This window comes from Glycine soja, chromosome 7, assembly GCF_004193775.1.
Source record: "Glycine soja cultivar W05 chromosome 7, ASM419377v2, whole genome shotgun sequence".
Classification (NCBI taxonomy): domain Eukaryota; kingdom Viridiplantae; phylum Streptophyta; class Magnoliopsida; order Fabales; family Fabaceae; genus Glycine; species Glycine soja.
The window spans coordinates 15,258,832-15,330,920 of NC_041008.1; the positions used below are offsets into that span (position 1 = coordinate 15,258,832).

General features: G+C 32.3%; 5 protein-coding genes and 2 pseudogenes across 7 annotated transcripts; 3 read left to right on the plus strand and 4 right to left on the minus strand.

Annotated features, from left to right (window-relative positions):
- The first annotated feature begins 618 nt into the window (after nucleotides 1-618).
- Nucleotides 619-5,034, plus strand: LOC114418890 (annotated as a pseudogene).
- A 16,489-nt stretch (nucleotides 5,035-21,523) lies between these two features.
- Nucleotides 21,524-24,560, minus strand: LOC114418889 (vacuolar protein sorting-associated protein 32 homolog 2). The gene is made up of 8 exons (XM_028384432.1): nucleotides 24,392-24,560; nucleotides 24,148-24,299; nucleotides 23,142-23,241; nucleotides 22,942-23,027; nucleotides 22,757-22,848; nucleotides 22,471-22,585; nucleotides 22,135-22,330; nucleotides 21,524-21,890 (listed from the first exon to the last, which is right to left on the minus strand). Exons 2-7 carry the CDS (start codon nucleotides 24,217-24,219, stop codon nucleotides 22,139-22,141), a joined length of 657 nt encoding a protein of 218 aa, XP_028240233.1. The 5' UTR covers nucleotides 24,220-24,299; nucleotides 24,392-24,560; the 3' UTR covers nucleotides 21,524-21,890; nucleotides 22,135-22,138.
- Nucleotides 24,561-26,397: 1,837 nt separating this feature from the next.
- LOC114418891 (pentatricopeptide repeat-containing protein At3g14330-like) lies at nucleotides 26,398-29,529 on the plus strand. The gene has a single exon (XM_028384433.1). The coding sequence runs from the start codon at nucleotides 26,858-26,860 to the stop codon at nucleotides 28,808-28,810; it is 1,953 nt and encodes a 650-aa protein (XP_028240234.1). The 5' UTR covers nucleotides 26,398-26,857; the 3' UTR covers nucleotides 28,811-29,529.
- On the minus strand, nucleotides 29,392-30,670 carry LOC114418893 (60S ribosomal protein L31). The gene is made up of 3 exons (XM_028384436.1): nucleotides 30,561-30,670; nucleotides 30,359-30,466; nucleotides 29,392-29,846 (listed from the first exon to the last, which is right to left on the minus strand). The coding sequence occupies exons 2-3, from the start codon at nucleotides 30,439-30,441 to the stop codon at nucleotides 29,567-29,569; spliced, it is 363 nt and encodes a 120-aa protein (XP_028240237.1). The 5' UTR covers nucleotides 30,442-30,466; nucleotides 30,561-30,670; the 3' UTR covers nucleotides 29,392-29,566.
- Nucleotides 30,671-31,156: 486 nt separating this feature from the next.
- On the plus strand, nucleotides 31,157-34,613 carry LOC114418892 (deoxyhypusine synthase). 2 transcript variants are annotated; one of them, XM_028384434.1, is made up of 7 exons: nucleotides 31,157-31,440; nucleotides 31,526-31,693; nucleotides 32,639-32,857; nucleotides 33,101-33,187; nucleotides 33,441-33,546; nucleotides 33,633-33,868; nucleotides 34,197-34,613. In XM_028384434.1, the coding sequence occupies exons 1-7, from the start codon at nucleotides 31,228-31,230 to the stop codon at nucleotides 34,272-34,274; spliced, it is 1,107 nt and encodes a 368-aa protein (XP_028240235.1). In that variant the 5' UTR covers nucleotides 31,157-31,227; the 3' UTR covers nucleotides 34,275-34,613. The 2 variants fall into 2 exon arrangements, with proteins under 2 accessions (XP_028240235.1, XP_028240236.1); XM_028384435.1 differs by having other exon boundaries at nucleotides 31,308-31,440; nucleotides 31,530-31,693.
- A 9,726-nt stretch (nucleotides 34,614-44,339) lies between these two features.
- On the minus strand, nucleotides 44,340-49,420 carry LOC114418894 (annotated as a pseudogene). Its single transcript, XR_003668128.1, has 8 exons — nucleotides 49,340-49,420; nucleotides 49,100-49,216; nucleotides 48,848-48,980; nucleotides 48,553-48,656; nucleotides 47,646-47,816; nucleotides 47,429-47,569; nucleotides 47,113-47,335; nucleotides 44,340-47,019 (listed from the first exon to the last, which is right to left on the minus strand). The product of XR_003668128.1 is annotated as an uncharacterized LOC114418894 (transcript).
- Nucleotides 49,421-58,840: 9,420 nt separating this feature from the next.
- LOC114418895 (probable phospholipase A2 homolog 1) lies at nucleotides 58,841-60,352 on the minus strand. The gene is made up of 3 exons (XM_028384438.1): nucleotides 60,028-60,352; nucleotides 59,824-59,943; nucleotides 58,841-59,218 (listed from the first exon to the last, which is right to left on the minus strand). The coding sequence occupies exons 1-3, from the start codon at nucleotides 60,143-60,145 to the stop codon at nucleotides 59,040-59,042; spliced, it is 417 nt and encodes a 138-aa protein (XP_028240239.1). The 5' UTR covers nucleotides 60,146-60,352; the 3' UTR covers nucleotides 58,841-59,039.
- Nucleotides 60,353-72,089: the final 11,737 nt, after the last annotated feature.

A 72,089-nucleotide genomic window follows, 5' to 3' on the forward strand; every position in this document is an offset into this window, starting at 1 on the left:
ATTTCGTATCCAATGACCAATCAAAATTTGAAACCGTAGATTACAAATTCAACTATAAAAGAAATGTTTATGTTTGGTAGATTGGATTATAAAAATAATAATTAATTTAACCATATTTAATGTTATTATTAAAAAAAATGTCATTAAGTTAATTAATTAATAATTTATAAATACAATTAATAATATTTTAGGAAATATAGTTCCTTCTCTATATTAATTCAAGAAAATTAAATGAATTTAATTAACATCCTTACTTAATCAATGTGAAATTAGGTATGTTTTTACTTATATTCTGGATGAGGTAAAATATAAATGTTGTTTGTGATTTGTTGACGTATTTTTTTAATAGGCTAAAGTGTAATGTTCTCCTAAAGATCAAATATAATAGTTTTAAATAGGATTAACATGAAAACAAATTAATTAATGAGACTTAAAATTTATAAAATATCAGTAATTTCAAAACAAATAAAACAAGCTTCTTTATTTTAAGACATCCATAATTACAAATTTCAAAATGATCATAATTATTAACTGTAGCTATTGTTCAGAAAACGAGAGAAGCATGTAATTGTCCGCGCGTATATATACTGGGCATTAGGATAATTTTGAACATGAACTGCAAAATTGACTTAAACCATTTTCCCGCCAAATAGCAATCTTGGAATCTTCCGCATCACTCCCTCGCCTCCGAAAGCCTTTGCTATGGTAACCTCTTTTTGCCTGATTTCATTCTGTTAGTATCTTTGATCACTTCACAACGGCTTCTATGTCCGATTCAATTTTGTTGTTTAATCATCTCTTCATCTTAAATTTATTGCTAGGTTCAGTTAGCTGCACTGAATTTTCGTATATTGAATTATGTAATGGAATAGCAAAAATTAAGACTAGAATTAACGCAAAATCCTAAACCAAACATTTTAGGTGCCAAATCGGTCTATGACTTTCTGCAAATTGTGTTGAGGAGCTCTGCTCCCTCCGTGTTTGTGAAATTGCTCAGAATTGCAATTTGGCTGATGTGCTTTGTTTGGTGCAGTCGAAGAAAAGGGGCCTCTCATTGGAACAGAAGCGCAAGAAGATGCTTCCAATCTTTTACGAGTCACAAGACTTCTACCTGGTAATCACCATTACCATTTCGTTGTTACATAGAAGATGTTGATCAGAAAATGTTAATTGATAGATTGTTAATTTTTGTTAGCATGAGAGATTGAACCCGCGACCTTTTTCTTCTTTTCTTCCATTTTAACCATCCAACTAACCTTATGTCTCATTTATTATATAGAAGATGATATATTTTTTTTAATTAAGTAATTTGTTTACTGACTTACATTTTTTTTTCTTGGTTTTTTGTTGTTATTTCAGCTTAAGGAGCTCGAAAAGATGGGTCCCAGGAAGGGTGTCATTTCTCAGTCTGTGAAAGATTTTGTCCAAAGTTTAGTGGATGATGACCTTGTTTCCAAAGATAGGAACTTCTGTAAGTTAACATCTAAACCGATGATGCTCCTTCCCTATTCTGCTGTTAGTATGAGAAAACTATCAAAGATACGTAGTGGAGTTTTTTTTGCTCTAATTTATTAGAGAAAATTACACTGTCACTCTTCGAGATTTCTTGAAATTGCACACAAATCCTTTGCTTTTTTTAAGGTTTATAGTAACTTTCCTAATAAGGTACACAGGGTTATGTGTTAGTTGAACAATAGGAGTGTCATGTGATATACAGACGTGCCAGGAGTGTTAGTGTAATGTAGATGTATCAATATAACATATTTCAAATAATTAAGAGAAGTTAGTTTAGGGATTAAAAAAAAGGGTTATCAAGAGGATTTGATGGAACTTCAATATACTCAATTTCTTAATAATCCTAACCTAACTTTGCCTCTCAGGTATACTTTTGGAGTCTACCTAGACGTGTTGGTAATTAGGTGAAGTTCTATTGATGAAGATACACTGTGTTGTCTTAACATCTTTATGCTGATGAATTGGTTACTACTTGTAAAGGATAGCACTAATAACAGAAATATAGCCGCACACCAAAATTGGCTTGTGCTATCAACTATCATTTACACTATCCTTATCCTTTATAGTATCTTAATGTAAACTAATTATGATTTTATAAATCCATGCACAGCTTAGGAATGTGTCCTGCAAAATTGATTCTGATCTAGAAAGCAGTAGGAAGCGGCATGATATTATTGGAAATAAATTTGTATGTCCACGATCCAAGTCATCATGTAATCAATTTTAATTTTAATAATAAAGTATTATTTTATTTTCATTATCATATTTCACTATTTGATTAAATGGTCTATTTGATAATGTACTTGATTAAAATTAAAGGCTTCTTATTAAATAGAGATTATGATAATGAGAAACAAGTTTGTTCTAATTTTAATCTAAATTGTTCTTGATCATAGGATTATTATAAATAGGATATCAATAATCCGAATAGATTAATATATATGTGATTATATTTATTGGATAAATATTAATAGATCTCATTTATTAATTTGCATATATAAATGAATCAGATGTTGATGTGATCATTGAACTGATTCAATTGAAATTTTCTAATGGTTAAAATTTACCATAAACTGTCAATAGAAAATTTTCAAGAAAAGGTATAATAGTTTTCTTTGACTTGAGATTATCATAGTAATTAACAGGTTATTTGTTGTATTTTGATTTCGGACACATAATGCTTTAGAGCACTTGTTGAATGAATATTGGATATGATTAAATACCTGAAGAATTAATGATTAATCAAGAAGGAATCCATCAACTCTTGGTAATGAGTTTGAGCTCTATGAATAAAATTATATCCTAGCCAGGAAGATTAAATGAAAGAAAAAATGAGTTTAAGTCATTATGAGTTAACTCAAAAGGGTAATACCATACTTTAGAGTTAACCCAAAGCTCTAAAGATGGAAGAAATTATTACATTACTCTTCTAATGGTTCTTGAAAGTAAAATGTTATTTCATGTTATCCGGACGTTAAGGAGTGTTGCTAGATGCATGCTAGATGCCTACCTTGATTAGTATATTAATTTGATTAATATATTACCAGCTTAGTATTGAACCTACGGGGTCATACACAAACTAGTGTTTTAATCACTGTTAAAGAAATTATTTTAATATTTAATGATTAATTAAATTAGAGAATTTAATATGATCAAATGATTAATTGATTTCAAAAATGTGAAATATTATTATATTTTTGCTAGCACTGGAAATATAAATAATATGAAAGATTTGGTGAAAGAAGATAAACAAATATGTATGATTTTATTTTTGAAATTTGGGTTAAAAAAGCGGCTAGACACAAGTTTGACTTAGTCAATTATTATTTCAATTTTAATTGCTAAATGGTTAGTAATAAAAGGTAACAAGAAATAATATAGCTTAAAAAAGAATACTATCAATAATGATTCTGATTTGATCAGAAATTTGATATCCTTAGCGTGCTATAACTAGAGCCTTGGACTGTAAGTTGAAACATCCAAAAAATATCACTTCTCTATTCTTATTTTTTCCCTTGACAAAGTTGTTGATGAATAGAGGTTCTGGCCAGATCCTATAAGAGAATGAAATATTTTTAGAATTCTTCATCGATACGACATGCTATTTTTTCCATTCATTCCTTTATGGATGAGTCGTGGTTTTACAAGCTCTACCAATGGTATGGACGAACAGATTGCTTCATAGAAATGTGTAAAAAATAGAGTCGCTCTTAAAAGCCAAGTACTCTACCATTGAGTTAGCAACCCCAATACAATTTAGAAAATAACGTGGGTGTATATATACAATCGCAATAAAAACAATAAAATGAAAAGATTGAATTGTCTAATAAAATATCAGACATTCAAAAAAATAGAAAAACTCAAAATGTTGAAGTCGAATTGATTTTCAACATACAAATGAATAGATAAAACAAAAAAATTTCTAAAAAAAAATGGTATACCACCTCTTTATCTACTATGTTATACATTGTTATATATAATTGAATTACTTACCTTTTAATCAAAAAAGAATTTCTTGGTTGTATCGCAGAAAATCCAATGAACCTACCATTTGATGAAGTAATAAAGCCTATTTCACGTGAGTAAATTCAGTTTGAGTGTGGATACATGTAGAGTCTTTACATTATTGAAGAATTTTTATGCTTCAAGAGTTCATCAGCAGGTACATTTTTAATATGTCATATGTTTATAATATAATTTAAATACAAAATAAATCCTTTTATTTCGCAATGTGTGTTTTTTAGCACCTTTTATCCTATAGATATGAGCAAGCTCACAACACCAGAAACAGGGGAAACACCAACAACATGGGTGCAAAAAGTAGAAAAGCCCAAGAGAAGAGTGATTAGGCCAGCATACCTTGGAGATTACGTATAAGGGCAGAATAGGAAGAACAAAATCAGCACAATCTTTCTTGGTTGTTGTTTGCTCCCTCATAGGCAGACATGCATACAAATTCTGTTATCAGTGTAATATTCCTTTGGATAGAATTGCACAGTTTTGTTATCATAATTCCTATATATACCTATGTAAATAAACAAACAAGATATGAAAAATAATATTTGCCCTTTACATTGAATTGTTCTTCTCCCTTCTTGGTATTCTGGAGGTGCTGACCCTCAAAGTTAGTAAGCAATCACCTGCACCTATCACGGCACGCCCAACTTGTTGACCAATGTGAGGAGCTAAAGCAGGATCGAGAGGAATCTGCAAGTTATAACATCTCTCTTGCTAGATTCCAATAAGCTCTACTTCTGTATCAATAAGATGCATGGCCATCATCTATCCTAATATTGCATTTTCATCAAGATGAAAGAGTGGAGGCCATTGCAGATCTAAAAGCCATTGGGCAAAAGCATAATGAATTGAAGGTTGGCTTACAAATTATTTGTTAGTAATGCATCAAGTATGATCAGTATTATGGCAGTTCTGTAATAGTTTAATAATATTTGACATTTTCAGGATGAGTTGGCAAAGTATAAAAATAATGATCTGGCTGCCTTTGAAGCAATGAGTTAAGAAATGCTTTTTTATTTATTTATTTTTATCTGTACATTACTTTGACGTTTTGGAAGGCCAATCTTAATAACATCTTACAATTTCAGAGTTGGGACACTGATATTTTGATATTAACATTGGCAGAGGAAGCAATTGTAATTGCCCTTGCATTGGCAAACGAATGGACAGGTTCTACCTTTTGTGCTTTCTTTCCCTCCCTTTTATTCCCTGAATGGAGTTTTATCTAAGAGGGGAGAAATTGAGTATCTCCTATTTCACTCTATGATTGATATTGATGCATGTTGAAGTTTTTGGTATTTAGGTAGGAAGGAAGGAACAAACATGTTATTTGTGAGATAAACAGGTTATACTTATTTATAATCCTAAGGTTCTACAACCGTAACTACAGGAAATAGAGATAGACAAATAATTACAAATAATGGTACTGATAACTCTAAATATTTGACTGCATTAATTATGCTAACTAACAGTACATACTGTTGGGGATTGTGTGTGTGCGTGTGGGTGTGTGGGTGTGAAATTAATTTCAGTTGACATATTAATATTATTTAGGTAAGGTTTTGTAAGTTCTAAGTTATTAGTTGTGTTATATACATATGTTAGGTTAGTTTTAGTTGATTTGTAAATATTATTTTAATAATATTAGTTAGGTTAGTATACATATGTTAAGTTAGTATTAGTTGTGCTTTCGATTAGTTTTTGATAATATTATTATGTTTAGATTTTGTAAATTAGTATGGTATTATTTGTTTTACATATGTTTAGATTTTGGTTAGTATACATATGCTACGTTTGTTTAGCTTAGGTGGTAATTTTAAATTTTAAGTAGTACCTTAAAATTTTAAAATTATTTGTGTTATATGTATATGTTATAATTTTAGTTGGTATGTAATTATTTATGTTATACGGTATGTTAGTTTTACTTGATTTGTTAATATGATTTTGTTGAGGTTTTTTAAATTTGTATGTTATTATTTGTGTTATATATATGTTTACATTAATTTTAGTTGGTATGTTATTATTATTTGGTTTAGATTTTTTAGGTTTGTATGATATTATTTATGTTATATATATGGTATGTTAGGTTTAGGTAGAATGTTAATATTATTTAATTTACTTATTTTAATTTTTTATTGAAATATATGATACGTTGTTAATTTTATATATATATATATATATATATATATATATATATATATATTGTTTAAATTTTTGTTTCCATAGTAATTTTTTGATTTATTTTAATTTATTTGTATAATATATGTTATTAAATTTAAATTTTATTAATTGGAAAAAAATTGGTAATTTATTAAAATTTATGTATGTATTTTAATTTTTAATTTTGTTATTTGTAGAGTATTTTAGTTAGTATTTTAAGTTTTGCATGTATTTTAATTTATTTGGATAGTATATTTAAATTTTATTATTTGTATCATATATTTTGCTGTTCAAATTTATGTATTTTGTTATTTATTCAGATTTTAATTATTTGGTATGTATATTTAATTAATTTGTTGTAAGTCTACTTAATTTTTTTAATGTTAAATTTTTGTTGTCAATTTTTTGTATTATATTTTATTTTACAGTATCAATGGCATCTTCGTCGTCATGTTCATCAAATATACAAATTAAGTCTGGTCCAATAGATGGAGACGTTTTATGGATGCAACCTAAACATGTTTTAGAACATGTTTGGAATGAGCAATCAGACAGAAAATTACATATCAGACGAGTTGTCCCCATTTATCTATGTATTGGACGCAGTAAACATGATAACCGTGGGGAGGTTGCCAACCAAGTGTTTCGTTAGCCACAACAGACATTATACTCGCGTGACGATCAGATATGAGACAAATACCATTTTTATCTGTGACGTGTTCACACAAGTGTGCCAAAAACTACGACCACGCTATTAACATCTCACCTTCAACCACGGCAACTGCTAAAGGAAGGACACCACCATTTCCATCTCGTGATTTTGCCATTAAGAAGGTCCCATGGTATTTGTCGTACAAATGTGTGCCGTCAACTTGTATGATTGGCTTACAATACTTGAAAACCTCTTTACATTGACCAAAAGTCCAAAACACTCTATGAAACTGACAGTGTTCGCGACTAACCGTATTTCCAATAATAAAATCGTCATGTAGTATTTGAAAATATGATCTAGGAGAATGATTTTGCATGTGTGTTAGCCACGACGACAGTTTCGCATATGACTCTTCTCAATCGCCATATTCTATTGCAATGACTTTTTGTTTCGCCAACCAAGCTTTTTTGTATGACACCTTGAAGGTAAATTCACTATTAATCCTCTCTTGAATCAAAGAAACTTTTATTGATGGATCTTCTCTGATCATGTCTGTCAATACAATAAAAAAATTTAAATGACAATTAACGCAAAAGTAGCATAATATGAACATAAAATACGTACCTATTACACAAGTGGCAATTAAATATGAATCAATCTTCTCGTGATCTTGTGTCATGGTCATATTGAGACATGTGTGTGGTCCACCCCATTGTGTGACTTTCCATGAATCAGTTTTTTTAGATAAAATTTCCCTCATATAGAAAGGGCAAGGTCACTCTTCGCTTTTATTTAAGCAGCAAACGACATACTTGTTCGATTTGTTTTCAACAACTTTGAAACTTTGATGCACCTTCATAACATATTGTTTGACTGCATTCTTGACCACATCTTTACTATCAAAATCGATGCCAATATATAATTCTTGGCCAACATTAAAACTCGATGGCATATCCAAACCACAAATGTCCTCCTCTTCAGGATGACTCCAGTTGATATTGTTATAATGCAAAACATTATTCCAAAATGGATTTTGAATTTCTTGTACACCTAATAGTCCAAAAAAAAAATTCAAATCATACTTGTTTAGCATTAAATACAATTGTCATCAAATGATAAATGTATTCACCTATTTTTTTTAGAGGAAATTATACCTTCTGCTGGGTGAACAATTCTTACTAGTTGAATTATGTTGGTGACTTCATCGTCTGTATCAGATATATCGTTAATACTATCATCTTCGTCTAAAGACTCTTCCACGTATGAGTTAGATACAAGATAATCATCATCATCATCATCATCATCACCATGTAAATTGCTCACATTTTTTGGCGGTTGCGCCTCATTATTAGATAAATTATTTCCACATGATGTAAGAGAATTTGTAAAATGAAACATAGAACCACCAGCCACATCTTTTTCTATGTACAATTCTAGAACTAACATTTGATCTCGTTGTTGAAAACTTTCGAGCATGATTTCAACATCTTCGTCATCACAAATTTGTAACGCAACATATTTTCCAGACACTAAAAATCTACAACTGATAGCACAAATAATTTCATTATTTTCTAACTTTACCTTATCTCCAATTTTTTTCTTCAAAGCATTGAAACTAATTCCACGTTTAATCTGAATCGCTTTTTTACTGCCTTCAAATATTACTCCATCATTTTCTTCATATACCCTTCCATTGAACTATAACATTGTTATAACCGAATTCATGATGTACCTACAAAAATAATATTTTAAATAGTTAATCATAATAAATTCAAAATAAAAATGTAATCACAAAAAGTCTGTTTACTGGAACTTGACATTAAAACTTTATTCTATACAAAAATTATCAACTTTAAATAAACATAATGGTAGACACTTAAAAAACATAAACGATTCCAAGGTAGTAATTTTAAAGGCAAAATAAATCATAACCAAAGTTAGTATTATAAATAATTAATCTTAACAATAATAACTTCAAAATAATAAAACATAATTACAAAATTACTACAAATACATTAAAATAAAAACGATGCCAGAAACTTAAAAGTATAAATTTAAAAACGAAGAACTAAACAACACTTTAAAAGTCCACATTTTAATTACACACTACACACTTCATATTGAAATTTTAAATATCATTCAAGTTCAACGCTCATAACTTTTTAACACACACCAACAAACCATGGACATCAACCTAATCTAATTAAAAAATTACTACAACCTCATATTAAAAAAATTTCCACACTCAAAATACTTCAAAGATGCTACAAATTTTTTTAGTTTTAAACACTTTTAAAAGTACATGCTTGATCAATTTTTAACACATTAACAAAGCATCAACACCAACCTAATCTAACTAAAAATATACTAAAAACCTCATATTAAAAAAAAATCGTACTCAAAATATTTTCTTCAAATAAAGATGATGGCACAAATTTCTTTTATTTTAGACACACAGAACAACCATATGAAATATAAACCTAATTTAATTAAAAAATTATTAAAAACTTCACATTCAAACCTATTCTGGTCTAAAAAATTACTTCAAAAAAAATTTTGATGCCACAAATTATTTGACTGGAAATTTTGAATCTAACAAATTTAAACCTGAACCAGCAAATTATGAAACCTTATGGCTGAACAAATGTAAACCTGAAGAAGCAAATTTTGAGCCAGAAGTTTTGAAAATACTGAAAATTTTCAACACACACTGAAGCAAGTTTGAAGACGAGGGACATATATAAAGACTTTAAATCGTCAATGCCATTGGCAACTCCCATGTGCCTAACTCACCAATACCAATGGTAACTCCAATTTATTTGCCTAAGTCGCCACTGCCAATGGCAACTCCAGTTTAGGCTAACTCGCCAATGGCAGTGGCGACTTCCCTTTAGCCTGCCAAAGCGCTTGCCAACTGAAAAGCCTGAGCCTACGCCTCCTGTGCCTCCTGTGCTGGAACTCGCCAATTTGACTGGCGGTTCTCCATGCATGGCGATATCGCCAATGGGGATGGCAAGTCCATCACGGACAACAAACTCGCTAGTTCCACTGACGGTTTGCTTTGTGCATGCATGCATTTTACGTGTAAAACAGACCCATACCGGAAATACTTACAAAACAACTCCATTTCGGGAAATTGTTTGTAAAAGTACCCCAAAGGGGGAAATTTGTCGGCTAAGGAACAACTTGAAAACCTGTACAAGTAGGTCAATCATTTCAGTTCAATGCCTCAATCTCCAAAGCACGACTTTTTGACCAATGTGCACCTTCTCTCTCCAGCAAATTCCCAAAGTACACCACTTTGAGAAAAAAATCCTCAACTGCACCTGTTTCATTTTTTATAGGGGAGTCGGGTTTGGGCATCCCGACCTCCCAACATGTCCTTTTTTTTAAAATTAAATATTATATTATATAAAATATTTTTAATTACTTTTAAAATTATTTTTTTAATATTGATTAAATTAATTTTTTTATTAACAAAAATATACATATAAAGAAAAATATAAAAATTGGATAAAATTAGAGTATAATTTTTTATTTCTTATATGTAATTGTGTAGTTAAATTTATGTTTTGTTAATTTTTGTATGTTCTTATAATTAAAAAATAATAAAATTAGTTAGTAGTATTAAAATACAGTAAAAAAAAAACACCGCGAAAAAATATATAATACATCTGTCTTATAAAGTAGACAAGATACTCAAATTACAGTAACTGAAATGATACTCGATAATAATGAAACATATTAAAAATTACAATTACAACGCAAACATAACAAAACTAATGAGGATCTAAAATATGTTGTGCAGAATACATGTCTTCTTCTATTTGGATTACTGGTTTGTTAAAAATAGTCAAAATTTCTATCGTGCAGAATCGTTTCCAATAGTTGGATTGTGCTAACACCTTTAGCACGTCTTCATCATTTTTCAATTCTGTTATCTCATATTTAATCAAATTTTTGGAATACTTAGAATGACCTGGTTGTCGAAAGAACAATCGTCTAACCAATTGTGATCCATGAATTCTGTTAGGGGGAACCCTGTAAGTGCAACTTGCTTGATTAAATCCTTGAGTTTCTCCATGCCACATCCCGAAGGAATGCCATATCTTATTGGATTAGTTCCAGTAAAGGAGTAATCCAAAAACTCACCTTGACATTGTATGTTCCACTTCCCATTGTAATACATAATTGCATCATGAGTAGGAGTGATGGTTGATTGAAGCAGGTTGAGTATAGCATCCGATGTTCTAATAATGGTACATAATAATTCTATAGGGCCAACACACGAGTATTATTCATTGCACATTAACATTGTGTAAACATCATCATCATTTTTCAATTGTAGAGATTGAAAAAAATATTGTTGACCTACATCTATGAATGCTGGTTGTCGGTAGTAGATTTCATCCAGTAATTGATTGTTGGTTAGTTGAAGGGTGTTGTGCATTCTACGCTTGAGTTTATCAAAAGAACAGTTGTTAGGAACTCGCATTGGTGTTGGAGTGAAACTTTGAAAATAAACACCAGTTTGATTATGAGTGATTGATCCATTTGGAAAAATGAAAGCTAATCTGGAGTTAGAAATGGTCTGACTGCTTGTTTCTCCCAAAAATAATATAGTAATAAGATTGAATTTGGTTTGTGAAATTATGTTGTGTGAGATTGTGTGTTTGTATTGTGTATGTGTTGTGTTATTTATGGTTGTATGAGTATTCTGCCACGTTGATGTGTATTGGAATCCAATGTTTCTTTTTCCCTAGTAAGTGATGTAGCAGACGTCCATTATAATTTCAGAGTGAACAAAGAGATTATGAATTGTCCATTTCATGTCAATTTTGCACACGTCTCTAAAAATTAAATGTCTCACCTGCAAAACTGACATGAAATGGACAACTCATAATGCAGAGTGTTGTCAATTTGGACTGTGATTTTTCCCATGTAATTAAAGCAGCAGACGTTCATGATGATTTTCAGAGTGAACAAAGAGATTATGAGTTGTCTATTTCATGTCTGTTTTGCAGGTGGGACATTTAATTTTTAGAGACGTGTGAAAATTGCAGAGTATTGTCAATTTGGACTGTGATTTTTCCCTTATAATTAAAGCAGCAAACGTCCATAATTATTTTCAGAGTGAACAAAGAGATTATGAGTTGTTCATTTCATGTCAGTTTTGTCGATGAGACATTTAATTTTTAGAAACAGTGTAGTGTAAATGGCAAAGTATTGTGAATTTTGACAGTTATATTACCATGTCAACTACTGCAGTAAAAGTGGGTAAACTGAAAATTGCTAATTTAAATTTAAAGGACAAATTATTTCAATATGTAAAGTGATAACTGAAGACGGACATAAGACATTACATGAAAATCTCAAAGAAGAAATAACTTAGACATGAATGATCAGTGGATTACCAATCTCATTTGAATATAGGTTCGTGGGATGGAGACATGTTACTTCCTTCGGGCGCAGAAGAGGAGTCAATATCACTATCATGATTTTTGATCCAACAAGTCTTGTATTCATCTGATAAGTCATCAAGATTAGAGGTTGAGCCATGTTGGTTGCGTGGTGGGTTATTATTGTGACAGATTATGGCAAATAACTCCACAAATGGTAGTGATGGGTTGTTGTAAAAAATGTTGAACATTTGTCGAACATCAGTATCATCTCGCATAATAAAAGATGTGTACATGTAACGTTGTCCTGACTCAAATATAGGGCACCGAAAGTGGAGATGTTGGATGTGTTGTTCTGGGTCAATGTTTAGTTTTTGGTGAACAAGTTCAAGCAATTGTGTAAAGGTTATGACCTTGTCGACCATGAAAGTTTTTGTGTTGTTACTAACGAAGGTGGTGCCCTCATTAGTATTGCAAATTTGGCCGTCATAGTAAACACAAACATATGCAGTTAGGTGATATATTATGGTAGGGATTAAGATGAAAATTTGAAATTGTTATGAATGTCTTTAGTTGTAGTGGTATTTATAGAGTTTGGTTATAGTTGAGTGAGTCACTAGTTAACTGTGCATTTTGATGAACGGGTAAATGAACATATAAGCATATTTACAAGGGTCCATAATGTGCAAATTGTCGAGTGAAAAAAACAACTGAGTGAAAAAAACTGAGTTGTCCACGTCATGTTAGTTTTACTGGTGCGACATTAATTTTTTTAGAGACGTGTGCAAATTGCCGAGTGTTGTCAATTTCAACTGTGATTTATCCCTGTTAATTGATGGAGCAAAAGTCCATTATAATTATCAGAATGAAAAATAATTAAGTTGTCCATGTCATGTCAGTTTTACTAGTGCGACATTTATTTTTTTAGAGACGTGTGCAAATTGCTGAGTGTTGTCAATTTTGAGTGTGATTTATCTCTGGTAATTGATGGAGTAGAAGTCCATTATAATTATCAGAGTGAAAAAAAAATTGAGTAGTCCATGTCATGTCAGTTTTACTGGTGAGACATTTATTTTTTTAGAGACCTGTGCAAATTGTTGATTGTTGTCAATTTCGACTGTGATTTATCCTTGATAATTGATGCAGCAGAAGTCCATTATAATTTCAAAGTAAAAAAAAAATTGATTTGTGAAGATTGCAGAGTGTGTCACGAATATTTTTTTTTTGGATTTTTTGACGTTATTACCATGGAAAAAGTGTCCAAATCATAGTTTTTTTATTTTTATTTTGTGCTTGTATTTTGAGGTGATATCCCATGGAACAGGTGCACGAAATAATTTGTTTTGGATTCTTTGATGTTCAAAACATAGAAAAAGTGTGTGACAAATATCATTAATGTGTTCGACATAATTTGAAAAAAAATGCAGAACATGGACACTTAACCATAGTTGCAAGGGTCCAAATCATAGCTTTTTTTATTTTGTACTTGTATTTTGAGGTGTTATTCCATGGAAGTGGTGCACGAAATAATTTTTTTTTGAATTCTTTGACATTCAAATCATAGAAAATAAATGAGTCACGAATATCATTAATGTGTTCGACATAATTTGAAAAAAAATGTAGAACATGGGCACTTAAGCATAGTTGCAAGGGTCCAAATCATAGTTATAATCCCAAAAGTGTGATTGTGATGAATATCAGGCTAAACATTTACCATGTTCTCACGTCATGGCTGCCTGTAAGTCTGTCAATGTTGATCCCATGACCTATGTGTCGATGTTATTCACTTTACAACACATTTTGCACATCTACGACAACTCCTTTGATTTACTGTCACACAAATCAATGTGACAAGAATATGAAGGAGATCAGTGGGGTCCTGATCCAAGGAGAAAGAAGACTACAAATGGTCGTCCCATTTCAACTCGCATTCCCACTGAGATGGACGAAGACGAACATGAAAGAGCAAATAGAAAAAAAATGTAGACTTTATCGGCAACATGATCATAGCAGAAACAATTGTCTTACGATATCCTGATCTTAAATTTTTTTTCTTTAGCCAATTGTCATTATTTAAATATTTTATTGATAATGCAGTATAATATTTTCTTATAAATAAATTGTTAAAAGTTTTAGTTTTATCATTTTTAATTAAATCTAATGACATAAACAAACTAATTATATTTAGTAAAATAATTAAATTTAATATTTAAATTTTTTTCCAAAATAAATATATTATTATACAAAATTTAAATTTTAAAACAAATATTCAACCAAAAATATCTCAAATAAATTAAATAATGTAAAAAAATAGTTAAATTCTATAATATCAATTTGTTAATAAAAAAATTAATTTCATCAATATTAAAAAAATAATTTAGTAATTAAATAATTTTAAAAGTAATTAAAAATATCTTTATATAATATAATATTTAATTAAAAAAAAAGGACACGTAAGGAGGTCGGGGTGCCCAAACCCGACTCCCCTATAAAAAATGAAATAGATGCCATTGAGGAATTTTTTCTAAAAGTGATGTACTTTAAGAATTTGCTGGAGAGAGAAGGTGCACATTGGTCAAAAAGCCTCCAAGGCACTATTGTCAAGGTTCCCTTTAGCTGTGAAATAGCTACATGAATGATGGAATGATATAACTTAGTAACATTAGAAAGCTCGCCACTTTAAACATTCTTTTCTGCATCTTCTCAGTTAAAATATAGCCCCTTTATTTTTGACATTAAATTTGTCTATCCCCGTCTCTTTGTTTCTTATATGTCTTGTACCTTTTGTCTCCATACAGGTTGGTATAACAGATGATTTTTGACAATTTGGAGTTAGCACCTGTCCTACTCAAAGCAGTTGCTGATTAATTACTTGGCCTATCTTAAGGCCTACTCTACTCCTACTGCTGGTTGCCGTGCTTCTCTCAAACACTGACAATTAAAATGCAAAGTTGAGCATTGTCAAAGACATCTTCAGAAATGGCTTGTTATTCTCTTTTCTTCTCTCTCTTGCTGTATTGATTATGAGTACTACCCCTTGAAGCGACCTAATAAAATGTGGTTGAGTTTTGTTCTTAAATGTAAATTTCCAATGAAATTTTACGATTTCTTTGTGTGAAACTAAAATTGACCCTTCGGGATCATTACAAGTCATAATCAAATTTTGTGTCTATTTCTTCCCAGATGAATATGTGGATTCGAGACAATAAAAAGGAGAGATAAATTTTGAATTTATTAAAATTACAAGATTTTTTCCCATTAAATTGCTTCATTTGTACGGCACTGCTTCCACGAATTATTATTGTCTGTGTCATGCTCCTGATTTTCATTCATCAGTGGTCTAATAAAATGACATTTGCTTTGTTCACTGATTAGTTAGTTTTTTCCGACCTGGCCACTTGGAAGTTGTTTAACTAACACACCGAAATTTTCGTCGCTTCCGATTGTTTGATCCTCAGTTTTGGCATTTCTGTTGCTTTGGTTCCCAAAAAGAACTTTAAATATAAAATGCCAATTGCACCCACCTAGGCAGATGCTAACTGCTAAGAGCTAAGGGACAGTAAAGAAAGACAACCAATCATCGGGGAAGGGGGAAAAGCTTTTTCAAATTAAATCAGCATCTCCTTTGACGCCTCCTTTCCTTTTGGATATTTAATAGGGAAAAACATTTTTTACGTTTAAAAGTCATCTTTAACAGAGGATACATGAATCACTCTCAATTATACACATTTTATTAACACACATGTTTCTTTTTATCTCTTTCTTTCTGTAGTCATAATACTTATTTTATATATATATATATATATATATATATATATATATATATATATTTCTCGCTCTTCTATCTCTTTTTCTCTTTAGGACACAAGTGTCTATTAATTATTTTTCTATAGTTTATGAAAAGGACAAAAAACTTAAGTTCTATTAAGTAACCAATGGTCTTAATTGAAGGTTGTGAAGATAATTGAGATATAATATGAAAGTCAAATATCTTAATTATAATTATAGTGATTAAATTAAAAAAATATTATTTAACTTGTGTAGTTATGCACGGTTTATTATTGACTATTGGGATTATCAAGGCTTTTTTACCTATTGGGTGCAATTTTGTTTTACTATTTTTCAAATGGGAGTATTATTTAAATTATTTTCTAAAAGGGGTTAAGTTGTGACATGTGTTACAATTTCTGTTATGATTTTAATTTTTTTTAATTGGTTTTATGATTTCAGTGTAATTTTTTTACAACTTTAGAGTAGTAATTTTAATGAATTACGACTTCAAAGTCGTAATTTTTTTTTCACGCTATTTTTTTGTTTGTATTTTGTTTTGTTTTAAATTTTTAAAAAATTATAAATAATTTTATTTATTTAATTATTAAATAAATATTTTTAATTTTAATTGTTATTAGTTTTATTTAATATGTTGTATATTTGTATGGTTTTATTTAATATATTATATATTTTGTTAATGTTTTTTATTTAAAATATATTATATTTTTTTATTTAATATATTTTTTATATTTAAAATTTAGATAATCTTTTAATAATGTTATTGAATTTTATTTTTTTGAATGAAATATAAAGGTAACTTAATGACATTTAATATATTTTTTTAAAATATTTGTTATATTTTAAATACTTAACTTTTAAAAACTAAAATTTTAAACCAAATATTAAAATTTTTTGTTACTAATATTAAGTTATAATTTATGAAATAATATTATTTATTTTGTGTACATAAATTTACTATTAACAACATGAAATAATTTAGTATTTCAAATTTAGTTTTTAAAATTTAAATATTTAAAATAAAAAAAATATTAAAAAAATATTAAATATCATTAAGTTACCTTTATATTTCATTTTAAAAAAATAAAATTTAGCAACATTATTAAAAGATTATCTAAATTTTAAATATACAAAATATATTAAATAAGATAATGTTTAAAAAATATAATATATTTTAAATAAAAAATTAACAAAATATATAACATATTCAATAAAACCATAAAAATTATACAACATATTAAATAAAACTAATAATAAGTAAAACTAAAATATTTATCTGATAATTAAATAAATAAAATTATATATAATTTTAAAAAATTAAAAAAAAATACAAAAAAATAGCATGAAAAAAATTAGGACTTTGAAGTTGTAATCCATTAAGAAAAACTTACGACAAGTCGTAAAAAAAAAAAAAGTCACACTGTAGTGTAAAATTATTTACTACTTCGATTTAAAAAAAATAAAAATTGTAATTGGTGATATAGGTAATTGGTGCCCCAGCTTCTAACTCAGAGTATCTATTAAGACTTATCCTCTCTTGAAAAATAACTTAAATACTACCTCCATCCCAGAAAATTGCACTCCAATGGTTAAAAAAAAAAAACTGACTATTATAAGTTACTGATAATATGATTGTGTGCATTTAGCGGCCCCACCGCATGAAGACCAAGTCAATAGGAGCCGTCCAAGGTAACGGTTGTCTTAGGACTTAGAAGTTTGAAAAAAAACAACTTAACTTGTTAGCTTAGGATGAAAACTCACATTTTAATTAATTAATTTGAAAAACTGAAACGGAAGACAGTTGTACATATTTGACTGACAAATCAATCATGTGGCAGACTGGCAGCTGATATGAACATGTTAGAAAAAAAAAACAAAAAAGAAAAAAAGAAACTACACATCCTTCCATCATTCATTGCTTGGACTTTACCCGATTCTCTACTCCACAGCTAGACTGTATAACGTGCAGGCAATGCTGGCCCTACACGTGGCAAACATCAACGGCTGGTAGGCCTTGTTCTCATGACTTATATTGCTAGCCAGAGTGGCTTCAGCTTTGTCAAGATTCTCTTAACCAAAGCAATCTTCAGTGTTTTTTTTTTCTCTCTCCTCCTTATAAACCAATCAACCTTAGCTTCAGCCACATCCAAAATTCAGAGTGTGGTTGGTTGTGTTGTGAAATTGCAATGGAGGTGTTGAAAGTTCAGGTTTTTGTGATGTCCATTGTGGCTCTTGCTTTGGCTTATGTGGCACCTTCCATCAATGCTCAGGTCCTTCCTCCTGCCCCTGCACCCACAAGTGATGGTATGGTATCCTATCCTATTCCTATCCCTTCTCAAAATTATTATCCTTAATTAGTTTTTTTTAATATTTTTTTTCCCTTTTCATGTCTCATGATAATTAATTAATTTGCTATGTCTCAATGGCAATTGGGTTTGTTTGCAGGGATAGCAGTGGACCAAGGAATTGCCTATGTGCTAATGCTGTTGGCTCTGGTCCTTACTTACATCATCCATTAACCCATTCATCTATTCACTATGTTTTTCTTCTCTGTTGTATTTATTTCTTCAACTCTATTCTTTCAATGAAATTCTTTTTTATTATGTGTATGTATGTGTCTGAGTTTTCGTCCATCTCTATCTGTTTATTTCCGCAAATTAGTTATTTTCATTAAATGAAAATAGTAGTAATCTGTTGTCAAACCTATTTTTCTGGTTGCACACCACTTAGAAACCTCTTTGTCAACGAATTTTGGCAAAATTCCCTAGTTGCTTGGCGGCTGATCATAGACACCGATAGCTCACATAAAAATAAAAGAAAAAGTGGGTTAGGGTTTTGGGTTGAATAATAAGCAACTTTTACTTTTTGCTATTCATGTCTTTTTGCTTTTGAGGGTTGTTGTAGGCGTGGTATCCACAACACAACTTGCATTGTGTTAAATTCATCTTTGGTTGCTGACATTCCAAGGGTATGACAATAAACCAAACTCTTTAAACGGGGATATTAAAATGAGGAATATGGTTAAATCAAAGTGGTTTATTTCATCTCCGCATAGGGGTAGGGGGTGTAGAATATCTTGATATTACAACCTATAATTTTGTTTTATCTCCACATTTGTTCCATGAAATATAATATGTGTATTTATCATTTCTCGAAATGCTAGAATTGATTGGCAATTTGGCATAGCCACGCCAACACCTATTACATAAGCTAAAACAAAAAATGTTGGTGTAGAAACTCACCAACACCACTAGTAGCATTCATCATCGTAACATAATTATGATTATCTTCTATTTAGTGCGTTTTTTTTTTTAAGTTTGGACATTCCTGGCACCATCTTGAGGCAGAAGTTAATTTGCAATTGACTTTTTGAGTATCATGACTACAGCGTTGAGACATAAATTAAACTTATTGCCGTATGAAAAAAAATTAAAAGCACTCTTCTGGCAGGTCTCAAATGTTTTTCCAGGTGCCGGTTTGATTAAAGTATGATTTTTCTTCACGTGTGTTTAATATTATTTGTGTTTTTAGTATTATTTAAAGAATATTTAAATAAATAAATTTAACATTTTTAAAATGATTAATATTATGTTAAAATTGAGTAAAAAGATTAATTATATTTTTAATGAAGTAGATATCATCTTTAAAAATATCAAACATATTGAAATCGATTATTTTATCTACCTAATTTTATATATTTAAACTCCCACTCTTTCACTTTTATTTTTAATAGATTATCCCCGATGTTAAATCTAACATCACATCACATCGTAATAATAACACCTATATGAATGTATGGATTCAAAAGAAAAATAATAAATATAAATTTATAATTATTTAAATTAAAATTTATTAAACATGTGCATCATAAAATATTTAACAAATAACTATTAACGGATAACAATCTTTTAGATTGAAAAAAATTTTAAGTATTATATGTATTTTTTAAAATTAAGCATATTGAGTGTCAATTTTTTTAGAACGTTATTATCATTATAAAATAAAAATATTAAATATTATAATTTATTAAAGTAATTTATCAAATATTTTCTTATGAAATATATATTTCATATTTATTAACATCTTAATAAGATAAAAATATAATAATATAAAATGATTAACTTGACTCTAAAATTATGAAAGATGAGTCTAATTTTATAACACATAATCATAATAATAGTTCTTGAGATATGAGACTAACTTTTATTAAAGATATGTAATAATTTTTAAATGCATTATTATTAAAATTAAAGTAGTGTAACTTTTTATTAAATAGATAGAAAAATGGAGAAGTAAGAACAAATACTAAAAAGAATAGCTATATTATCTCATATTTTATTAGTTTTCTCTATGTCTATTTAATAAAAATAATAATAAATAAAGACATTCAATCATAATTTTTTTTATAAAAAATATATATAAAAGATTAATTTTTTAAAATTAATAATCTTCCATCAACGTTGAATCATATGAACCGTCAACGACTATTATAAAATTAAAATTTTAATTATAAAATTAAAATTTTAACCTAATGACTCTTAAAAGTTGAAGTGAAGTTTACTTTTATATATACAAATGAATATTCTTTGGTTACGGGATAGAATTCATCAAATATCCCCAAAATCAAAGTGTAATGTCACAACCCACTAGTATTCACCATTATGGTAAAGTCATAAGCTAACACTGCTGGAAAATACAGTTAAAAACTAAGGTCCGCATAACGCTGTATGTTACTTTTCTACCCTTCTAGGCCATTGCTGAGGGCGGCCAGTGAAAAGTCCTGTGCGCTGTTGCTTGAGATCAGAAAAACTAACAAGAAAAATATCTTATTTACTTAAATCATTAATTATATAAAGAAAAATAGCCTAAGTTGCAGCATCAGTTTTCGCTTACATCGCCATCTGTGTTGCTAATTTCACGTATCTGCTGGAACAAGGCTCCTACAGGGGTGTTAAAGCTTAATTGTAATGCCTCTGTGAATGACCATTTGAAAGAAGCAGCTGTGGTTTACAAAGAGATCACAGTGGAGATGTTTTGTTTTGTTTTGCAGCTAAGGTTGATTACTGTTTTGTGCTTCATGCAGAATCTTGGACTATCTATATTGGTTTGATCATTGCCTGGGAGGAGGGATTCAAGAACCTTATTATAGAATCTGACTCTAATTAATGGTTACCCAAGTCATCATCCCTGTTTGAGTATCATCCAGAATATCAATCACCTAGTTTTGGATGGAGGTTTAATGGCGTGGTCTCACACCCTGAGAAAAGCTAACCGGCCTGGCCAATGTTGGCCAGACTTTACCTGATAACATTTCTGTTTTTGATGTTGTTTCTTCTTTCAGCTCTTATTTTAGCTGATGTAACTCGACTGCTGTTTCGTGCGGTTCTTAGTGTTGCTTGGGGCTTGCCCCAGTTTTTCCACCAAAAAAATAAATAAAGAAAATAACAGTTTACATTGACAGTGGCAGTGCAGCTTGTAAATCCTCCTATAGTATAGACAAACAAAATTCAGTACTCAATCATGTTGGCTAACCAAATTCTTATTCCTTATACTTCGTTGTAGCATGTTTAAGATATACATTGATTAAACTGACCATGTTAAACTCGACCACATAAAATATAAGATAGCCAAATGCATCAATAATTGTTACGTATAATGGAAAGGGGGGTTCGAACTCATCCAAAATAATAGTAAATAAGTTTTGAACGACTTTTATGATCCTTTTTTTTTCACCTTTTATATACATCCTCTGGCCAGCTCAATAATTTCACAGATAAGCGAGTAGGAATCCACGTAATAGTGGTTACAATTCCTCATTGAAGCCACGCATCATGCACACAAAAAATGCCAGCAAAATTCTGGCTTAACCAAAGCCAGAGGCAAAACCAATAAGAACAGCCTAAAATAAGATTTTCATACTTCCGCTCACAAGTTATCTTAGGTTAGTTCATTTCAAACTATGATACATCATACAAGCGAGAACTAAATTGTGCAACTGTTGGACATTCCACTGTGAAAATGGAGCACGCATATCATTTAACTACCATTGTAAATGCACAAATAACAATACAAATTGATAGTGTTACAGCTGAGGAAAGGCACCTGCTCAAAGTGCCATCTCAGCCTGCAAAGCTGCCAATTCATCTTCTTCAGGAGTTCGCTTTGCAGGAACTGGGCGAGTAGGTTGGCGCCCAGCTGGGACCTGCACTGGGGCTGCAGGAGCTGTAGTTGCTGGCTGAAGAAGCTGTTCTTCCAACTCAGCACCCTCCAATTCTTCAAGTTCTGCTTCCAATTCGTCCTGAAAGGAAAAGAATTTCAAAATGATCCTCTTGGACATGCATTGGTGCTCTAGAACACTACTACTGTACTACAATCTAAAGATATGAATATCTTGTTTGCAACCTATATAGCAGAAATAAAATAAACCAAGAAGATGACCTCGTCAAAATCAGCAGCTGCACCAATTGGAGCTGACAATGCATCCTGAATCTGTTTCATGTTCTCGGTCTGTTCATTGATCTCATCCATGGTCTTGTCAACATCATCAATATTCCTGAAAAAGAAAATGTTCCAACTCAATAGTATCATAAATCACAACCAACAGTTGAATAAATATTATAAGTCAGAGCATGATATTGAGACATAAGAAATACAAGAAAATGTTAATGAGTTAAATCACTAATCACTAAATATTTTAAAACATAAATAGCACTCCACTACATACGTTGCTTTTTGCATAGCCTTCATAGCAGCTGCTCCAGTTCTTAATGCATCTACTGTTTCAGTGGTAGCTTTAGCACCTTCCAACAATATCATCTGTAACACAAATTTACATCATAAGATACAAAAGATTCTCAATAAACTAAACCATCTTTCAAAATGTTACTATTTACAAAATTGCTTTCACACCTGGTCATGAATACGCAACTGGAAATTTCCAAGCTGCTCTATTTGCTGTTCATATAACCTCTTCCTCTTCAGACATTGTATTGCCGCTGCATAAAATAAAACTCAAATTACATACCACGATATAAGTGAAAATTGGATATTAAAAAAAAGCACTCTGAAGATATTCTCTAGAACAAATACCCATGAGTTCAGTAACCTACCCCTTTTGTTCTTCCCCCTTGTGAATTCTTTGGCCTTTTCAACTTCCGCTGCCACCTTTTTAAGGAGCACTTTCTCCTTTTTCTCCAGCATTTCAAGTGTCTACATGATTCAAAGAAAAAAACATTCAGTTTGAGGAAATTCTCTCTTAAGTGTATATTACTGCTATAAACATCAGTCTAACACTTGGCCACCATACCGAGCCATGACTCAGAAGAATTGCAATAATATTCTGCCAACTAGTGTGATAATTCTGGAGATACTATGTAAAAAAATATATATTTTCAACAATCATATGAAATCAATTGACTAAAGGTTTAATTGGGAGAAAACGTGATTTGTTATTCAATACTCACAAGTCACAACATGCAAGCAAATAACCCATTTATGAAGGAAAATTATTACATACCTAGATCGATATAACCATATCGATAACATGCTCTATCTTGAATTAAAGAAAAAAACAAGACTAAAATTGTGTACTGAAATAAGGAAGCAACTAACAGTGTGAACACAAATACCCTCTATCTGATGACTAAGGTTTTGACAAACTTAATAAGCTATGTAATGAAAAACCATATTTGATGAGAGTTGGAAGCCTTCAATGAAAAATCAGTCAAAACAAAAGCTCATTTGGAATTCCATGAATCAGTCATATATTGTGATTTAAATTCATAATTGATATATCTAATAATTGAAAGAGTTTATGTAAGTAATAAAATAATCCAAATCCAACAGCTAGCTGAAAGTTAATAAGCAGAGTTGCCATGGAGATTTTTTTTTTTTGTACACACTATCCACCAACTTTGCTGATGACTAATCTTTACCGGAAAACCAGACTGGCAACATTTAGTAGGTCTCCCCTCCCAACCATGTTTTTTTCCATCCACAAGGCTCGAATCCGAGACCTTGCAGCTGTCATGGCGATTGGTGACAAGTCTGATAGCAACTAAGAGGGAAATATAAAAGTATAACTGATTGATGAGAGCATAGAATAGAATAGTGGACCTCGTTTAGCTTGTCCAAAGTGGCAACAGCATTGGTTTCCTGTTTAGGTTTACCGAACATCCGGCTAAACATGATTGTTTGTGTGTGATGCGATCGATTGAAACCCTAGTTCCTCGCAAGCGATCGGATCCTCGATTCGTCAACCGATCTTCCTGAAACGATCAAAATCGTGAAACCAATGATATGATAGTGCGCAAACAAACAAAAAAGAAAGAGAGAGAAAAGGGGGAAAGGAAGAACGAACCCAGATGAAAAAATTAGAGATTTTTGGAGTGAGAGTGGTAGAAAGATTAGGGATTGGGATCCGGGAAGGGTAGAAAAGACGAAAATAAAGAGCGGTGGATTTGGGTTTGGCTTAGGCGTGTTGTATTGGTGTTCAAAGTGAAGAAAGAAGGAAAGGAATTGAAGAAGCATCCTCGAAGTCCAAGAATCTTTCCTTGTCTCTTCTTCCCCTCCACGTGGCGCGCATTAGCTTCTTCTTTTTCCTATCCATTTATCACCCTAAGTTAATTTGAGTTTTTCTATATTTAAGTCCTAAAGAGACTTAGATTACTTCATTCATAATCAAATCAACAATACAATAAAGTAAACTTAAAAACAACAACAACAAAAAAAAAAACAAAAGGAGAAGACATAAGATATGATCAATGGATGTTCTTGCAATAGCATGAGCCATCATCCTAACAAACTTCACTGGGATGTTGTTACATTAAGCTATATTTAAGTAGATTCTTGTTTCTTACTAATTTTATTAATAATATTGACTAATTTTCATTTTAATATTAGAATTTTCTTTAATAAAATAAAACGAGAATGATAAATCGAAAGATAAGAGATTAAATTTTCATGAAAGGATATCTCCTATAATATTTTCTATATAGAGAGAGAGTTAGGAGTGTTTTGAAGAACAGAGCAAAATAATTTATCACTCAAGTATTTTTTTTATCAGGATTTATGACTCATGTATTAAACATTAGCTAATTACATTGGACTAAAATTAAATTTTATCAACGAAAAATATATGAATGACATAAACAAATATTTATCATAAAAATTATTTATAGGAAGTAATTTTTATGTAAAACATGATTGAATGTTAAAATGAGCACTTCTCAAGAGTGAGAATTCAATTAATTGGCTTCTTATTTGTAGATTTTTTTTCATTAGATTTAAATAAAATGGTAGTTTTAGATGATTTTTTAAAAAACAGGCTAATTCTCAGTGTAGTGTGTAAAATGCATCCCCAAATAAGATAAAAAAAATAATATTCCGAGTGTTTAATTGAAAAATAAAGAGGATAAGAGTCTTGCTCTTCAAATTATATATCGTAATTTATAATGCAAAATTACTTAATAAATTTCACAATTAAAAATTAAATTAATATACTTTTTTAAGTGGAATTAATATACTTATATATTATAAATTAAAATACACAGTTTAAAAAGTGAAATTCTCACTTCAATTAAACATTATCAAATTTATATTATTATCAATATAAAACTGCAATGTTTATCATGACCTTTTAACTGACCTAATAACTTTTGTTTTAAAAATACCAAAAAAGTTTATTAAATTACGAATACAAACTCTACTCAAGTTAATTATTTGTTTATTTGGAGGTGTCCATAAGAGCAGAGAAACCAAGGTTATATTATTTATCAAACTCCATATTATATTGGTAGTGTCGAAGAAATTCCTTCTTTTGTATATATGGAAGCAGTTGATAATGGGGACAAATAAACAAGTAGGACGCATTCGCCTTTGTTCTTAAGACAAACTGGCGTTGAATATCTGATGTTAAGGAAAAAGGGGATTAGTGCCTTTGTGGATAAACTTAAGGATGCCCTCTCTAATCTCTATCCAAACTTTCCTTTTCCTCACACATTCTCAATATTACTATCCCAACTTTAACCAAATATACTGTCATTTTCTTTACCCTCCCCACTCCCATGTCTATATGTATTTTTATCTTGAAACGTGCTCTTGGTTGCAATCCAAGAAATGCGAAGCTCCCCAAAATAAAATTTTAAAAAAAACACATATTCAATTTGTCTCCTATCTCACATTTTTACTGAAATAGATGTAAAGCTCCACAAAATAAAAAATGAACCACATATCCAATTTGAATTTTCTAGCTGCATAAATCAAAACAGACTCGGCCATTGGGCCCAAAAGCAACCTGGAAAAGGATAAGAGAAGAAGTATTGGATCTAAATAAATCCCGAAGAGGGTAAGACTAGCAAATATTAGCAAATAAACAAAGACCCCTAAAGAAAAGAAATAACCCTTCTTAGACCCTTTTGTGTCAGTGTTGATTTGTTTTAGAATTGAATTGAGTTTAATTTGTTGGCCAATTCAATTCTAAAACAAATCAGCAAATTGATAGTAACAAAACACATCACACATTGATGCAGTGTAAAACTGAAAGGATAAAATTGATGCTAGAGCTGAACAAGCTTCAGTTTCTCATGCTAACTCTGAAATTAATTCTGGATCTGACATCTAATCACACTTAAAAGTTTTTTCACCTCTATACAAGAATGTGTTACCTGGGAATCAAATCCAGATCTTTCCCTCAGGCCACATACTCAATTTTTTTTTTTTCTTATTTTTCAGAGTTCGACACCTTCATTGGAGTCTCCAAACTAACCTTAAAAAACTCACACTACCACTTAGATTCCTTTCTTTCCTCACTGTCTCAGTCTCCATCATGCTCCCCGCCATTTCTCTTCCAACCAACATAACCGTCAAAACGAACATAACCGCCACCTCCACACCCAGAACCACAAATACACACAAACTCAAAACAACACCATTTAACTCAACCCTAAAATCTCTGTGCAAATGGGGCAATTTGGACAAAGCTCTTCGCCTAATCGAATCATCGAAGCCCACACCCATTGAAGAAGAAGAAGAAGAAGAAAGCATCTCTCTCTTCCTCCACGCTTGCATATCCAGAAGGTCCTTGGAACATGGCCGAAAACTCCACTTGCACTTGCTTCGTTCTCAAAACAGAGTCTTGGAGAACCCCACTTTGAAGACCAAGCTCATCACGCTATACTCTGTTTGTGGCAGAGTCAACGAGGCTCGTCGCGTGTTCCAAATTGACGATGAGAAACCCCCAGAAGAACCTGTGTGGGTAGCTATGGCTATTGGGTATTCGAGAAACGGGTTCTCCCATGAAGCTTTGCTTCTTTACCGTGACATGTTATCATGCTGTGTGAAGCCTGGGAATTTCGCGTTTTCCATGGCCCTCAAGGCGTGTTCTGATTTGGATAATGCGCTGGTTGGCAGAGCAATCCATGCCCAAATTGTGAAGCATGATGTTGGAGAAGCTGATCAAGTGGTGAACAACGCGCTTTTGGGGTTGTATGTGGAAATTGGGTGCTTCGATGAGGTCTTAAAGGTGTTCGAGGAAATGCCTCAACGAAATGTTGTGTCTTGGAACACTTTAATTGCTGGTTTTGCTGGTCAAGGTAGAGTATTTGAGACACTTTCTGCTTTCAGAGTTATGCAGAGAGAAGGAATGGGGTTCAGTTGGATTACTCTTACAACCATGTTGCCGGTGTGTGCTCAAGTTACTGCACTTCATAGTGGCAAGGAGATACATGGGCAGATTCTAAAGTCTAGGAAGAATGCTGATGTGCCTTTGCTAAACTCATTGATGGACATGTATGCCAAATGTGGAGAAATTGGTTATTGTGAAAAAGTGTTTGACAGAATGCACAGCAAGGATTTGACCTCATGGAATACAATGCTAGCTGGATTTTCAATCAATGGTCAAATACATGAAGCTTTGTGTTTGTTTGATGAAATGATAAGGTATGGCATTGAACCAAATGGGATTACCTTTGTTGCCTTGCTGTCCGGTTGTAGCCATTCAGGACTCACCAGTGAGGGGAAAAGGTTGTTTAGTAATGTGATGCAGGATTTTGGGGTGCAACCATCTTTAGAGCATTATGCCTGTTTGGTGGACATATTAGGCAGGTCAGGGAAATTTGATGAGGCATTAAGCGTGGCAGAGAACATTCCAATGAGACCAAGTGGCAGCATTTGGGGGTCATTGCTTAACTCGTGCCGGCTATATGGAAATGTTGCTCTAGCTGAAGTAGTTGCAGAGCGATTGTTTGAGATTGAACCTAACAATCCGGGAAATTATGTGATGCTTTCAAACATATATGCAAATGCAGGGATGTGGGAAGATGTGAAGAGGGTTAGAGAAATGATGGCCTTGACAGGAATGAAGAAAGATGCCGGATGTAGTTGGATACAAATAAAGCATAAGATTCATACATTTGTTGCCGGAGGGAGCTCTGATTTTCGTTGTTCTGCTGAGTATAAGAAAATTTGGAACGAGTTGTCAAAGGCCGTTAAGAATTTGGGATATGTCCCTAACACGGGTGTTGTTCTCCACGATATAAATGAAGAGATGAAAGCAGTATGGGTTTGTGAGCACAGTGAACGGCTTGCTGCTGTCTTTGCACTAATCAACACTGGTGCTGGAATGCCAATTAGAATCACCAAGAATCTTCGGGTTTGTGTTGACTGTCATTCCTGGATGAAGGCTGTTTCAAAGGTTACAAGGAGACTAATTGTATTAAGAGACACAAACAGGTTCCATCATTTTGAAAATGGCTCTTGTTCTTGTAAGGATTATTGGTGAACGACAACACCATGATGAAAAAAATCATTTGTTACTTCGTTTTCAAAGTTACTACTTTACATTGGTGATAAGTTCACGCTTAATAATTTCGGCTTCAAATGAAAGAAATAAATTTTACACAAACTCAAGCTCCAGGTAAGTGTAAACTTTCAACTCAACATGTGGGCAATGGTTAGTTGCTTAAACACTAGATCCAGATCTTTACCTTATAACTTTCATCTGACACTGCTCATACAACTGCTAATCGTCATTTTGTTCGGTTTATATTTCATTCAAATGTTTTCCGCATTCAAAAATGATTTTAAGCATGCCTTATATGCTCTCATATTTGATAGCTAGTGAGATAAAGAAATAATTGAGAAAATGTTGGTATGACAAGGTGATGTGAAATTAAGTGGGCAATCCTCACATGCTATTGGAAATTAAAGGGTGTCCAAGTATAATTGTTCTTACACAATGCTATTATCCCAGGTAAAAAAAAAAACAAAAAGAAACCTACATCACCGTCCTCATTCCATGTTTACCATCGTATTTTTCTTATATCCTAAGTATCATTGTTCTTCCACAATAGCACAAACGCATAAACAAACTGCAGGGGCAGAAACTAAAATTGATATTATCAAGCCACATTATGTCTCAACAAAATTCGAAGTAACCCAACAAAATTAGGAGTAATTTGATAACCTAGAAAAACAAGACTGAATTGCAGAAACAAAAAACCTACATATATGTCTCCAGGGTTCAAACAAATACAAATCAATCCTCATCATCAATAACCTTGGTGCCTAACCCTTTGAGCTCATCCTTAGGAATCTCAACAACGGTGACAAGAGAGTATAGCTCTTCCTTGGCATCTTCATCGTCATTCCTCTTGCGAGCAATTCTTACCCTAATCCTCCTTGGAACACTCCTGATTCCCTGGCTCCAGACAAACTTGTTCAACTTCACATCCACCCTCACATCATTGGTCCCCATGGCCTTTTGGGCAAATTTCCTTATCTCCTTAATAGCTTTAGGAGCTTTCTTCTTAAATGTGCTGTTTTAAGACAACAACAAACCAAACAAGAACCACTAAGACTACTGTTCTCGAACCAAAACATGAAAGCAATCAAAAGACACAAAGTATAATAAATAAAAGGAATATGAAACCATTCATTTCTATCAAAATAAACACAAATTTCATATCAATGGCCCGATATATCACAAAACAGGAACTCATGGAATATTTTTTTTGAAAGCTAAAGGCTGCAAAAGTGACTTGAGCTATGCGTTTTAATCAATACAATCACTAGGAAAAGAACTGCACAACTTTTGTCCTGTTTGCTAGGGTTCCTAATCTCAATTCTATAGCCACGAAAAAACTCAGATCCATAGAAACGTGTATACAGCTCAACTTAGCTAGGGTTGGTTACTAACAATTTATAACACTTTAGTACTAAACAATTAAGTTGTTAATAGGGTGATTATTGAAGCGTTAAGAATGGGGGTTAGTTGAATTAGACAAATAGCAGAGAGAACATGGTATAAAGAAGAAGGTGAATAGATTACCAGCCATGGAGGCGCTTGTGGAGGTTAATGGTGTACTCTCTGGTAACCACCTCCTCCTTCCTACCCTTCGCCTTCTCCACCATTCTCAACCACCGATTACTCACTTACCTGCAACACAATCACAAATCACAAAATTACATTATTATGACATCATGCAACCAAACCTACGTAGTTTATGAAAAAATAGGAGAGAAAGACACACCTTAGGGATCGGGAAGGGTTTCGGCAGCAGCGTTCTACATTCAACAGAGAACCTAGGAAAGAGTCTCCGCTCTAATATAACGTCACCTTAACCCTAATGGGCCTGGGTTGTTAGAAATAACGGGTCAACTGTAAAGGCCCAATAAAATAGGGAACAACTATTCCCGCTACCATATTTGTTTTTTAAACTACCAACCTTTGTGAAATTCCTATTTTGCTCAGTCACCAAATTCCTACAAAGCATTGCCCCCACCCCAACCCAGATCGCTCCACTCCTCCCCGTGCAACTCATCATCGATCCACGTAGCCCCTTGCCTCATCAAGATCGAGCATCCCTATTTTTGTTGTTGTATAATGTACGATAGAATTGTATTTTTATTGCATTATTTTTTTTCACCCCATGTGTACAACAGAAATAAGATTTCATTGTTGACTTTTTCAATATAATTAAATTTCCGTGGGAAGGGTAATTTCGAAAAAAAAAAATATTTGAAGCCCTCGTGGGTGTGCAGATAGCAGATTTGGTAGTGTAAATAATAGTTCCCATAAAATAAACACGGGTCAAATTTATGGCCCAATACTACAAAACAACATGGCTCAAACGTTAAAACTTAAAACACCGTCTGTCTCTGTTTTGTGGTGAGAAGAAGAGAGAGACAGACAGAACAATGGGGGAAGCAAAGGGAAAGGAAGAAGAAGTGTTAGCCTCAGTTCACTCAACCGTGTTCAAAGAATCAGAAAGCCTTGATGGAAAGTGTGTTAAGATTGAGGGCTATGATTTCAACCGCGGCGTCAATTATCCGTTGCTACTCAGCTCCATGGTCACAACTGGGTTTCAAGCTTCCAACCTCGGTGATGCCATCCAAGTCGTTAATCAAATGGTTGGTTTGTTTTCTCTTCTCTAACCCCCATCTCTTTATATTCACGTGATTTTTTCGTTATAAAAATTGAATATTTGGATTGAAGCTAGATTGGAGGCTAGTTGATGAACCCGTAGCTGAGGATTGCAGTGACCAAGAGAGGGATTTGGAGTACCGAAAATCTGTGACGTGTAAAGTGTTTCTGGGTTTCACTTCTAATCTTATTTCTTCTGGTGTTAGAGATACTGTGAGGTTTCTTCTTCAGCATCGCATGGTAAGTTAGTTTCCCTTCCCTTGTTAGATATATCTATCTGTCTTAACTTCCTTTTGGTAGGAGAACTTCAAAAAGGGACACAATTCATACAAGTATTTATGCACGCACTAATTGTAATTTCAGTCTCTTTTTTTTTAGTGTTAGTTACTTTCGCTCCTGTCCCTGTATATATATGCTGGGTGCCTGTTGTTCTTTTTTTTTTTTTTCTCTCTCTGAGATTGATTTAATCAGTTTTATGAATAAGAGTTTAACGTGTATTGCTCTTTCTATCAAAGGGAAGAAAAAAAAACAAATTGACTAATTATTACAATTAGCATACTTGGCAAATGTTTTCTTATCCTGTAAACAAGTGCTTCACTGGAATAAGTGACCATCCTTTGAACTGCATTACCATCAGGAGATGAAATATGAGATATGTACACAAGGCCAATATCTGCTGCATTTTTTTATGCTTTGAGATGTAACATATTTAGCACAGTCGATAAGAAGACGGACCTGGAGTCCCATCTCAGCCCCTGGTATGGTGAACCTAATCGATACATAGTAGCTGAATTAGCATAAATAAGACTAATAGGGGTGAAAAGATAAACTAAAAGATGTTCTTTCCACTCAAAGCATATAAATGTTAGAAACAAGCATCAGAGACCAGATACAATATGCCAATTAGACAATGACTCTTGATACCGATACTTCTTGAGCCTCTCTTTTTCACCCTTTTCATAAGTTATTACTTTTATCTAGCAAGAAAAGTAGCAAAATAACTTTCTTGTGAGCAAATGTATATTTTCATATAGAAAGGTAAACAATAATAAGGCTGAGATATCTCATCTTGACAGATTGCATCATATATATATATATATGAATTGTGTCCCTTTTTGAAGTCTCATTGGTATATATGCTTAATGATGTTATTGAATTTTGTTGCATTTATTCCACAATCTGCAGGTTGATGTAGTTGTTACAACTACAGGTGGCATTGAAGAAGATCTTATAAAGTGCCTGGCACCAACATATAAAGGAGATTTCTCTTTGCCTGGAGCATATCTGCGCTCAAAAGGGTTGAATCGGATTGGTAATTTATTGGTCCCGAATGACAACTATTGCAAATTTGAGGACTGGATTATTCCTATCTTTGATCAGATGTTGGGGGAACAAAATAATGAGGTATTTTATTTTTGAACTTCTCTGCTCAATGCATTAGATAATTTACATGGTTTTGTTTTTGTGGAACGCCTGGAGTCACATTATTTATGTGTTGTATTACTTCTAATTCATGTCAATTTTGTGCTAACCAAAATCAAACTAAACTATAACTTTTAGCACGATTGAATGACAAACCTTTTATGTAGCAGGTTCTTTTTTTAGATTTCACTTGTAACCTTTTTCCTGACCCTTTTTTTTTTGCAGAATGTGTTGTGGACACCATCTAAGTTAATAGCTCGATTGGGAAAAGAAATAAAAAATGAAAGCTCTTACCTTTACTGGGCATACAAGGCAAGAATGAGACCAACCTTAGATTTATAGTAAATTATGCTATTCCCTTTAATCTGTTTCTGATTTGTATCTTTATCATAGTTTCTTTTCTCATTATTCTACTGTTGTTGTGCATATTTCTTGTGGCATTTATATAGTATATACAAAATGCTATGTCGTCATTTGTCTCAATCTTAAGATTTACTGAACAGTTTGGATTTCAGAATACAGTTTACAATATAATATTGATAACATTTCTTAAGATATTTTCCAGAACAACATTCCAGTTTTCTGTCCGGGCTTAACTGATGGCTCATTGGGGGACATGCTGTACTTCCATTCCTTCCGCAATCCTGGTCTGATTGTGGACATAGTGCAAGGTTTTTTCTGCTTTCTTTCTACTTTTTACTGCATGTATAATTTTGAAAAATCAAGAACCATAGCTAAATAATTAGCGATACAACAGATATAAGGGCAATGAACGGTGAAGCAGTACATGCAAGTCCCAGGAAGACCGGAATGATAATTTTAGGAGGTGGCCTTCCAAAACATCACATTTGCAATGCCAATATGATGCGCAATGGTGCAGACTATGCTGTTTTTATCAATACTGCACAAGAATATGATGGGAGTGATTCTGGAGCTCGTCCAGATGAAGCTGTTTCATGGGGAAAGATACGAGACTCTGCTCAGACTGTTAAGGTACATCCTATGCAAACTTTCACAACTGGTTTCCTTGTCATAGTTCTTTAACTTTTGCCATGCATACTGTTGTTTTTGCTTAAGGATCATGAGTTTTTTTATTACATAATTGTAGCCATGCTGTAAGGATGGGCTTAGGGAGACCCAAAATATTCTTATAATACCAGCAATTATATGAAAGTTACATTTGATGGGCTTCTTATAAAACCAGCAATTAATAAATATTTGATAACTCAACCACTCTACTCATACACATGAAATATAAAATGGTACCAAACACCCAGCAATACATATAACCCTTAAATGTCTTTTTGTTACATTAAATCAGGTACACTGTGATGCAACAATAGCATTTCCTCTGCTGGTTGCTGAAACGTTTGCTTCAAGAGTGAAACCTCCCCATTGATGAAGGTTAAAGATGAATTTACTCTGAAGTTCATTTTAATTGTGTGTGTTTGAGGATCTTGATGGACAAGTTCGGCATTGGTGTTCAATTTGACTATCATTTGATTCCTAAGCTCCTCTTAGCAGTGGAGACCTTTTTGACCATTCAAAGGTAATCCATTAATCCTGTCAGTGAGGAAGTCAGGAATTATAGATGTGAGGATCATTGTACTAATATCTTTAGGGAAAATAAGGCTAAGAAAACTAACTGATCATATATGGCATTTTTAATATTTTCCAACTGATGGCTGCATTTCATGTTGGTAAAAAGTTTTAGTTACTAATTCCTTTCTGTGAATTATAGCAGTTTGTTACCGTTGCATCCCGAAGTCTAGTTTAAATAACGCTTGCTTTTATTTCCAAATTGATTGAATGATGATTTTTTTGGTACGGTGATAAGGAGTTTGAAACTAAAATTTTACGTGCAAACTAGCTTAAACCGATGTTATGAAAACTGGTATGGTCACTCACCTGGTCAAAACAATGAATCAATTATCGAAACGATGGACTTCTAGTTGATCCAATTTGACTCGATATATATATATATATATATATATATATATATATATAATACTCATTCTCAGAAGCTATTAGCCTATTACTATCAATAAAAGTGACTACAAGAAGAATAAATAGTGAACTAAGTGGAAAAAATAAAGAGCAAAAATAATATACTATTAGAAAATATTTTTCATTTAGTTTGATATAATTTATAATTTAAAATAATTATTTGTTTAGTTTCTTTTTAACTAATTCTAAAATAAGAGAAGAAGAAATAGACAAGAAAGAATAATTCAGAAAAAAAAAGAAGAATGAAAATACTTTCCAATCTCTCTCAAGATAGCAACAGCGACGCATACCGCAGCCTGCTCCATCACCGACGGTGGTTGAGTTGGGATGCACAGTGGTGGGTGGCAATGGTGTTTGGTTGGTGCGCCGCCACCACCACCGTCGGTGACCCATCACTTGCGCATCACCACCTCTCAAAAAAAGTAAACAGGTTCAACCCAGTCCGGGTTTACAAACCCGACCAGGTCACCGGTTTCTGCTAAAACCACCCAGTTCACACTGGGCCATGCCATGTGCATCTCCGATCCAATAGCTCGCCGGTCCAGACCGGCCGGTTTTTATGACACTGGCTTAAACATAACCAAAAATGAAACTTTGTACATTTTATTCATGCAAATGCTTCAAAAACTCTCATGCTGTGCTGTTGGATTCGATGGCAATATACGATTTTATTTTTTCTCTTTTTAAGGCCATGTCAGGGCAAAGATTGTTCCTCTATTAAGCTTTAGTTTCTGTAAACTATTTAACAAGCATCTCTAAGACAAAATAATAGAGATGAAGTGGTTAAAAATTGTACTTTTGTTTTAAGAAATTTATATTAACTAATCTAAGAAAAAACAAACTTCATGCAACTTTTTTATTCGCTTGAGAATTTTATATTAAGTTTTACTATAAAAGTTTTGAAACACAAGGCCCTAGGTTTTAATTTTCTCCATTGAAGCACTAAATGAAACTAACTTGTAGTAATTTAACATGAAACCAAAAGTTTATTAGGAACACAAAATGCAACGTTTTTTCAGGTGGCTACTACAAATACAAATACAAATATATAATAGCAGAGCAGAGCACTAACACAAAAGTTCAAGCAATGCGCCTACAAATATTGAGACCATCCCCTACGGAAGTAAGAGCAAATTCAACACGAGAATCGTTTGTGATTGTTTTGTTAAATTCAATTGCTGCGTCCCTCCCTGGTCTGAAGTGTGGTGGAACTTTGTCTTCAGGCCAGCTAACGCGTCCACCCCACAGTGTGTTGTCATATACAAGTAGCCCCCCAATCTTGACCAGTTTTATAAGCTTCTCATGGTAGTTCACATAGTTCTCCTTGTCAGCATCAATGAAGGCAAAGTCATAAGATCCTTCATTTGCAGGCTGCACCCAACACATTGGAGGGTATATCCTTTGTGGTATAAATAGAGGGTACATCTATTTGGGGATTGTTATACTTAGAACAAGAAAGGGTACATCTCTTGTGGATCAGTTCAAGTGCAAGATACATCCACTTGATTTTTCAAAGAGAACAAGGGAGGATACATCCCTTGTGGATCTTTGGTTTGTAAAGGATTTTACAAGGTTGAAAGAAATCTCGAGAACCGCAGGTTGCTTGGGGACTGGATGTAGGCACGTTTTGTGGCCGAACTAGTATAAATCTTGTGTTTGTCTTCTTCTTCCCTACACTCTTTAATTTTCGTTGTGCACTTTTAGTTATCGCTTTTACTTTTGGTTAAGTTTCTATTTTTGTTCTTTACTTTCTTAACTTAGTTGTAAAAGCCTAATTGAATCTAGTAACATTAAGAATGATAGATTTTTAATTAGTCAAGACAAGTTCATAATTAATTCACCCCCCCCCCCTTCTTAATTATTCTGAGGTCACTTGATCCAACATTTTAATGAATTTATATCATAAGAATTTAAAGGATTTGAAAGGACTTTATAGATTTATAAAATTTGAAAGTATTCTCTGAATTTTTAAAAATAATTAAAAATTACAAGAATTAGTGGAAAAAATAATAAGAAATGATGAAGTTTGGATAAGAAAAAGTAAAATCAATATACTTTTTTTAATTGTTTAAAAGCTAAATTGAATATAGTTTTATATCCTCATATACTAACCATTCTTGCTATAACATTTTTTCATTCTCACTTTTAGATTTGAAAATAGATTCAAATTATACGTTGGTTTTCTAATCTTTTTAATTACTATAATTATTTCATGATAAATTCAATGACATGTTTAAATGGGATAGAAGGGAGTGGTAAGGATGGAAAATTTGTACGAGGAATGTGAGTGATGAAATTAAGGGTGACAATCACAAAAATATTGCATCGAGCAGATGATGAGCATAGTCAGTGAATTATCTAAAACACACTAGAAGGAGGAGTTGAATAGTGTGATGGATAAAAACTTAGTCTTTCAAAGGTGTTCAAAATCACGTTGTGCTTAAAAACTAATTCACAAAACATGGATACAATAGTGTAAAAGTAACTTATAGAAAATAACTAGTTATATAGAAGTGGTAAAGAAAATACAAAGGTTTTATACTGGTTCATCCCAGCTCTTGGGCTACGCTCAGTTCTCCTTCAAACCTTGAAGGGTTCAACTAATCAATTCTTTGATTATAATCAAGTATTCTCTGTGTTATTTCTGATTACAACAAGTACTCTCTGAGCCACTCTTGACATTAGCCTTAATCTACCCCTGAGATTAAGACCTAAATATTCTTTATCACTAAGTCACTCATGACTTTCCCAAATAATATATGTTTGATAGAAAATATATTCTAATCACTCAAAGAGTGTTTACACAATAGGCTTGAATACAATGAAACTCGCTAACTTAGCAAAACTAAGATTCACTCAAGTTTCTTTTGTCCAATAAGACTAACAGTGTTTCAACACTTTGTTCATTTTGTCTCAGACTATTATCTTGTGATTCGACAACCTTAACACGAACATCTTTAAGCTTTATGTAGACTTCATAGTTTGATCCGTTGACAAATCTCAGCTATTCATTGTCTAATAGCTTTGGCGCTTGACATGAGATCGCTACTATGTAGAGAGAGAGAGTAGGGGACCACAAACACTTTCTGCATCATATCTTTATAGAAGTACAATTTGTTAGTGTCGCCTAGTGCTCAGAGTTGACTTTTAGCATACAAATTGAAAGAAACGTTAACAACATAAGACAAAAGAAATTAAGAATGTTAAGACGAGACAATTTAAATCTTCCTTTTTGTGCGCTATGTGTGGCACCCTCTACCTTGAGATATATGTAAATAAATAAAATATATAAAAAAATATATTAATAAACAAATTCACGTGGATAAAAGGTTCACATTCACTTCACTATTATCAAATAAAGCTTATTAAAAATATATTCGGCTCAAAACAAGACTGTCACAATTTACAAAAAAAAAAATTGTTTTGTTAAATTAGTGAGGTAAAATAAAATAGACTAACGTCATGCAATTAATATAGAAACTTATGCCCCCAATGTCACATCCTATCAGAGCATTGTGTCCTGACGTTCTTCAGCACAAGGTTCCTTAAAGCAATTCACCTAATCATTTGTTCCCCCGAACACAAAGTTCAAGATCATCATAGGATCTAAACACAAACAACACATAGGGAATGAGTTATCACATTACTAACTAATGGAGAGAAACAAGATAACATGTAGGTATAAATATCATATAAACAAAATAAAACTTACTTGAACATAGCTCACATCATTTCACCATTTTGTCGCCCAACATCACATCACAACACAACACATTTCATTCATTTTCACAACATTCACATACTCAAGGATCAAAACACAATGTCATCAAGTCAATCAATATCGATCAATACACAAACATTATGCAACATATACACTAAGATTCAATCCTATATGCAATGTGGTACCATGTCAGTGAAAAACCACGTCGGGCGCCTAAGAGTACATAACAAGGCAAGTCACACAATAGTAAGTCAGGTCACTCTCACTAGGTAAAATCACAGGGAGATCAGTCAGGGTCACGCTATTTTGCGAGAATGCTCCAACCATGTGGGATCGGCACATGCTTAAAGGAGCACTCAAACCTGGTGACCCCCAAAGCCTACACTCCGAATAGTCTGTCAGGGCCTCTCCTTCCTGATTCAGGTCTAACCCAGAAAACATTTTAGCACACAGGTTCTATCTATGAACTGCACAAAACACACGACTGCTCAATTATTCTCAAAATAGTTTTAACTCGTCGCCCTTTAAGGGTCTTAGCATTAACTCCTCGCCTTTAAAGGGTCTTAGCATTAACTCGTCGCCCTAAAAGGGACTTAGCATTAACTTGTCGCCCTTAAAGGATCTTATAGTTGTATGATTGTACAATTCATAGTTCATAACTCAATGCACACATCTCAATCACGTGTATACTCAATTTATAACATACACTCGATCTCAATCACAATGGTATAATCTCAATTTAACATGTTATCACATTTCATGAATCATATATACTTTATCTATAAACTATGCAATACACACAACTACTCAATTGTTTTCAAAATCATTTTAACTCGTCAGATTCCCACAGTGGATCCCATCACAATACTCGTCGACCTTAAAGGGTCTTACAATTGTGTGATTGTACAGTTCATAGCTCACAACTCAATACACACATCTCATCTCAATACACATGTATTTCATCATTCATCACATGTTCAATTTATCACATACTCACAATTTGAATCACCATTTCATAATCTCAACATAACAATTTATACAATCAATTCTCATCAGAACATCAATTGGTACGTAGAACACAACAATATTGTATTTATAATCATAAAGGAAAAATTGCAATTCAATAAACATCCCAAAATAAACCCTAATTTAATCCTCTAAGGATCCCTACACATGTTCATTCTAACCCCAATTGCGATAAACTCACCCCTTACCTATAAACGGGCTCATGTGTGTATTCCAACGGTGATAGCGGCATCTCTAGCAATTTCCTGTGATTCCTCAAGCTTTTCCTCTTATTGCTCTGATAGAATTTCCAAACGTCAGAGAGAAGGAGAAGAGATTGAAGCCTCCATTTGTATTGCTTCGTGCAATTCATTTTTCTCTCTCCATGAACATTATTTTTCAAATCCCAACAGTAAAGATGTTTGGAACTGAATCTCGAACGCATTAGGGAACGTAGTTTTACCGAGACAGTTTTGGGTTTCTGCGGGAAAAGAAAAGGCTATGATGCGAAGTGTATTTCTCTCAGCTTGGACATGATTTCAAAATTTCCAACGATGGGAATTTTTAGAAATGAGTTTCGAACCTCGTGCTCAAATTTCACAACGATCCAATGGTTAATGAGTCCGAGATTAGTTTTTTTCTGAGACAGGTTTGGTGGTATGTGGGAAACGAGAGGGTTTTGGGAGGAAGAGGGGGAAAAAACGAAATTGAGAGGAAGAGAAGGCTGAGAAGCTAGTGTCAGCGTCTAAACTGACCTAACATTTCGTTATTTATAGTTAGGGTACTCATAACCTATTATTTACTTTATTTATTTATTTTTTATTATTTTATAAAAATAAACTCCATTTTATTTCCCATCAAATGAATAAATAAAATACCCTTTTTATTTTCTCTCAAATTATTATTTTAATTAATAAAATTATTTCTCCTTATTTATTTAATTATAAAAACCTCATCATTTTTCCAAAAAAAACTATTTATTTATAAATACAATCTTTTTTAAATTAGTCTACGAAAAATGGGATGTTACACTATGGCACGAGTTGTTTACTAAACCTATGGATGTTACTTTTCTAATGATTGTTTTTCGTACTTGAGGATCGAGTAATTGTTCTATTTCTTTTGTACTACAAGCCAAGTGCCAAAGCACTTGTCTTCTTAGGACTGAACGTTGAGACAATATCATCCAACGACTTTGGCTATCGTCGAGAGCCTTTTTGTTCATGCTTTTTTGCTTGTATCTCATAGAGATAGATGAACCTGTAGCATAAGCATGAAATGTCAACACATAAAATTTATACTTTGTTAACATTACAACCTTAGGAATTTAATTGTTTGGTACAATCCAATGTGACTTAGACGCAGCCAGACTTAACAATCTCCATTTTTTTATGACAACAAACAATATAAATTTTGATACCAAAAGGACAAGATGATGAGATTAGGATCAAGGTATTAGAAAAGTTTAGAATGCACTATCGCACATCGCTTACTCTTGGTTTGTGTATCTGAGGAATATAACTTTGATATACAACAAACATGTTAAACATCATAGCATAAGGAGATCTTACAAAGACATAATCAGAGCATATATTACATAATTAGAGCAAATATGTTATCATAATGAATATGCAGATTATGTGAGGATAAATGAGACTCTAATTGAGTTCATTACCTTACGCATGTATCAGAGAATATGTACTAATCAGAGCATGCATATCAAATGTGTAGTGAAGTTTAAAAATCATGAAAACACATATATGTGACCGCCAGAACACTTGTTTTTATTAAAAAGTCATATGAGTGCAAGTGTTTTATAAATCAAAATTCATATTCTACTCCCCGCCCCCCCCCCCCCCCTTTGTCATTATCAAAAGACACAGGTTTGAAGAGAAAAAGGAAATAACTTGGGACATCATGGTCAACCTTTAGTGGACGGTGGTTGAGGGATAGTTGGTGGTGACTTTTGTGGCAAAGGCAGAGGCATAGGCACAAGATTAGTAGTGGTTGTAGGTGTAGGAACCATAGGAGACGGTGGTTCAACAAGGGTTGGTAAAGGTGGAGGTGGTTGAACGGATGAAGGCAATCATTATTGCATCAGCAGATTCATATTGAAGAGCATAGTGTGTTGAAGGATTTGAGTGAAGACTCCAATGTGTTCTTAATCAACAATTGGTTTCCATGTGCTCAGCAAGGAACCTTCTTTCCATTGTTTCTTCCAAGTTGGCCTATTGTAGGTGCAATAGTTCTTGTATCCTCTTTTCAAACACACCAGGTGGAGCAAAGGTGGTCAGGGGAGTTATTTCACGAGGAGTACTGGAAGTGCTGACAGTTGCAAGTGCATCTTCAATGATTAATGAACAGTGTGGTTGGGTAGTGACTTCAACCACTTCAACAACATCAACATGAGGTTTTAAAAAACTATTTTGGCATAAATTTTAAAAAAAATCTTAGAAGTCATCACATTCTTACAGTATTGGATTGAGATTTTAAAAAACTATTTTGGCATAAATTTTAAAGCTAGTTTTTTAAAACAATTAAATCCCTAAGGTTTTGATGTTAACAAAGTATAAATTTTATGCCAACTACTTTTGAAGTGGCTTCTAAGATCTTTTTAAACTAGATGTTAAAAAAGTCTTCTAGTTTCCAACTTCCAACTAGTTTTAAAATTTATGTCAAAATAGTTTTTTAAAATCTCAATCCAATAAATCACCTTAATTTAGAAAACAAACGAAAAAGTGCAGAGGGAATGAGTATATTTTACATTTTTTTATTCCAAAAGAATAGGAGAAACATATATGACACACACATCTTGAAGAATATTAAAAAGAGAATAAGGTATTTGTGATAAGATAAAAGAAAGTTTGGTAACCAGTAGAAAAAAAAAATAAAAGAGTTTAGCAAAATCTCAAGGGTTTGGATGAGATTGCTTGATAGATATTTTATATTAAAAAAGTCTAATGAAATCCATCGAAATCCTTCTTAAAAAACAATTCATCAAAATCTGTATATTTTTTAATATCGAAGGACTTTTTATAAGTTATAAAAAATCCTAATTGAATACCATGATTTTTGTTGCTTTCATTAAAAAAATCTTAGAAGTCTTAATCGAATACTAGAAGACTTAATTATACTATTTAAAAATTCTAATTGAATACCACAAGACTTTTTATTAAAGAAAGTCTTTCAAAATTCTTTGAAATCGTAATCCAATACACCCTCCTTAATATAAGTTATGTTAGGAAAAACTAGCTAAAAAACTAGATGGAAGTTGGAAAGTAAGTTGGTAGCTAGAAACTGAAAAATTAGCTTATTAAATTATAATTGTTCAGTAAAACTAGTTGTTGAAGTAGTTGTAAAGTATAAAATGACAGAAAATAATAAAAGTATGATTTATAAAAAAGAAATAACAATGAAAATGAATAAATATATTGGGGATAAAAGTGAAAGAAAATATAAAAGATTATAAACTAGAAGCTGTCGTTTTACAAAATGTTACTTTAAGTAGTGTTTCGAAAAATGTTAGAATCTACTAAAAAAAGTTTGTTTATTAAATATATAACCAAGTTTTTCAATTAATAAAAAAATTAAAAACTAACTGAAATGCCTTATTGAATATAGTCATAGCCAAAATGGATAAATTTTAGACATTTATTGAGATGGAATTGAAATTAAAGTATTTGTGTGCAATAAGAAAAAAAAGTATGCTTCAATAAAAGAAAAAAATGTTTAAGAATTAATGGAACAAAATTAAAATTTAGGATATTTATTTTAAAAATATAATTAAGTCTCAATTATTTTTTTTAAAAAAGGAAGATTAAGTACTTTTCCCCAAAATAAATACAAATAAAGTGTGGGAGTTTTTTTTTTTTTTTTGAAAGGAAAGTGTGGGAGTTGATGACCTTATATGTACAAACCTATTTGTAAGTTTTGTAATGAATTATTTAGAGACCACATGATCAATCCCGCACGGATTGGACCACGCTCCTTTCGAGTGTCCTCACCAGCACATAAATAAGGCTAAAGTTATGTGTTCGCAAAAACGTGCACTTACACAGAAACTCCAAATCTTAATATTGATATCATATAGTAGTTGTTATTAAAAAAGTATTAACTTCTACGAAAGCTATGCTTAATTTTATTCACTTAACTCTAGACGTTATTAGAAAGTACATAAGATTATTAAACCAAATTATTTGTCCTATTTTTCATTAAAAAAATCATTGAAGTCTATGAATTCAGCGTTCTTTTCTTCTTTTGGTGTACTATGAAATTATGAATTCAGCGTTGAAGTCTATGAATTCGCGCATTATGGACTTAAAGGCAACTGGCCTCGTTTTTCTTTTCTTTTTTTTCCATCCAAGTACTTGGCTCCTTTGACTGGACAATTCTAAAAGTTCATAATTAAAATTGTCCCCCAAAAAAATGTTTTGGTCTCGAGTTTAGATGCTTTCAAAGCTTTCTCACGATACTGAAAAAAATAAATAAACTGAACAAAACACACGTCAAGTTTATAACATGACATGCCACTTTATGCCGCACTCTGTCAAATTTGTGTTGCTGTTACATAGACATGTAATCTCTTCTTGCACTGCTAGCTCTTGGGTTGTAAAATCACGACGTGAATATGATTATCACATGGGTTGAACTACTGGCATGGCTCCCCAAAGAAATAATCCTACTGGTACTAGCATAAAACTAATTTAGAGAATGAAATGAATATGGAGTTACTGAGCAGAAGTGTATGAATGAATGTAACATTAATCAACTGAGTTGAATGAACATAAGTGCATTTGGTGAATATTTACAGTGAAATATTCAACTATGTGCAATAGTCCTCAAATAGAGATGTACCAAAAATGAGATAGTAAAACCTATACACTCTGATTCAGTTTACAAACAAAAAAAAATATAAGTCCCATCCTTATTCCTCAAATGCTTAGAATCTAAAATCACGCATCTATATGTAACACAATACAGGAGACTGCAGAAGAAAGATAAACCATCAAGACTATGTCCGGGTAGCTATGTTGCTATATGTAAGCAAGTGAAATTTATTGACGACCCTTCTTAAGAGACAGGAAGTGGGCAGCAAAAGAATCATAGTCGGGTAACTTTGGATGAACGTGCCCAACCTTCTGCTTAGAGGAAGTATCTGCATCATCCTCTTGGCCCTCTTCATTATCTTGTATCACTGTTTTAAGAGAACTGGAAGGTTGCACCCTTGCAGATGATTTCGAAATTTCCCCATCCAAGGATCTATTAGGTTCTGAAATTGGCTCTGATGCTTTGTTTTTGGCTGATCCAGACTTAGGTCCTGTCCTATTTTCAGAGCTCTTCATTATGGTTGAAGCATTTTGATTATTACTCTCATAAGAAGTCCTTGAAGATTTCCATCCGAGTGTTGTAGCAGGAGTCACAGAAGCCTTGGATAAAGGAGCATCTCTTGAGCTTAAACCTGTAGCAGCTTTAGAAGAAGCTGATGTCCTTCGAGATATTCCACTAACAGGACGGGCAAGACTAGGTGAATTTTGTTTAGTAAGTTCTTCTTCAGAATCACTATTATCAGAATTAAAGTAAGTAAAAGAGGCCCTTGAGCTTGATTTCTTTTTTACTTCACTTTGCTCTTTCTGAATGTGAGGTTCATTAGTTCTAGCAAGAGTCTCTTGTGAATTTGCAACCACACGATAACTATCAGAATCAGAAGGTATGTTGTGCGCTCCCAGGCCCATAGTCCTGTTTCCTCTGCTCACTTCCCTCGTGTACTTGTCCTGAACAGGAGCATCAGAACCAATTGAAGTCCTCACTATAGGCAAAGATCTTTCATTCTGGACAGAAGCATCCCCCAATGAAGATGATGAATCATCCAAGGTATTATTAATATAAGGTGGTCGCTTGAAGCCTTTATTGCGAAAACCACCCTTCAAGGTACCATAGCTTAATTCCTTGCCACACTCTATACGATATTCCTTCAGAGTTTCAATATCATTGTTTGCCTCGATATCCAAACCCAATATAGAGCTTCTTTCCTTTGTAGGTGACTGACTGGCTGGCAAGTCATCATAACCCAAATTCTTTTCTGACACAGTAGTGGTGTCTACCCTTCTCTCAAAATGCTCTTCCACAGTATCTGAATCAACTGACAAAGGTGACAACCAAGACTTTCTGTCAGAGCCCACATTTTTATCATTTCTTGATGAGGACCCTGAAGCCCCATAACCCGAGAGCCCAGAAACCTTAGACTTGTTGACAAAACTCATGTCACTATCTGAACCTGGGTCATCTGAATCATCAAAAGTGACAGGTGGCAAGTCTTCTTTTTCAGAAGAAACTGCAGACGTCAATCTTTCAGAAATCACAGAAAAATGTGACGGTGTACTAGAACTTGTCACTTTCTCATCAATGTTTTGTCCATCGCTGCGAGATTTTGTATTTTCAAATGGATCAACTTGTGATTTGTTAGAAGGGGATGAGACGAACAAACTAGATCCCTCACCGTTGTACTTTTTATCAACGCCAAATTTATGATCATCATCCTCTGATTCAGAATCATCAAATACAACAGTAGTATCATTATAAGAATTTGTTTCCATAATGTTTCTCTGAGTGTTTACTTCATCAGTAACAAAAGGGTCTCCCACAGCTTTGTTCCTCGTATTCCAGTCATCCAAGTCCAAATTATCATTGTGATCATCAGTTGGAGTAATGAAATGAGAAGAGGAAACTTTACTAGATTGTCTATTTGTCCTTGCATCTCCAAAGTGATAACTGTTTTCAGCATTCAAATCACTGTCATCATATAGGTCAGTCACAAAATCTTCTTCACTTCTGCCTGCTTGCGTTTTTATACCCATTTCATGTAAGTCACTACTCTTTTGCCCAAATGAGTTATTATGCTGATATATATCAGCCATTTGATTACCATCGATAAATGGTTTATCATCACGAAAAGCACTATCAGACATCAATGAAGCTGACTGGGCATGTCTCACCACATTCTCATGACTATTCCTGTAATATTCATAGGGCGGTCCTACCAGATTATCTTGTTCTGCAGCAGTAATTTGTTCATTGTGCATCCCAGAACTGCTTCTATGGAAGCTAGTATCAACAGGACTTGTAGAAACATTTTTGTCATCATGAAAAGTGTATTCTTGGGGTCTTTCATCTCTCAACCTGCTTCCAGAAGAACTATGTGATCCGCTGGAATACTGCCTTGTCATGTTTTCACGGTTTGAAAGTTCTGCAGCTGCCCTTGCAGCCATGCTAGCACGTTCTGCAGATTCTGCAGCTGCCTGCGCAGCAGAGGCAGCATCCTTGAATCCCATGTTCCAATTCTGCCTATTCATAGGAAAAGAACTATTGTTTCCAGAGTATGAATCTTGAAATTTTGTTTCTTGACTTCCAGTTCCTGTAAGAAAGAATCCCAAATATTCAGGTAATAGACACAACAGGAGCCCATAAATTCAGGTGTAAGCAGTAAGCACCATCTTCACAAAAATACCTGAAGATCTGACTTCTAAATTGGACACGCCTGATGTTGTTGATTGATCCTTTCTAGCAGCACCACTTGCAGACTGCTCATATGAATTTGTAGATGCATGATGCACTGGTTTAACTTGCGAGGAAGCATGTAAATTGGAAGGACCCTTTTCATCATGAGCAGGTGGAACATGAATTTGAGAAGGTTCAGCATAAGCAGCCTTCTCAGAAGTACTTGGCCCAACCTTAACAAATACATATAATGTCAAACAAATATAATCCAACAAACATTTTGTATCAAAATAAACCAAAGAAAAACCACAACTAGTAAGGCCTACCAAAAAGTCTTGAGAAGACTTTACATCATTTTCTCCAAATGACTTGGGTTCCCATTTGATATTATGCTCCTCGGCAATTGCAGCCAGTATTTTTATCTTGGTTGGACCATCAGGTGCTTTGGCAGACAATTTCTCAACCAACTGAAAAGACAAAGATCGAATTTGAAACAAGCTTTAACATGATCCTATCCAACTACAAGCAGGTACAGAAACTTGCCATACGATTTACACCGCAGTCAGGCGTAATTCAATAGCTGCTGAGACAAATTCTTTTCCATACTTAGATGTGATTTGCTTCTTCACATCCACGAGCTCTGGTATGTCTGAACATCTTGGAGATGCAAATATTACACTTGAAACTGCTTCCTTCAAGTCAATGGGGCAGTTTCTGAAAAAGTTTAATAAGGAGAAATGATAATGACATCAATGCAATGAGAATGTACAATCATAATGAACAAACTTATAAACTACAACAACAACAACAACATTTACATGAATGACTGATATAGAATACAAATTCAAACATGATTTTAAGTTTTTAACAACAAAACACCACAAATTCCTTAAGTCATTCCTAAAATCATTGGGAATGAAGCTAACAAGGTGGCGCACTAGCATGTTACATAATCAGTTGAGGATGATTCTTGATCCAGGGCTTTGCTATTGTATCTATACCAAATGCACCATTTAATATTCTTCCATAATACCATATGCAATGGCATAAAAGATAAAAACTCATTGATAAGTGCTATATCTAGATATAAAGGCTTAAGTTTTCATAAGGAATCATATTTACCAGGACAGAAATAGTGAGATGTTATTTTACCCCAAGGGTCTTTTTCCTTTGCTAGATCTTATGATCAAAAGCCCAAGTTTAACACTTTAACTTGAACCACCTCAGCTATACTATACAATTAGCATATTCTCTTTAAAAGTATAAAAGAAATAGTTTATCCTAAAGTGACCGCTGAAAAACCCTAACAAAAGGGGAAAAGGAAAAGTTTATGTTCCCTCTCCCTAAAATAGCAAAGACATTTGTAAACAATGAAGACAGTTGAGCTAAATGATATGAGAAAAAGTAAACAAAGTAAAATGTGCTAAAAAGAAAGTAATGGTTCAAATACTTTTGTGATTCGATCATGGGCAAGCGTGCGGCGATAAGTTCACAGTATATCTCAACAAGATCATAAGCTGCCATCGTCTTCTCTTCCCTGACAACATGTTCAACCTGAACACCAGACAGACCAAAAGTCAAAGGAAAAAAAAAAATCTATCATTCGTTATTTCTTCATTATCAACACAAACAGAATCCCCAAAAATAAAAAAGAATCAAAAATGAAAATCTCAATTGATACATCAAACATAAAACAACGTAAAATCGATGAAAAAACAAAAGGTGTTATTGATGTTAAGCGTTACCCGGATTCTAGCAGTTCGGTCCTGACCAGACTCAAGCAATTGTGCCAACTCTCTCTTGAGTTGCTTTATTTGGGCTTCTCTCTTGTTCTTCAAAAGCTTTATGCGTGAAACGGCGAGCTTCAATGCCGTTTTGCTGCATCAAACAAAACAAAACAAAACAAATTCGATTCAACAAAACCTTCTCTACCACTCTCACTGGCTTCAATCAAAACCATACAAATTGAAATCGAAATTGATGGATCGAAGACGTACCACTTTGCAGGCTTGAAGCTTCTATGCAACATGCTTTGCGCAACACACGAACTGAAGAACTAACGATTATTTTGATTTGTTTATGAAAGAAAAACTATGATGAGGCTTGGTTTCGTGCTGAATAGAAAAACAAATTAATTAATTAACCGAAGAAGATGAAGAAGAGAAAAGGACCTTGCAGACGAAGAAAGAGGGAAAAACGAGTAAAATTGTTTATTGGAATTGAACTTTCGTCGAAACCTGACAAACGAATACGAGACGAAGTAACCTTTCTCCAGCTTCTACGCCATCGAAGGAATAATTTCCTATGGGAAGGCGCACGGAAGTAGTAGTGGACTTGAAATTTCTCTTTGTTCATCTTAAATCCTTTTATAATTTTTTATTATTTTTTTACGGGTAAATATTGAAAAGTTTTTTTTTTATATTTTTCAGATGGAGTTATTGGTGAAAATTCTATTTATTCTTCAAAGACAAATTGTTATCGTAAAGGATTAGTTTTTACTAAATGATTCTATGAAAAATAAATATTTTAAGATGAGAAATAGAATTTATTTTAAATTATAATTTTTTTTTAATAATAATTCATAATTTTTAACTTATCAAAAAAGTTTTTTATATATATTTTTAAGAAGGAGTTAATCATAAAAATCATATTTATTCTTCAAAGACAATTTATTATTATAAAGGATCAATTTTAATTAAATGTTTCTATTAACAAATAAATATCTTTATTTTAAGATGAGAAATGTAATTCATTCTTGATTATAAGATGAGAAATAAGTTAGTTTATAGTTTTTAACTTGTCAAAAAATTGACTAATTTTTAATACGTGATAATAATTTTGATAAAAAAAAATACCCATAATTGGGTCATATAATGGTTTGGAAGATAATTTTTAAGTAGATTTTATGATAGTGTTTTCAATTTAAAAGTTAATTTCGATAATCATTAAATTTTGATAGTAATTCTAATATTAATCAAAAGTAGAGATTAAAATAGCAAAGGTTTTTAGAAGAAATAAAAATTGAAAAAAAAAATTAAAAGGTTTAGAAAGATGCACTACAATAAAAAGAAACCTGAATGCACAAAAAAAGTGAGAATGAATACATACATGATGACTTTCTGAACCAATAGTCAATTTTTGATATAAGATCTTGTTGGTGTTTAAAAAGTTAAGTAATAATGATTCAATTGACCAAAAATTGACAATAAGATGTCTTGTTTATAAATTTCTAATAATAACGATCAAATTTTATGATTTCGACACATTTATAACAATATTTTTAAATACACAAATCTAACTTTATTTAGTGATTTTGTATAACTTCTTCTTTGGTAAGTGATTTAACTTGTCTTCTTGAATTTCAAAACATCTTACTTCTAAACACTCTTAAATGTCACACATGCTTTAATAGAGTCATCAAAAACATCAATTTTTTTGTCAAGATGAATTCTTTGGATGGCTTATAAAACATCTCAAAATTTATCCCATCATGTGGATCATTCTTCAATGCACTTTTCATTTTCCTTAAAGACAAGCTCATTGAAATTATATGTTTTGTAATTTAGATAAATTTTATATAAAAGAGATAACAGATGTTAACTATATTTATTTGTATGAGATATATTAAAAAAAATATTTAATTATTGTTTTAGTTCTTGAATTTGGGGTACATGTCTTTTTTAGTTCCTAAAATTTTAAAATGATTTTTTTAGTTTCTAAAATTTAAAAAATTACATTTTTTAACCCCTGCCATAATAAATTGACACTTTGTGACGATTTTTAATTATCTTAAATTAATTTTTTTTCTTTAACTGCTTGAATTTACATTTGAAAGCTATCACAAAGTACTAAAAAATCCACCACAAAATATTTAAAAATCATTACAAAGTGTTAATTTATTATGATAGAGACTAAAAAAGAAAAATTTCAAAATTTAGGAAATAAAAAATGCATTTCTAAATTTCAGAAATTAAAAAAAAATACATCTCCAAATTTAAGGACAGTAATTAAACCTTAAAAAATATAAATTATTCGTTTCTATCTCACAAATTTAATACTCTTATTATATGCTGTAAAAAACTTTTTTATTCTTTTTATCTATTTATTTATTGAGTTTAGTACTTGGAGTTACCGAGTTAGGTTCCACTAGGACTACGCTATTTTATCAATAATAATAAACATGTCTTGTCCCTCACAAAAGAAAGTAAACATGTCTACATTTGTGCTGCCAGTCACGATAGACAAGTACATCTATTGAATCTGATCCATTTTATTGGCCAAAAAACGAAATTAAAAAAGTTAAGGACAGAAATTACAGATTAGAAAGTAATATTTATTTTTATTTTTTTGGTGAAGAAGGATAGAAAGTAATATGATGGAAAAAAAAGTAAGAAACGAATATAAAATAAAAAATAAAGATACCGTGTTCTAATTAAAGAAAAGAAAGGAAAAACGAAACAGTATTTCATTTCCTTTTTTAATGACCGGTAAGGTAGTTGATCTTAATCATTTTACTTTGAAAAGAAAAAGATGGTCCTTTATTACTTGCATCTCTACTTTTAATTATACTATATTATTATTATTATTATTATTATTATTATTATTATTATTATGTTGTATTGAGTATTAGTTTTTTATAGTAAAAAAACTTTTTTAACTACCTTTTTATTAAAAAAAATTGCTCAAAGCATAACTGAACAAGACTTTTATTAAAAATTTAAACCGTAAAAAATGAAATAATATATTAATCCTTGTTAATCAAAAACAAAATTTGAAATAAAAAATTACAAAACGTAATGTTCACATGGCATGACTTTTTTCATTGTTTCGATTTCCGTAGTTGAACCAATAACCGATGAAATAAATATATTAAATCAATAGAGTAAAAAATATTTATTTCACTATAGAATTCTATTGTATTTAATGCATGGAACATGATGATTTTCATTCTTTTGTAAAAGCAATCCAAGTTTTTTTAAAAAAACTGAGTTTCAAGATAAAACTAATATTTGTTGTAAGAAAATAGATAAAATTTTGATCGCAAACACACTTTTGAGGATAACCAAACATTATCGAAATGAGTTTATTAAGTACATTCAATAACCAAAAGTATTTCTTCAACTGATAATCAAACATGCTCAAAGTTTTTTTTTTTTTTTTTTGAAAGGGAAAAGTGCAATATATTATATATATAGCGGAAGCAATTCATAAAAAAAAAATATAGTGGAAGCAGATTAGGACAAGAAATACATGCATAATTACATAAAAAAATGTCTCTCATATTAAGTGAGATGTGAGATATGTACCAAAAAGAGCCATATGCATCTGCTATAAATTAAGCCACAGGATTATTACACCGCGGAGAAAAGAAAATAAGACACTTGTTCCTCCCTTTATATAAAAACCATTGTCAAGAAATAATTTTGATCTTTTCCAGAATCTGTGGGTCGTCGAATGGTTGATCAAGAAAAATAATATTATTCCTGCGTTCCACAAACACAAGTACGTTGTCTGCCACATCGTTTGAAGAATGATCTCTTAAAACTCAGTCAAATGCATTTAAAAGTAAAAACACACAATTGAAGGAATGAAAAATGGCAAACTTCAAATTCTACATATACATGAACCTTGCTTATAAAATATTGGTTAGGAGTAACTAACTCAAGTAACTCTCTTAATAAATAACTAATTGAATATTATTATTTAACTAACTTTCAATCTTTGAATTATTCCTAACACTCTCATTAATTCAAAGTTGCATTTATACATATAATTCCAATCAAATCTCTTAACTCTCTAAACCTTTCTAACTTCAAAGCTTTAGTAAAAATATTTGCCAACTGAATTTCAGTTCTATAGTGCTCTAGTTTCAGCTTCTCATTGCCGACTTGGTCTCTTAAAAAATGAAACTTTGTTTCTATATGCTTGCTCCTTCCATGAGATGTTGGATGCCTTGCCAAATCAATGGAAAATTTGTTGTCCACCAACAACTTTACCTTGCTTTTACTTTTCACTTGCAATTCTTTCATCAAGGTATCTAGCCATACTGGTTGACATGTAGTTTTTTAGGCTACAATATACTCTACTTCACAAGAAGAAAGTGCTACAACTGGTTCCTTTGTGGAGGATCGAGAGATTGGTGCTCCTCCAAAGAAGAAGATGTAGCCTATTGTGCTTTTCCCATCATTATTGTTTCCACACCAATCCGAATCAGAGTATCCAACCAATTCTAGTTCTGCATTAGTCTCTCTCCTTTTGGAAATAAGATTCCAAAGTCCACTGTCCCTTGCATATGTCTCAGTATCCTCTTTGCAACCAACAAGTGAGATTGCTTTGGCTCTTGCATGAATCTGCTAATCAACCCAACACTGAAGCTTAGATTAGACCTTGTATTGCACAAATTTAATCAACCAGATCTTCATTTGAATCATTCTTTAAAATAAGTTCAACTTCAGCTAGTGTTCCTGTTGGATTGCTTTGCTGCATGTTGAACCTTTTCAATAGATCTTTTGCATATTTAGATTGATGCATCATTGTACCATATTGAGTCACTTTGAACTCAATTCCTAGAAAGTAAGTGAGGAATCCAAGGTCACTCATCTCAAATTCATTCATCATCTGACCTTTGAACATGTTAATTGCATTCTCTCTGCTGCCATTAAGAGATCATTAACATATAGACACACTATCAATTTCTCTACATTTGCACTACCTTTCCAGCATTTCACATAAACTCCATGTTCTGAGGTGCATTTCTCAAAACCAATTTGAGACAAAAAGCTATCAATTCTCATGTTCCAAGCTCTTGGAGCTTGTTTAAGCCCATAGAGTGCCTTCTTGAGCCTATACACCTTGCTCTCTTTACCTCTGACCTCAAATCCCAGTGGTTGATGCACAAAAACCTCTTATTCTAGGGGACTATTAAGGAAAATAGACTTTTACATCAAGTTGATGCATGGACCAGTTAGCATTGGTTGTAATGGCTACTACCAATCTAACAGTTTCAATCCTTGCCACTGGTGCATAGACTTCACCATAATCGATTCCTACCTTTTGCAAGAAACCTTTTTCTACCAATCTGACCTTATACTTCACCACTTCTCCCTTAGGATTAACCTTTACCTTGTAGACCCATTTAAGTGATATAGGCTTCTTGTATTGAGGAGGATCTACCAATTCCCAGGTCTGATTCCTCTCAATAGAGTTTATCTCCTCCTTCATAGCCTTTAACCATTTCTCATTTGTCACTGCCTTCTCAAATTCCACAGGTTCAACTTCTGTTATAAGTACAAAGTGCACCAGTTCACCTTCTGAGTTGACTACTGAGTCTTGAACAACTCATAGTCTCTCAAATGTGATGACATGTGTCTTATCCTGCTAATCTTCTCACAGTTTGATCTCCATTAGTTGTTGGTGTAGCTAAGGTTTCTTCTTCTAGAAGGATCTTGGATTTTTCCTTTTTAGAGGTTGTTTCCCAATTCCAGCTTCTACTCTCATCACATATCACATCCCTGCTTATAGTAACCTAACCATTCTCTGGATCATACAATTTTTAGCCACCAATTGAATGATAGCCTAACTAAATGTGTTGAGTTCTTTTGTCATCTAGCTTTCTTCTTAGCTGATCAGGAACATGCTTGTAGAAAATTGAACCAAATACCTTCAAGTGTGCCACATATGGTTTTAATCCAGTCCAGGCTTCTTTTGATGTCATACCTTCAAGTTTCTTAGTAGAAGATCGATTCAAATAAGATGTTATTGATACAACTTATTCCCATAAGTAGCTTGGTAGGTTTTTACTTTTCAGCATACACCTTACCATATTCATTATTGTTCTGTTCTTTCCCTCAGTTGTACCATTGTGTTGAGGTGTGTAAGGTGGTGTTACTTCATGAATTAAACCTTCACTTTCACAAAATTGTTTGAAATCATTTGACACATATTCACCCCCACCATCTGTCCTTAGGATCTTGATCACTTTTCCACTTTGCTTCTCTACTAGACATTTAAATCTTCGAAGTACTTTTAGTATTTCATGCTTCCTCTTAACTAGGTAGATTCAAACTTTCCTAGTTAAATCATCAATGAAAGAGATAAAGTACTTGTTACCTCCAGGAGTGTCCACTTGCATAGGGCAACACACATCATAATGTATGATGTCAAGTTTCTCAATTGCTTTTGTGGGAATATACTTGCTGAAGTTGCTCCTGGCTTGCTTGCATTCAATGCACTCCTTGCACACCTCTTTTGGGACGAAGACTTAAGGTAGTCCTTCAACCATTTTATGTCTGGTAAGAAGTTGTAGGTCCTTGAAGTTGAGATGACCAAATCTATGATGCCATAACCACTCCATCTTGTTTTCTAAGGTTGCAAGACACTCATGCTTCAGAATATTCATCCCAATTCTAAAGGTCCTGTTCTGAGACAGGTTTTCCTTAATCACAAGTTTCTGATCTTTATCAAATACTTTGAGACAATTGTCTTCCATCCTCATAACAAACCCATTTTCAAGTAGTTGGCCTAGGCTTAATAGGTTAGTCTTCATGCCAGGTATAAACAACACCTCAATGACAATGTCTTTTCCATCCTTCCCCTTGAATGCTACTCTTCCAATACCTTCAATAGTCAATGTACTATCATTTGCAAAGCGAAATCTGCTCTTGGATGATTCATTCAGATTAATGAACCAATCCATCTTCTCTGTCATATGGGTGGAGCAACTAGAATCTAAGTACTATGAGGAGTCACTTGATGATTCACTGCTAATGGTAGCCATAAGCAATACAAGTTCAAAATCAGAGCCTTCAACTTGAGCCAGATTTGCATGATTACTTGGTTTGTTCTTGGCACCTTCTCCTTGCCAACATTCTTTTGCATAATGACCAAGTTTCTGACAATTGTAGTATTTCACCTTTCTTTTGTTGAACTTCCACTCCTTATTGTTGTTGGAGTTTGATTTTTGAGAAGTTTGGCATGTTGTTTTCCCTTTGGAGGATTTACTGCCTTTAGCTATCACTTGTTCCTGGTTCTTAGTGGTGGTGTTTGACTTGTTTCCTTTCCATGGTCCTTTCCCCTTCCCTTTGTAATTGGATCGTGCATGAAGTGCATGTTCTTGATGGGATATTCGCCTATTGGTCCTCATCTTATGTGCCTCAAGAGAGTGTTGCAATTCTTCAATTTGCATTGTGTCTAAGTCCTTTGACTCCTCAATTGCAACAACTACATGATCAAATTGTCGTGGCAAAGTTCTCAATATTTTCTCTACCACTATGAGTTTATCTCCTTGTAGGCCCTCATTGCATTGACCAGTTCTTGAATTTTGTCAAAGTAATATGCTATGGATTCTTTGTCCTCCATGGTGAGAAGTTTATATTTCCTTTCCAGTGTCTACAACTTAATCCTCTTATTCTTCTCTCCATCTCCATATGTTTTCTCTAGAATATCACATGCTTCTTGACCTGGAGGCTTTGGAGATTTTATTGAATATCTTTGAATTCACACATTGGTAGATGAGAAAACGTGCCTTGCTATCAAGTTTTTATTGTTGTTTGAAGGTCAGTTTTTGCTCCTCAGTGGCATTCTTGTTTGGTTCTATAAAACCAATTGTCACTACTTCTGCCACATCTTGGAAGCAAAAAATCGCCAACATTTTGATCCGCCAGCTATCAAATAACTTGTCATCAAAGACTGGAAGAGACCCTTGAACAATACTGTTGGAACTTGCCATGTCTCCTCTTGCTCCTTTCTTCAATTACAATGCTGGTACACAATTGATTATCCCTCAATTGTTCTTCTAATCAAGGACTCTCACTCAGCCGCAGCACCTCACGAAAAGAATGGTGAAGAAGGAGATTCAATGCATAGAACTTGCAAGAGAAACAAAAAGAATCTCTCAAGAAGAAGACACACTTTGTTGAAAGCAATCCAGACTCTTTAACTAACATTTCTCAAAGGTGTAGAATCTCATATACAATATTATGAATCTTACTTATATAATAGGTAACAAACATTGGTTAGGAGTAACTAACTCCCTTAATAGGTAACTAACTGAATATTGTTATTTATGTAACTTTTAATCTTTGAATTATTCCTAACATGATCATATCAATACCCATCCATTTGAATATACCGTACTAGATAAGTAAAGTTTCCGGACATACTAAAAAGAGGTGAAGGGCAATTTCCTATTGTGCTTGATATCTCGGCTTGTGAAGCTGTTCACATGTTGGGAGTCCATCCAAAATCAATCTCCACGAAAAAACTCCTCAAAGTCTTTTGAAAATAATTTTATTTGACACATGATTAAACATTAAATATAAATGTTTTTTTTTATTTCTTTCACTATGCTCTACCAAGTAGATATGATCCTCTCTCCGGTGAGAAAACAAAACAAACAAGCGTTTTTAACAAGAAATTATATCGTAACTAATCACGATTTCTTTAAATCATGACGGTGTAAAGGAAATAAAAAATGAACAATTTTTTTATCATTCAGAAAAATAACAAAACTAAAAGCAAAGGAACAAAGTTCCGGCAGCATCAGGTGCTAAAGACGAAAAAAGAAAAGTTGGACCGTGGAACAAACATAACATGAGATCAAGAATCATGATTGGCTAAGGAGTCTGAAGCATTACCCTCTTGGTAAGTATGGTTGAATCTCAAACTCCAAGGCCTTGAGATGAAGATGCGAATCAAGGAGATGATCGGGAAAAAAAATTTGACAATTGAGTTTCCTAATACTATTTTAGTGTAGTTTTTATTTGGTAGTGAAAGGAAACTTATTTAGCGTATTTTGATTAAATACTAAATAAGCTTTTCTATGAAATTTATTTAAATAAACTAAAATTAATTAAAGATTATTAACTACTTTTGTACGTTTAAATAAGTTCTTAATGGTGAACGATTTTGTTTTGCTTTCAATTGAGTATTATTTTTTAGATAAAATTATAAATAAATGGTCCAATAAAAAATTAAACAAAATTAAAAGAGATAATTAAATCCCTTAAATACGTTCTTATGATTTAATTCTTAATTGTAATTCTACTCTTAGGTGTATATAAGGAAAAGACTTTTGCGTGAGAAGTTCACCTCAATATTGTCTATAGCTTTTCAGAAGAAATCAATATCTAACTGATTACTGAAACGAAAAAACTTACAAGAGATGGTATTTTTTTTTTCTTAATTATACTTTGAGATCCACAAAAAAAAAAAAAAAACTATAATTTGAGACTCACAAGTTGCGTATCAGATTAGTTGGATGATATGATCAAACCTCGGCCAAGGTTGCCCTTGTCTTCCCTCACACACAGTAAAATAGTGTTACAAATTCTTTGAATCATTATTGCAAGTCACTCTCCAATTAAAAAACAGAACCAGTAACTAAAGATTAGCTAGAGACTCTGAAATATGGATGTCACATCCTTCAAGGTGTTGAAAGAAAGCTAAAAAAAAGTTCTCCCCCATAACCTTAAGGGGATATGTAATGTAATCATGTCAATAATTTTTTTAATGCATAATCATGTTAATCATAAAAATTTCGTTAGACTACATGTCATGTTAGGAAAATTGTAAAGCCTCATTCACTCCTTTCTGATTCACCTATCCCCTTCAGTCCACCACATTAATGAAACCAAAACTATAACAGCAATAACAGTATTATAATTTTATCATTCTATGAATTTTCACTTTTTTGAGAAATGATTCTGTCATTTCATCTAATAATAATAATGATTAGATGGTTGTCCAAAAGAAACTATTGAGTTCTTTTGTGATATCATAAATTAAATGATAAGTTAAGAACATAGAAAATCAATAACAACAGTTTAACCATGTCCAACAGGATCATATATAAGATCAGGTTTCCCAAATGAATGAAGAGAAGTTTGTAAATGGGGAAGGAGTAAGTAAGGATTACATAAGAGGGTTAGTTTCAGTTTGTTAGTGAGGAACGGAGAAGTCACCCAATTGGCTGAGCAAGATGGCCAAGTCCATGCCTCTTATCATCGTAGGTGCAGCTCTGCTGTAGGGACACTCCTTGGAAAATCCAACCTTACCAGATTTCAGTTCCCTGGTTAGGCAATTCTTTAATCTCTTATGGCATTTCACATGAGTCATTCCTGTACGTAAAACCAAATTTGGTTAGTCTAAATTAAGCAATCTTCTGAAGAGAAACAAAACAAGCTAATAGAAAAATGTAGAAATTAGTAATTATGACTGAATGGCCTTTTCAATCATAGATTTCTTGACATAATAATTAAAGTTTCGGAAGAATGAAATATACCCAACAAGCTTTCTTAAGCATTCTCAGTACACACCAAAAGTTGGTTTCCCAATTGAATCAATTTTACAGAATGATTCAATTCATGATCAACACAAAATGAACCAAAGAGTAAAAGAAATTTAGAGAGGTCACCGTAGGATTGGTGTTCCTGATAATGCATTCATATGGTTTTAAATTGTCTGCATCAAGATATTTTGACACTCCGTAATCGCATTAGTTGCATTTTTTCGAAATTGTCCGCAATATAAAGATTTTCTGACTCATCCTAACGCGACCGCAACCGTGACCAAATTTAAAACCATGCACTCATCAAAAGACTTAAGACATAAACACGAACAAGCACCAGAGAATTCAATAGATGACACCAGCAATTAGAAAATAGAAATAAATAAATTTGATGTGTAAAATGGGTTTGGACAAATAGGAAAGTGCGGGAAATACCGAATTTGTCAACGCAGTTGTCATGGGCCATGCAGCAAGCATCAAGATCATCACATGGTTTCTCGCCAGCACAACCCCAATACCCTACCCCGCAATACTTGCCGTATTTGATTCCGATCGCTGATTTATCAAACATACCCAAATTAATTAAATCAATCTTTGCATCAACTCAACTAATTAAACTAATTGATAGATTAATCTTACTGTCGCATTGCTCCACAATGCATGTGGTGCTGCAGTTTCCCTGATCGGAGCAGTTGACGGCGGCGACGAGGAGCAGCAGACAAAGGAGGATTCCGAACGACGCGGCGGCGCGTGACATGTTTGTGGGAAGAATTAAAGAAAAAGAGTGGTCGATGGTTGACCTTCAAGTCTCCTCCCCGGCCTCTTCTCTTCTCTTCTCTTCTTATTTTAATTCCTAAAATAAGGTTGGTTGGTTGTTTTGTTATATTTATATTTGGTTGCAAGACATACCAAGATTACCAAATCACCCTCCAGACATTGTTATTGTTGTTACCAAAACAGTGCACATCCATTCCCCTTTTCCCTTCCTTATCTTCTTTTAAGATTACCAATTGCGGCTTCGTTATATTTAGTTTTTGCTTATTTAGATGGATGGTGGATGATTGGATGCTACATTAAAGATATTTTTGTCCTTTTTAATTCAAAAATGGTATTATCTTTACTTTTTCATTCCTTTCTAACTAAAGAACCAAACAAAGGAAGAGCTCATCTTTCTCTTCTTAATTTCCTTTATTTTCCTTCAATTTCTTCTATTTTCATTAATACTAAATAAAGACTTAAATGGAATTAATGAGTATATTCGTAATGTGTATCAAACCGCATTCTTAACATTAAAATTGACTAATCTACTAGGGCCGAAATAATGTTGAAAATGAAACCATATACATGAAATCATAAGTTTAACTCTAAGTGTCACTAATAGAAAAAGTATTTTCTATGACGGCGAAATGATGATGGTTCTTCAAGAACCATCTTAGTATACAAGACTGTGACAATTTTATAAATACAAGATTCAAAAAACAAAGACAGTTTTACGAAAATCATTTTGAAAACTGATTTCAAGACGGTTTCTTGAAGACTATCATTCTAAGACAATTTTGTAAAAACCATCTTAGAAGTGAATGTATTTTTAATTTTTAAATGTCTCCATCTACTGCTCTCTTGCGCTTCACTCTCCCTTTCACTTTCTTGTGCTAGGGTTTCCAATTTCTCTCCCCCTTCCCACAAAAAATGGAGCCCCTTAAGCCACTCGCACTCCTTCTGCAAAGTCGGAAGCTAGCCTAACTACCCTGTAGTAAGTGCAAAATCGAAGAAACAAAAAACCAAACCCAAATGAAACTGAACAAAAACTCACAAATTTCACTCTCCGCTTCATGTAGTTTCTGCGTTCCCAACTCGTTCTCCCGACTCAACCCTAACTCGCCCGAGTCCACACTCAAACCCACACTCATGGTGAATAACCCTTCCAACGCTCCCGCCGATGACTTCCTCGAACAAATCATCGGCCTCCCAAACTTCACTTCCACTGACTCTGACCTTTCCACCGTCGATGTCGGCCTCGTTGGTGCGACCACTCAAGCTCCGATCAAATCCTTCGTCATGCCAACTGCTACAAAACCTATATATTTTTCTATTGTTTTGGATACTTTTCCGGTAACTCTTATGTTTCAAATCTTGTCAAGTGCATAACTAGAGGTTTGTTGCAAATCTCAAATCTATTAGTTAGAACTGTTTAAAGTTGTTGTTATTTTTATTTTCCTTTTATTATTTACTGTTTGTTTATGGGAGGCATAAGTTTTGAGTAGTTGGTGATTTCAGGGATTATCTCTTTCAAGTTTTGAAGCAAACAATTGGTAGGAACTATAAAAATCATTTGATTTATGGAAAATTATTGAACCTGAATTCATTTTTTTATTACGCATAAGTTGTTTATATGGAAACTTAGTTAGACCGAATTGGATTCACCTATGTTAATGAGCTTATAGTCGTTCTCATTGGTATATCTTGATTCTTACATATTAACTAATTGGTTCTTGTGCTTCATATTATAGACTTATTTGTATTTTATGATTTTTGAAGTTGATCTTAATTCTTAATTATTATAATCATATTAAATAACAATTATTTTCCTTGAATATTAAGTAACATCTTAAAATGGATGTATATTGCAGGTTTCCAACCATATAGTGAGAAGTGCATGCAACAATGTCAATTTTTTTGCCATTATTAACTTGATCCAGTGAGAACTTTATGTTGAATTGTCTGCATTTTCATGACCTTAACTTTCGAGAATAGATAAAAATTTTCCCACGACATGTCTTGTGACATGCTTTGAGAAAATTATACATTTTGTCCTGTGCTTTTTAGGTAATTGACATTAGTTTTATACTTTCACTTTCACTTTCATTTTGTTTTCCATTATACAGTGGCAGAACTTTTTGATAATGTTTTCCTTTTGGAGGAATGCCCTCACGATTGGTTGTTTCCTAAATGTTTTGTTGTGGTGAGTTTTAATTTATGTTTTCTTGTGGGTTTATTTGTCCAAGAAAGAATTGCTTTGGAGTTTGTCAGAGTGTTTTACTCATTACTAGTTTAAGCCTTCTTTACTTTGATTCTCAATTTCACAATTCAAATTTTAGTTGTCAGAACTGAAAAGTTCTTCTAAGAGAAATTATGAGAAAGAGGGGCAAAGGGGTTGGTTTTGAATATCCACTCAGATCTAGGCATGAAATAACTGGAAGATATTTTTGGCACAAAATTGCAGGTGCATCATGGTGGAGTTGTGTGAATGTATGAATACATAATTTTGAAGATGCCAAAGAAGAATCAAACAAGGCTACTTCAAAGGATAAGAATTGCTTCAAGATTAATATAAGATTGCTTCAACAAACAAAGCCTTGCTTCAAGATTTCTTTAAGATCCAAGCCTTGCCTCAAAACAAAGTGTTTCCAAGACATGCAAGGCTCTAGTAATTGATTACCAGGAAGTGTAATCAATTACCAGAAGACAAGTTTGAAAAATAGCTATTAAAAAGGGTTTTGAATTTGAATTTTGAACCTGTAATCGATTACCAGATGTTTGTAATCGATTACCAGAAACGGAACTCTTGAAATTCAAATTCAAAAGTCATGACCCTTTAAAATATAACTGTGTAATCGATTACTAGAAACCTGTAATCAATTACTAGTGGAAAAAAAATTCAAAAAATACTTTTTGAAAAGATACATCTCTTCAAACCATTTTGAAAAGGCACGAAGGGCTTATATATATGTATGTCTGATTTCAAAAAGCAAGAGGGAGATTTTCCAAGAGAACTTCATTGTCAAATGCTTTCTCAACAACTCTTGGGCAAACACTTGCAAATCTATTAAGAGTTCATGTAACTTCAATTGTAATATCCTTCTCTGAAATGGAAAATTCTTTTTCTTCTTCTTCTTAATCAAAGAGATTGATTAAGGGACCAAGGGTCTCTTAAGTTGTAAGGATTCCTGAACACAAGGGATGAGTTGTCCCTGTGTGGTTCAGACTTTGTAAAAAGATTTTACAAAGACAGTGGAAAATCTCAAGTGGGTTGTTTGAGGACTGGACGTAGGCACGATGAGTGACCGAACCAGTATAAATCGAGTTTGCATTTCTCTCTTCCCTTATCTCATTTATGTTATTGCAATCAATTTTGTCTTACATGTTTAAAGAATATTATTAAATTGATTGCGGCTTCTTTTTCTGCATTCTGAGCCTATCATTTAGAAGGGGCTTAAAAGCCTGTTAGTGGGAAAATAATTCAGCCCTTCTTAAAATAACTGAGGTCATTTGTCCAACAAGCTGGAACAACAACTACAACATTAAAAAAATAAATTAGTTTATTTCTTTTTAATTTCATTTTATATTACTATGAATACCATAACTTGTAGTGTCTAACAACCATAGTTTCATTCTTTGGACATCAATTCCTTTGGGGAGATAGAATATATGAAAAAGAATTGGGACCAGCCCCAATCCCAATATCTCAGCTCGATTTCCATGCTCTGTTGTGTGGTCACCACTTCTTGTGATCTCATGGTTCATTCCTTGCATCGGTCACATTGGCATTTGCAAAGAGGATATGGTGATATTTGATTTTGTAGGGCCTAATTTTGTGTGTATGGATAGTTTTGCATTTGGAACTGCCACTCGCTATTGATAACTGTTATGTATAGGTATATTTTGGGATTAGATTTTATAGGAATTAATAATTTTTCTATCTTATTTCTTCTTTTTTGTGCAATTAAGTGGAATTTTAACATTAACATCATTTAATTTTTTGTGCAGAAAATATTAAAAGTTGATGAATTTGTGATGCTTAATGAATAATTGGTGGAGAAAAATAAAGTAAAGCCCAAAAAGAAAATTGAAGATCTGAAGCTATTTGCTTAATGCGTTTTTCGGCGCTTAGCGCGTCTTCGGCGCTTAGCGCGATGTACAAACTCAGCGGGCAACGCACGCTTAACGCAAGGATAACTCTGGAAAGTTAAAACGCGTTAAGTGCGAATACCGCTATACTCGTTATTCGAGTTCGTCGGCAAGTGTACCGATTCGCACAAGTAGTATATAAAACGGTAAGACCGAGTATCGTATCCACAGGAAATTTGTTTCGCCTAGACTATGTATATTCAGTATGTAAACACCTTTTTAACTTTGAAATAAAGTAAAGATTGAATGGTAAAATAAGTTTTCTGCAATGTTAAACTACTTAGACAATAGTAAAGTACTCAAAGTTGTAAAATGTGACAAATATCAAGGTAAAAGCGTTGGGGAGTTTCCTACTTAAATTTCTCTTGTCGTATAAAAGGGTTTTTCTCTTTTTATTGTTATCCTAGTGTTCTTACACTGAGAAAATACTTAGACCATGATTCCTCACATAAATGAGCCTAACTCTTTTAGCTTTTGTTCTTGATTCCTCAACAAACTCGTTCTAAAAGAGTTGCACTAAGCATACAGTGTAAAATATACTAGATCACTGCATTCTATTCCTAGACACACAGATTTCTAGCTTGCTCTATCAAGTTCTAAGGTTTTAAAGCATTTTCCAACACTAAAAATCCTAACTAAACATACAAATGGGTGATCAAGCCACAAATATGTAAAATAAATGTAGATAGAAGCAAAGAACACCAGAAAATAACATTAAATAGATAGTTAGAATATTACATCCAGAGTTTTCAGTAGTTACTCCCCAACAAAGAAGTTCTAGCCTTCCATTACAAGCAAAGCTTCAACAAACAAAGAAAGAAATGTTTTTAGTGAAAGAAAATGGAAAAATATGAAGAAGAATGTCTTCTCCAGCCCCTCAGCCCTTCTTCTCTCTATTTTTCACTTGGTATATGGTTTCCTAGACTATGGTTGTGGTGGTGATCCCTGGTTTTCTGCCAATCTTAGTGTTTTAAAGGCTCTTGGACTTCTCAGCACACGAAGGCTCGCTCAGCGAGCATGTCTCGCTGAGCGAGAGTAAGTGAAAATCTGCTAAGCGAGCTTCGGAGCGCTAAGTGCGAGAAAAGACAACGTCCTCGCTAGGCGGGCTGGCTACGCACTGAGCATTTAAATCTCTGACTTATCCTCTTCTAGGGTTTCCCATCCGCTAAGCGAGCTGGCTATCTCGCTAAGCGGATGATGCTCGCTTAGCCAAACTGTTTTGCTAAGTGAGTTCATTAGCAGCTCTTTGCACCTTCTCTTCTTTAGCCTACTAATTGAGTTGAATTCAACATTAGGTCACAAAAGTGGAGTTTCTACTCTATAATTTCACACAAGAAAGAAAATATATACAATTTCCACAAAAAGAACTATAAATTGGAGGCACATTGCTATTTTCTTGCAAATTTTCAATACGCTAAAACTCATGAATAACAATTAACACTCGCTAAGTGTGTTTGCGTGCTTAGCGCGAAGGTTGCACGAAAACTAAGTTGATCTGCACATATAAAAGAAGGAAAGAGAAGAAGAAAAAAATACAGAAAATTCAAGAGAATACAATTCCTTATAAAAGGCACAAGCTAGAAGAAGGAGAAGCAAGCATTAAAGGTCATTCTTCCCTCCATTCCCTTTTCTCAATTTCCCCTTTACTAAATATTATCTTCTTACAATTGTAAAACCTCCTATGATAATGAGAGGCTAAACCCCCCTTTGTTGAGAATTTGACAGTCAACTACTTTTGATGTAATTTTTCTTCCTATCTATTTAATATTATTACCTTTTGCATTATCTTTTCTTATGCTTAATGTTATTGTTTATGGCTTAATCACCCATTTGCATGGTAAGTTTTAAGGATAGTGTTAGGAAACATTATTTTCTAATAGAACTGGGAAATAATATCTAAATAAAGTCATCACTAGGGATATGTTGATTTTGCTTAGTTTGTTATACATATTTATTTTTAATGCAATTTACTGTTTTATCTCTGCAAAGGAATTTAGGAAAGAAAATAGATAAATTAGCCTCTTTCACTTAGGGATCTTGATTAGAGTATATAAATAGATGCACATGTAAATTGGAATAATTGCAAATAGAGAAAAATCATTAATATTAGATAAAAAAGTAACTCTAATAAGCTGAATTTCTAACATTCTCATCTTCTAAAATTAATTTCTACAATATTAGTTTTTCTCATCTTTTCTATTTTTTATTAATTAATTTAAATTCATGTTTAAATTCTTTCTTTGTTTAGTTTAATTTAATTTTCTGCCAATTTAATTTACTCGCAATCTTTTCAAATAAATTTATTTATTTCCTAAAAATTATTTATTCACCTATCTAAATACAAACAAAATTGTTGTGAATTTGACACTTCTATTTTAACTTCACTACTTCTGACAATTTCACTACACTCGTTACAAAGGGTCTGAAGTTTGTTTTGGGATTTGGTATTTAGATTAGATAGGCTAAATTTTAGCTGATGATATAAGTTTGATACCTAATTAATGACTCAATATTATCCATGATATTTTTGTGCTTTTTAGTTCTCCAAGAATTTGATTTCCCATTGGATATGTGTGATGCAAGGACATGGTCAGTGAATAAAAAAAGAACTGTTTCAATGAAGAGAAATATTATGAAATAGGCTGATAACAAAATATGCTCCTTAAACAGGTGGTTATATCCATTTCTTGATTTTATCATACTTTTATGCTCCACTATGGTATGAATTTTATTTCTTCCCCGTTATATTATGTAAAACTGGTTCGTTTTTAAACACCAAAAACAAATACTTAAAAGGCAGTTTTTTATGTATCTTTTGTCTTCTTATCTAATCAGAATTAGAGTATAAAAACTTATGCTATTTTCAAGTATGCTATTATTTATATGACTCATGGACATTGTACGCTATTTTCAAGTATTCCATGTATGATGACTTGTTCTAGTAGTTGTTAAACAAAATGATCAAGTGAGCCAAAATCAATTTTAACTTCGAACTCTAGATTTTATATGTTGCTGAAATTTTTCTATAACAAATTCATATGGTTATCTGGGTATTGTCTCTAGCTATGTCGAATTGTTGTTAGAGTCATAATGAATCCTCCATTTGGTACTCGAAAAAAAGGTGCAGATTTGAATTTTCTCTGTGTTACTTTGAAGGTAAGCAATAACATCAAAGCTTATCTATAAATATATGATTGACGGGAATTCTAATATTACTTTTTGTCAGGTTGCTTCTCGATTGCATAAGACTTGAACAAGAGATGTCAGTCATTTTTATTTTAAATTCTAAGTTCCTTTCTATAATAAGTGTCATCTTATATTTTTTTACAAACTAATAAAAATTAATAAATAAATAAAAGAGAAAAATAATTTTATAAAGCTAACGTTATCCTTAATTAAGTTTGAGGATGACATAAAGGTATGAAATATGAAATTTTTATTTCTTGTTTTAAAAATATAAAGAAAACTATTTTTTTAATAATAATATTTTCATTATTTGATTTTTTTCTTAAAAAGATATTCTAAGATGATTTTTTGAAAAATTGTTTTAGAATTTATAATTTTTTTTAATTTTTTATTTTAAAAAAATATTTTAAGATTATTCTTTGCAAAATCGTCTTAAAAATAATATTTTGAAAAATTATATTAGAATCCTCATTTTTTTAAATTAAATAATTCTAAAATGATTTTTAGAAGAATAATCTTAGAATTATTATTTTTTAAGAAAAAACATTCTAAAACAATTTTGGGACAAAATTATTTTAAAAATTACACTCTCCTAAAACAGTTTTTTCTGGTAGTGTACATTTAATCATTGTATACCAATTAAAATATTTCTACGGACAACAATATTAGAATAGAAATTAGCATTCACTTCAATATTGTAGCATTAGCATGGCGATCAAACTTTACATAATTTTTCTACGGACAACAATATTGTCTCTGCATTCACTTCTCACTTTTCTTGCATTAATCTTTTCGCTTTCATTTTGTTCTTAAGACAGTAATTAAAGAAAACAAGAGAATAAACATTGGAAACATCTCCCGGGTGTTTTCAGCTTTTTAGTTTTTAAAACGTTGTTTCAAAAGTAGTTTTCAAAACACATTTAATTTTATTTTAGAAATTTAGTGTTAAACACTGCAAAATTGTCTTTCAAAATAGTTTTTAAAATCAAAATATGAGAGAGAAACAAGCAGGCCCTAAGTGTTAGAAATGGAGGAGGTTTTGTATTGACCTTTGCACCTGTGTGAACGAGTAATAGGGAGTAGTTTTTTGTCTTAACAGTGCTGGTTGTTTACGGGGCCAAAAAATTTACTAAGCCCATGTAGAAAAAAAAAATAGAACACGTAAATATCAGAAATTATTTAACTATCTCATTATTTGCTTGCTGCACTCCAAATGTATTATAAATTGGACAATCTATGCACCAAGTAAATAATGAGAAGCGTTAAATAATTTCTATAAATATTCAATAAAATTCAATGAATCAAAAGTTATTAATGGATCAAAGGTTGGGCAGCTTTTCGAGTCTATAAGTTATTAAATTATAAATAGAATAGTTAATATAAATAAATAATTTGAAACAAATATATTAAAAAGTATATATAATAATATTGATAATCTATACTATTGTACAAAGGAATACCTAAATCTTATAATAGAAATAGAAATTCCCATTTTGTAATGCATTTTGTTAATGGGCAATGGTAGTTTCTTGGGGTCAGCATCGTCTATGGGATCAATGCCCAGCAAAGACACAAGTGGATGCAGTGATGTTTGGAGGTGGTAGTTTTACCATTTATTTTCACCAATCATTTTTTTGTTTATAACTTCAGTTTCAGATAATATATCAAATAAAGGAATAATTTGTTTAATCTTACAAAAATAGTGAAAAAAACATTTTTTAAGAAGTAGATATGCTTCTTAAAAAAATATAAAACAACTATTTGAGTAAAAATAATTTAAATAAAGACACCCAAAAATATAAAATTGTTTTTTTTTTAAAACAACCATTTTTAACAAATAAATTTAAACAAATGCACCCAAAATGTCTTCTCCTCTTATTGTTAATTAAGATTTTTCTATATGAATTTAGGTGAAGGTTATACTTAAGCAACAAGGGATCAACCTCTTGTAAATACTTCAATAAGCACACCATTGCAGATTCAAACTCCTTCAACCTCATTTCAACCAAATTCTTTACATCAACAAGCCCTTTCAACTATTTATTCTCCTCCACCCACCACTTCACCTCCTTCCCTTCCATCAACCATTTCATGTGCTTGTGTGCCTCATAAGCATTGGTCAAAAGCGACATTTCACATCATCCTTATCACTGTCATTAGAGTTCAACATCGATGTGAAATCATTCTTCTCTACGAGTCGTGCCTGTTATAACCAAACAACAACGTCACATGCATACTCCAGTAACTAAGTGTTATGGTGACATCGTTCATAGGGTTGATGTGGTGTTGGGTGGCGGTGTTTGGGAGTGGCATTGGTGTTGGATGGTTGGGTGAAGGTGGGGCACAGTGGTTATAGAAGTTTGACAACTATGGTTTCCTCAAGAGAGGTAGGGGTGCCTAGTGATATGTTAGAATCATGGTTCAATTGGATCAAGATAAATAAAAATGTAATCAAATTGAATATTAGACTAAAAATTACAAATTTTAAAAATTGAAGGACTAAATGATTATATTTTTAAATGAAGAAATTAAAATTACAAATTTGATAAAATAGAAAGAACAAAATATAGTTGTACTTTAATCTATTTTTTTATTAGTGTATAAACACTACTAGAAAAATGCGGATTGACGACAAAATCACATTAGTCACACTTGGTGACATATTTAGCGAATGATAACATCATGTGTCATGATCACATATCAGTGACCCTTTTAGCAACCAAAATATTCAAATGCAAAGAGAGTAGTAACTGATTTCATCGCCACATGGCTTAAACTTATAGTATGTTATTAAAACAATAGCAACTTTCACCTTAGTGACTGATTTCGTTTCAGTTGCTAATACATAATAGCAACAAATATGATGATTGATTTTTATTCTCCTTAACGACAGATTGAAATTTGGTCGCTAATCACTAGTAAAGAAAAGATTTTTGTTGCTTAGTAATTGGTGATTAACCAAGGCCTAAAAAGGCCTAGGAGTAATAGTGACCAAGACTTAATAAAGCTCAACTATAACACTAATGATTGGTTACGATTCAATTGAGAGTAAATTACACTTGCACCCTTTGTGTTTTTTTAAATTGCACCCGATACCTTTTTTTTTTTTGCATTCTACAAAAAACATCTTAATTGTTTAACTCACATTTCATCTAGATTTCCTTCCTCCTAAACATCGTTTAATAATTTAACAAAAAGTAGACACATGCTAGTTACATGACTTTTAATGAAAATTTATGTCTAAAATATCATCATCTTCTTCCTCTTAACTCCATAAAAGATATGGTATCGTTTTCAACCTGAAAATATTTTAACACTATACCTTTTTTTTTTCCTTTTTTCTCCAATTGGATGTGAACTCACATTGTTGATACGCATGTGTTAACACCCTTCCTCCTCCTCCTTTTTCTTCTAGTTCAATTTTTTTGTGCGTGTTGGGTCGTTTGGTTGCTGCGTTTTTGTTGGACATGTTTCCAGCAATGCCTATTTGTGTTTTTAACTTCTTTCTTTGAAATATTTATTTTTAATGACTAGCTGTTTGATATAATGTCTCAATCAAAAACTACATCTTCTTCAAGTGTTAGGAACAATGAAGTAAGAGTCAAATATTAAAGGAAAAAATTGTCATTGCCTTAAGAAAGTTCCATTCACAGGGTCAATTGTTAATTTGTTATTGAGTATTTAACAAAGATGTTAAGATAATTTTGTCTGTTCACATATTTTAATTAACATTAGTTAACGATGTTAATAGAAGAGGGGTAAAAGTAATATAAAAAAGATAAATAGACACTTTTGTCCCTCAATATGTAATTCGCTGACAAATGTGTCCCCGAAAGATGAAAATATAAAATTTAGTCCCTGAAAGTGTAAAAAGTGCGACAAATATATCCTGAAATACTCGAATGTATAAGAAGTTAATACCTGAACGTATAAGAAGTTAATAATGAATTGTATATGAGAGAAGTTATGGAAAAACGGATTAAAAAATAGTAAAATACAGCTTAAGATTTGAACTCTTATACTTTGATTATCTATCTATTTATTCATCTATCAAATTGTTAATTAATTTTTAATTAATCAATATAACTATTTATTTTTCAAAATAAAATAAAATTCTTTAGTTTTATGATATAAAAAATCGAGTTACCATTTAAAAAAATGAAAGCCTTTTATTTCTTGAAATATTTTGTTTATTCAATTAATTATTAATCTTTATTAAATACTTTGTCACAGTATGTCAAATGAAATGTAAGATCGTTGTAACCCCTAAATCAGCGAGAGATAAACTATATGTCCCAAAGGCAAAGAATAAACCTCTGTATTATTTTATTTTGTTTTATTTTAAAGTTAACCTATGTATTAGTTTGAGCATTATTGTATTTTTTATTTAAATTTATTTGGGTTATTTATTTATTAGTAATTGTTTTCATTTCATTCATATTATGTATAATAAGTGTTGTCTCGAATGGAAGCACATAAGGTTTATCAAAAAGATTCTTTCATGTTTGAGGTATATATATATATATATATATATATATATATATATATATATATATATATATATATATATATATATATATATTATTGATTAAGGAAAAAGACTTATA

Coding starts and splice junctions, on each gene's coding strand:
- LOC114418895 (XM_028384438.1), bottom strand. CDS start 60,145: ATGTCACGCGCCGCCGCGTCGTTCGGAATCCTCCTTTGTCTGCTGCTC. Junction 59,944..60,027: donor CATTGTGGAGCAATGCGACA/GTAAGATTAATC, acceptor TTGATAAATCAG/CGATCGGAATCAAATACGGC. Junction 59,219..59,823: donor CAACTGCGTTGACAAATTCG/GTATTTCCCGCA, acceptor TTTTACGTACAG/GAATGACTCATGTGAAATGC.
- LOC114418893 (XM_028384436.1), bottom strand. CDS start 30,441: ATGGTGGAGAAGGCGAAGGGTAGGAAGGAGGAGGTGGTTACCAGAGAG. Junction 29,847..30,358: donor CACAAGCGCCTCCATGGCTG/GTAATCTATTCA, acceptor GTCTTAAAACAG/CACATTTAAGAAGAAAGCTC.
- LOC114418892 (XM_028384434.1), top strand. CDS start 31,228: ATGGGGGAAGCAAAGGGAAAGGAAGAAGAAGTGTTAGCCTCAGTTCAC. Junction 32,858..33,100: donor TGGGGGAACAAAATAATGAG/GTATTTTATTTT, acceptor TTTTTTTTGCAG/AATGTGTTGTGGACACCATC. Junction 33,188..33,440: donor ACCTTTACTGGGCATACAAG/GCAAGAATGAGA, acceptor GATATTTTCCAG/AACAACATTCCAGTTTTCTG.
- LOC114418891 (XM_028384433.1), top strand. CDS start 26,858: ATGCTCCCCGCCATTTCTCTTCCAACCAACATAACCGTCAAAACGAAC.
- LOC114418889 (XM_028384432.1), bottom strand. CDS start 24,219: ATGTTTAGCCGGATGTTCGGTAAACCTAAACAGGAAACCAATGCTGTT. Junction 23,242..24,147: donor CTTTGGACAAGCTAAACGAG/GTCCACTATTCT, acceptor TGAATCATGTAG/ACACTTGAAATGCTGGAGAA. Junction 22,586..22,756: donor AAGGCTATGCAAAAAGCAAC/GTATGTAGTGGA, acceptor TTTCTTTTTCAG/GAATATTGATGATGTTGACA.